The sequence below is a fragment of the Schistocerca gregaria genome, chromosome 3 (assembly GCF_023897955.1).
Source record: "Schistocerca gregaria isolate iqSchGreg1 chromosome 3, iqSchGreg1.2, whole genome shotgun sequence".
Classification (NCBI taxonomy): domain Eukaryota; kingdom Metazoa; phylum Arthropoda; class Insecta; order Orthoptera; family Acrididae; genus Schistocerca; species Schistocerca gregaria.
The window spans coordinates 540,584,154-540,656,242 of NC_064922.1; the positions used below are offsets into that span (position 1 = coordinate 540,584,154).

The 72,089-nt window shown below is 42.3% G+C and overlaps 1 protein-coding gene across 1 annotated transcript; it reads right to left on the reverse strand.

The window, feature by feature from the left end:
- Positions 1-2,111: 2,111 nt before the first annotated feature.
- On the reverse strand, positions 2,112-46,650 carry LOC126354206 (cytochrome P450 4g15). The gene is made up of 12 exons (XM_050003664.1): positions 46,384-46,650; positions 25,878-25,984; positions 22,291-22,381; positions 21,864-22,046; positions 21,651-21,720; positions 19,661-19,787; positions 14,056-14,206; positions 9,886-9,995; positions 9,728-9,796; positions 8,807-8,975; positions 4,210-4,395; positions 2,112-2,653 (listed from the first exon to the last, which is right to left on the reverse strand). The coding sequence occupies exons 1-12, from the start codon at positions 46,616-46,618 to the stop codon at positions 2,466-2,468; spliced, it is 1,686 nt and encodes a 561-aa protein (XP_049859621.1). The 5' UTR covers positions 46,619-46,650; the 3' UTR covers positions 2,112-2,465.
- Positions 46,651-72,089: the final 25,439 nt, after the last annotated feature.

The following is a 72,089-nucleotide window of genomic DNA, read 5'->3' on the forward strand; positions in this document are numbered from 1 at the left end:
ATGCACCGCCCTACCTTCTCCACGCGAGTTAAGAAATGGGCAGTACACACAAGTATCTATTGGTACACACCCTAAGACAAAACAAGGACACACCACCTAGGAATTATCCGAATGGAAAGGAAATGGCCCAATGTGACTTACATATACAGATAAGCATATGATAAAAATTATTTAAAAAAGTGGATGGTATATTCAAAAGAAAGAGCTTCACAAATTGAGCATGTCAATAAAGTGTTGGTCCACCTCTAGGCGTTATGCATGCTGTTATTCGCCTTGGCATGGCTGTTCTCCTGAGGGATATCGTGCCACATTGGGTCCACTTGGCGTGTTAGATCAACAAAATGCCGAGCAGGTTGGAGGGTCCTGCCTGCCCATAACGCTCTAAACTTTCTCAACTCGGGAGAGATCCGGCGACATTTCTGCCCAGTGTAGGGTGTGGTAAGGACGAAGACAAGCAACAGAAACTCTCGCCGTGTTCAGGTGAGTATCGTCTCACAGAAATGTAAGCTCAGGATGGCTTGACACACAGGGTAACAAAGTGGGAAGTAGAATATCGTCGACGTTACGCAGAGCTGTAAAGATAGCGCGGATGACAAACAAAGAAGTCATGCTATGAAAAGAAATGCAATCCCAGATCATCGTTCCTGCCTGTCACGCCGTATGGCTGGTGACTATCACGTGTGTGTTCCACCATTGTCTGGGGCATCTCAAGACACTTCTTCACTAGTCGCCAGCGCTTACTTCGAATTGGACTCACCACTGAAGATAGTTCTACTGCAGTCAATGAGATTCCAGGCCGAAGATACGTCTGGAGACGCCCTGGACACTGGTGAGAGACCACCCTGATTGACGCCCTCTATGCCGCCCAGTAACCTGGAGTGATAGTCTGGGGTGCCATTTCTATTCATAGCACGACCCCTTTGGCCGTCATCCGTGGTACATTTGCAGCATAGCTACACGTCGACGGTATTCTACGCTCCGTTTTGTTGCCCTTCATGGCACGCCATCCATGGTTTACATTTCAGTGAGGTAATGCCCGCCCGCATGTGGCGAGAGTTTCTACTGCTTGCCAAACCCTACATTGACCAGCAAGGTCCCAGGATCCTTCCAAAACTGAGAACGTTTGGAGCTTTATGGACACGGTCCTCCAGCCGGCTCGGGATTTTGATGACCTAGAGCGCCAGTTGGACAGAATCTAGCACGATATCACTCATGAGAATATCCAGCAACTCTTTCAATCGATGCCAAGGAGAATAACTACATACGGGCCATGGTAGACCAATGGTTTATTGACTTTCTCAATTTATGATGCTCTTTCTCTTGATAAGTCATCCAGTTTTTCTGAAATTAAAATTATTTGTTTGTCTGTAAATATACACCACTTCTACTGATTTCTGTCCCATTCACCACATTCGGATAATTCCTTAGTGTTTCTTGTTTTTATTACTTAGAGTCTACATGAAGTGCAGCTGCTCACAGAGGTCCAGTATGGGCTCTGATTATCATATGGCAGCGAAACTTGGTAGATATTCTAAAGCGTTAATGAAGAGTCGATTTACACTCAAAAAAAATTATTTCCAATTATGGCCATCAGGTGCAAATCTGGCGCTGTGAACGCGAGAAAGACGTATTGAAATGTTTCCATATATAATATATGAGGAACGGGACGTGGGCACAAAAGGTCAAACAAGTGAGAAAGGCATAATGTTGATTTTATTATGGACCAACACTTACTCAATTTGTTCAGTATGAGCCCCAGAGAGGTCTACAAGATGCTGTACAGCGCCAGTTTTGCACCTGATACCCAGAATTGGAACTAATTTTTTTCCAACTTAAATACGCGTCAGCATATCTGCAAAGTTTCGCTGCAATGCGATAATTACGGTTCACACTAAACTTCCGTGAGGAACTTAATACCAATTGTAGCCATCCGGTACCCAGACCAAGCTAAATATCTGTAATAGCACTGCAGGAAATGCTCTTGATAACTATAAGTGTAGTGTAGTATTGCTTTCATCATAAACTTGCGCTTGCGGTGTCCCTGCAGTTCCAACCAAAGAAGACGAAGAGAATAGTGAAGGGATGCTGATTTCAGAAAGAAGAAGTCTGTATTTATTGGAAAACGTTTATTAAACAACAAATTTCAATATACAGAATGGTCCTTGGATATTCCATACCCTAAACTCAAAAGGCATCCAGAATGTTCACCACGCGCTTGCCAGCGCAGAGAAGCTCCGAAGTAGTACCTACAGCGACACGCTAAAGTCTTTGGTGCGTTAACATTGTCGATTACTTTGTTACTAGACTAAAATAGTACTGTAGCAGAAAGTGTCTGAGGACCTACATAATGAGAAACATTGAAGCTAGTTACGTTAAATAAATACGCTCTTTGTATAGGGTGCATCTCATGCACGGAGAGAGGTGACGTCTGTCGACCCGGCAGGCAGCGAGAGTGCAGTGTGGCGTCAGTGCGCCTTGACGGCGGCGGAGCGTCTGACGCGGGGCTGCATGCGGACCTTGAATCCCTCGGCGCGCTTCAGGATGATGTCGGCCGTCAGCTTGAAGTCCTTCTCTGTCAGGTCTGAGTACACGCGGTAGTTGCGCAGGATCGTCGACAGGATGATCTTCAGCTTCAGCATGGCGTACTTGCGACCTGTAACAACACACAAGAACACTCCGTTAATTCAAGGGGAAAGCGCTGTTGGTACGACAGATTCATGCATTAGGGTAACACAAGGAATTTAGTCGTAATCAGACAGTAATGAATTTTAGGAGATAGTGAATGAGTGCTCTTTGAAGGCAGTAAAACTAAACACTTCGGTTACAAAATTGATACATTCCAAGAACAAATTCCTCAAATACGTACAATCGTCACAGACATGTAAATAAAAGGCACGTGCTCATTGTCAAGAACTGTAGCAAAATCGTTCTATACGTCAGGTGTGACACCATCTGCAGAATCTGATGTAACTTACGCGAAATTCAACACTGCAGTACACATCGGCTATTGCGTGTGCTGCACCGTGCGTTAGACACCTGTCACTCGTTGGAAAGAGTGACAAGTGAGTCCAAGAGAAGAATTCTTAGTTAGGGCACTCATAATGTTGCGTGGCAGTTTATCCCCAAGCTGTCATGCAACCTACTTTACAATGTAATATGCACGTCCCAATATTCAGTAACTGGTTCTTTGAAGCTGCACCATAGCTGCAGACAATATTCAACGATGCCAATGGTTGCCCAGCTCATTACTTCTTTTCTTGTCCTTCATAATAGTGTTATTTCGTGCAGCTTTTCTTAGCTGGCTCGTGCCACATGGAAGTTTACAGTAAAGACCTAGAGGAACACAGACATGTCTAGAGCTGAAAGCAACCCTAATGTCAGGTGGAAGACAGAGAATTCGCTAAGTCCCATCTCCACACAGCAGGAGCCTTAATGACGGACTGTGAGCCGGAAAACTACTTTGTGTGAGACAACAGAAGAAATTCTTCTTCGAAAGATGAAATCGAAGCCAGATGTAGCCCTCCGAATGGGAGAGTGTGGAACCTGCTGTTTTCCAGCTGCAACGCCATGAAAGAGTGTTGATTTGAAATCCTAGTCAACAGAAACAATGATTGGTTCACAGTAATTATTTCTCTAAAGGAGAGACTTTCTCACACATGTGTATGTGCAAGCATTTCGATTGGCTAGGGTTAGACTCTCTCATGAAGTGTACAGATTTTCTGTGTTCCTCCCCACGCCAGACCATTATTGGTTAGTCACTGCAAAATCGGCAAGAATAGGACTTTGTTAAACTTATTTATAAAATTATTGGTCAGAACTTGGAACGTTTGCCTCAGTTGCTAGGCGTGATTTCTATGCTGACAGAAACGACCTAGTTTTGAGGAGTTAAGTCATTCAATAGTTCGTTCAAATGGCTCTAAGCGCTATGGGACTTAACATCTGAGGTCATCAGTCCCCTAGACTTACAACTACTTAAACCTAACTAACCTAAGGACATCACACACATCCATGCCCGAGGCAGGATTTGAACCTGCGACCGTAGCAGCGTGATTCCGGACTGAAGCGCCTAGAACCGCACGACCACAGCGGCCGGCCTCCAACACTTGCTGCTGGAGGATCAATGAGTGATTTGCTGCGTAGACACCGAAGAGAGTGTCCTTGTTGCCGAGGCATTGTAATGTGGAAACAAGAAGATCAGTAGTTACTTACCAACGCAACTCCTGGGGCCAGCGCTGAACGGGATGAAGGCGTAGTAATGCCTGTCAGCGGTCTTCTCTGGGATGAAGTTGTCAGGATTGAAAACTTCCGGATTGGGATAAATGTCTTCCCGGTGGTGGATCTTGTAGGTGCCCACGACTACGGTGCAGCCGGCGGGCAGCGTTACGTCCATGGAGGCTACAACGAAATAGAGCATAAAATTATTACGGGAAGAGGTACAACGTAAAACGTCTTGAGCAGAAATATACATACTGAATTACTGCTGAACGTTTCAAAGGCTTCGTACTTATTCTGTCGGGATAAGACTGCAAGTTTGCTGGAAGTTAAGTTGCTTAACAATTCATATTTCCATCTGATTGTTTATTTATTCACTGCTGCATTGCCGTGAGGTGTTTCAAAAAGAAAAATTGTTTGGCGCCAGTTGGATCTGCGATATTCTTGTGTCGACTGACAATTATCTTTGCTTCGCAGTAGTTCTAGCGTGCCAAAGAATACTGTTGCAGTAAACTCTAAGCAACAGTAGCAAATACTATTTGTTGCGCGGAAACGAATCGGAAACTAGAAGTAGTCGTCGTCTATCCAAAGTTTCAGCTTTCCTATTTACAGCTGCCAATGAACAACGACGATAAGTGTCGCCGAGGCATGAATTTTAATGTTGGTGGTCCGATTTCGTTTAGAGGTAAGACTGCCTCTGTTTTCACTTAACTGCTCAGTTACGTAAGTCTATAGAAGCTGTTTAGTTAGTAGATATTTTAAATCGATATATGCAACAGGTTGTTTAAATGAATGGTTAATTAGCTATTTACAGATAGGTTTCGCTTGGGATAGCGACTAGTGTGCACAGAACAAGCGAATTGCAAAGACTGACTTTCCGAATGTTTATGAAGGAAATATTTTTTACTAAGATTATGAAATTTTGTGCAGTGATTTTCGTTTTGTTCGTGTGGCTGTAACATATTGGTAAAGAAAAAAGGTAATGCGAGTCACACCGCCACAAAATTTTAAAAGTATTTTGTGATTGCAGACTGTTTATTATAACAACGGTCATTGTGTGCGACGTAACATAAAACTCGTCTCCTAAGCCTATATTTATCTGCTGGGCTTTGTAAAACCTCCATCGTCTTGTTTTAAAGCACCCTTATAGTAGAATGACTATAAAAGTATGACTAGCTAGTAGCTGATTCAGTACCCGGCATATAGTTGACGGTGCTTGTGTGGGAGGTAACTGGTATGATTTTTCACTGGAAATAACAGTTCCACAGCAATAAACTTAATTTTTTTTAATTTTCTTTGTTTTCTACTAGTTGTGGTATGACTCGAAGTAGCAGAAGGATATTCTGTACGGTGTATGTAGGGAGAGTTTTAACACATTAATGTACAATTCCTGAAAAGCTACAGTTCAATAAGAAATCTAAAACACGCTACATATATATTTATTTTAGATATGCACAATATTTCTAGATACAGACGTCACGTTAATTAACCGGAAAAAGTATTTTAGCAATCGGAAACTGAACTGTTGAAGCTACAGATATGTCAAGCAGGATTTGTTCCCGTGACAATTTCACTTTCTCCGCGTGGCTTCATCTCACAGTTTACTTAGATATTCAGTTTAAGTGCAGTTGATTTTTCAAGTCCCTGTAGTCACATCATCTGGTCCAAGCGTTCCTAAAAATTCATGTGATTTATCTCGTACGTTCTTACAGTTCTGAAGTTATGAGACAATTTTGGTCCATAACAATAAGACCATTTCTTTTCTTCTTCTTCTTTTCTATAGCGCGATCCAGTGTGCACTTCCTTGGTTGGTTCCCGCCGGAATATTCTGTCGAACGTCATATCGGATTGAGACTGTCCAACCGATGCTCCTTGGGACGCCCACGGACCGTAATGAAGGACTGTTTTGCCATTGAGTTTTCCTTACGACTGGCTGTGTGTTCATACTACTTTGGCATGTTTCCCGCAATTAGGTAGTAATTTCTATGCCTTGGGGTAACCAGTGAACGGCGCAAAATTTTCATTTTCATTCCAAGCAGCGGTTGGACCAATAATGATGGTTATTGTATGGAAGCGCGCCGAAAACTACAGACGGTCGACATCTATTAGAAGTTTAAACTTAAGTATGTGAACTATTGCTGAAAAAGTTGTGTTGTCTCTGTATAGGTTGTCGACATGAGAAAAATTGCACTTTCATCAATGTTAATACCTTGTTCTTTGGATTAAATGGACACTGCTTCCTCCCGCCCCCCCCCCCCCCTCCTCCTCCCGTGAAGAATACTAACGTATCAAAAAATACCATACAAACTGAACGTGGACGGCTTGAAAGCGACAACAGAGGAGGTCGACATTTGTGATCTCAGATCGATGCATAACGACATGATTAAGTGCTGAAGATAAATTTGAAGGCCGAAGTCACCATACACTCGCCACGATCTACGCGCAAGGTCTTAGGTTTCCCTCGTTCGAAAACTAGTCGTTAAACCGGAACACAGCGGTTTGCGACAGCCTTCCGAACCTGTTTGGAAACTGGAGTTTGTAACACAGAAAAGTAACGAAAATGCGTGTGCTGGTCTGTGAAATATAAACTCAGTACTTATCCAGATACTGGCAGTTGAATTATAAAAGGCGCATCATTCATTTCGATGATCTTGTTGCGGCCGATACCTTCATTCAGTCGGACGCTATTATGAACCAGCACAAAAGGCAGAACAACCATCAGCCGATGCTTCCTTTTTGCATAACTCTAAACAAGTAAGAAAAACTAACTCAGGGAATACGTCCCCAAATCAATTTAGCAGGAGTTATTCTCAATTAACGAGGTGAAATTGCAATATTATAGATTTGTAGATCTTAACCCTCAAGTTTTCTTTCAACTCTAGAAATCCAAACTCAATTTTTTTGCTACTAGTGATCAACATGATTAGAAATTGCTATGACAAGAAGTCTGTTTTTAATGACTTTGCTACGTTTAATGCATTGGAGTACATTACAGTTGTAAGTATGAGTTTCGGCTTATAAATCTAGTTTCATGTCTTTGGCTGTAGCTGAAGTTGGAGGTAAGCTCATCAATAACACTTCGATACGCTATTTAAGTCATGATCTTGAGAGTCCATAATGCGTACCATGGTGTATTAACACATGTGGAATTATATAATTATTGTGGATTAAGTAGACGAAGATGACAGTACACAGTAGTCGAACACTCACATGTCTGGAAACTTCACTCATTTTGATAGACATACCACTCGTCAATCTAGACGACGTATTCCAAATCGTGTTGAGTTCCAACGTTCCGATCTAGTGTGACTTCAGATGGACTTTTATAGTTAACTCTGCTCTTCTGTAGATTGTTTTTGATAAATTCTCTGTGTTACATGGTTCACTCAAATGCTGTGCATTTTGCTGTCAGGTTGTCCCCACTGCTTTTTTACCACATCGCAGAAAGCATCAAAGTAGCTTTAAATCTGACATAAGAACAAAATTCTAGACAAAATTTTCCGCGTGTACATTCATGAGGGTAAAGGTACTCTGTTGTCTTTTTTCATTTATTCGTAATTGAAGAGCAAAGATGTATTGTCTGTTAAAGTAACCCCAGAAAATCATTCATATGTAAGGAAAAATGCAGGGCGATCAATAAGGAGCTAAAATGGAAGAGTACGGTTTATGTGAAGTACTGAAGGTCAAGACAAAGACAATCTGCCAAAGGATACACTACGAAATTCGTTTACGTGATGGCTTGATATCGTAGGTAGACGGTAGAAATTCTCACATCACAACAGACTAGTTAATCAAGTAAGTAAAAATAACATTTAGACAGCAAAATATAAATTATCAAATAAACTGGTCTTGTTTCTGTTGCTAACTACATCTGGAAAGACGTCACAGTTGTGAAAAGAAAGCTTAATCATTAAAACTAATAAACTGTTTTACTTCCTTTTCATCAGTTGACATTTAATTCAAGCTACTCTCTAAGTATCTGAAGGGATCCCCGTTAATAGTACTTGACACATTTAATCTGTCGACCATGTTAAACGCAGGAAAATAACAATATTAGATAGATACTAATATTTTTTGCTTTCTGAAAACAGAAGTGAACAGTCACACAACGAAACTGCTACTGCAGAATTCGAATAATAAAACACTGAATGCAACTACAACTTCCTTATTCGGAATTTTGGTTTAATTTCCCTAGCCATTTCTAGATTAGAGATTTGGGAGTCTGTGACTGTAGCTTGATCTTGTATCGATTCAGGTCACTTATTGGCCCGCATAGAAGACTTCTGAATCTTCATGTAGGAACGCTAATTTCAGTTATGATTTGTTTGAATGAGGTAATTAATTTGCATACTCATTTCTCTTGTACAAATGCAACTAAAGTGACGAAATTTGTTATTCGATGCAGGTGTCGTAAGTCAATAAACTACTTTATGGCCGTAAATTAATATAAAAGTGAACTTTGCGTGTGTATGAGGGTTGTGTGTGTGTGTGTGTGTGTGTGTGTGTGTGTGTGTGTGTGTGTGTGCATGTGTGTGTGTGACAGATAGTTTAGAAGTTATTCCGCGTCGAAGTAGACTTTTGTGCAAATATTTACCGAGTTTGAGTTCTTCGTGGAGCTGTCTAGCTATGACAGGCACTGGTGGGAACATGCGAAGCGTCTCCAGGATGCAGCGCTCGAGGTACTTCATTTCCAGAGTGTCCTGGAATGTGGCCGGCCTGTCTGAGTCCCCGAAGATCTCATCCAGCTCCTGGATCACTTTGTCCTGAAACACGTACATTTTCTCGTTTTCTGTTGATTTTTGCGGTGAAGTCAGTAACACTGCACACAAATTGTAAAATATACAAGCTTTATGAAGCTATAGATTTTCATTCTGAATTACTATGTTATTCTGATAGGCCTCATACATTTGTCGTTATTGTTCGTAGTAGTTTGCACAAGACAGGAAGAGATGAGAATTTCAGAAGAGGTGGGAACGAGAAATAGAAAGAGAAAGAGAGAGAGAGAGAGAGAGAGAGAGGGAATGTGTATGAAGAGAAGCATGAGGAGGATGAGTGCGAAAGTATTAGTTTGCCAGAGGAAGCTGTTGCGAGATTACTGGTCAGAAACGTTTAGATAAAGAGTGGAAACAAGACGAAAGTCATTATTTTGAGTTATATCAAGCAGGTCAAGTTGTATTGAAAGATCACATTTCAGTGGTCTGGGAATAAGTAGCTTATAATCTTCTGATAGTGGAATCAACGGACAGTTCATTTTTGTCTGCATAGTGGCTGCAGTTACATTTCGCTTTAAAATAGAAGAATTAATACTTGGCACTTTCATAGTATCCGTAGCTGTCAATGACTAGTAAAGGATGGTGTAAAAACAGAAAACATTCTAGTTGAGTTTTCCTTAACATATGTACTACAGTTGTTTGACAAGAGAAGCAATCTTGTATGAAAAAAAAGAGCACAACACTAGAGCAATGCTAGAACTTCCCGAATCAGGACAAACAAGACCTCTGTTGAGTTACTTTACCTGAATGTCTTGATGAATGCCCATCATCGATAGGAAGAAACTACTGCCAGCAGCTGTGGTGTCGTGTCCCTGCAACATCGAGAAGGTAATGTAACATAACGAATGTCGTGATTTTCATGTTTCGAACACTCAAATGCATGATCTGCCTACACGCTCACCTCAAACATGATGGTGTCCACTTCCTCTTTAATTTCTTCATCAGTCAGCACTACTCCATTCTGGGCGCTTTCGATCATCAGGTCCAAGAAGGCCAACCTCTTCTTTTGACCTGGAAATAAACAGTAAATGATATGGAACATTGGGTGGAAGGTAAGCGTTTGCGCGTAGACATTAAATTATATGTGAACCCAGCATGTTAGAAATTAATGCGTCTTGATATTTTTAGAATATTCATGACATAATAGACCGAGATTTAAGAAGGGAGGAGTTTGTTGCTAAATAATTTATTGCCAGTCTATTTATTTTATTTTGAAATGTGCTAACCTTAAAACTTTGGGAAATTCTGATTGCCACAAGGAAAGTCATGAGTAACTTATATCAAATATTGTAACACAAAGAAAATATTTCTTTGTATGGGACTTAAACACGACTTCATAATAAAATAAAATAGAGTCTATAAGAAATAGAAGTAGGGTGAAAATCGGACATGACGTTGGATAGACAAGTATTCACTTGCTGTGATTTAAGAAAAGTAGGAGAATCCTTAATCAAACTTAAATCTTTCCCGTATTTTCATTGTCGATTTGCGATTTCTTTGTAGGCTTAAATTTTTTGTTGCTTATAGCTTTTAATTAGAAACATTTGTTTATAAATATTCAAGTCATTTTACTACGCCCAGCAAATTTAACGTGCGGTATCAAAGGCATCTTTCTGGAGCACACCCGACATGCCGCGTGCCATTACAGCTACGTGGAGGTAGCATTTTAAACCTTCCTCCAGCGAGGTGGGTGAGCTCGCTTTTCCATAGCTCTCTGTCGCCGATGGGAGAGACGTCACGCATACAGGCCGCTAGACGACGCTAAACTGACATGACGTCACTGTGTGCGACCCTGCTTGACCAGTGCAGCTATTTAAGCAGCCACACTCAAAGTTCCCCCCGCCCTCCCCCCCCCCCCCCCCCCAAATTCACTGTATCAACATTTGTGCAGTGAGGGCACATTACTTTGACGTAGCACGATTCAATTAAACATTATTAATATTCGGGGACTAGCAGAGCGTATCAGTACTCACGACTGTTGGTTTTTATCAAGTACATTACTCTCATTGTCATTGCATATACCTCAGCACCACAGAAGAACCTGCAGTACTTCGGAGTTAGATACATAGCAATTATTAAATGTGACAATTCTAAATAAACTTACAAATGTTTTATAGATGTCATATAGTGCGACTGGCCACGTCCACTACCGACACGTGAGACACAGCACATATGTGCAGCAGTAACATGTTAGTCTCACTTCTGTAATTATGGGTCATCTTTGCTCAGCCAGAATGAAAATCAAAATGCCACTGACCTCTCCTCTGATGCAAGAAATTGGGTCCCATATATCGCGAAATCGTTGAACGTGTATTATTAACATACTGCATGAACGAGACAGTTTGCATTTGATTAATTTTAATGCAAACAAATGGAGTGATATCTAACATGTTTGGAACAAGTCTAAATATCTTCTTTATATCAAATATGAACGCCTGCACACGTCCATAACGGTATCCTCCCTCTTTCAGTTTACCAAGTAGCTCACTACGGTCATAATATCGCCTTTTCACTAATACGAGGGCGTGCTGAAAAGTAATGGCTCCGTATTTTTTATGAGATGATTCTTAAAGCCTTTTAAATAAATTAAACGTTACAAATATTCTACATCTTTATTCATCATATCCATATATTTGTTTCTCAACATAGTCGCACTGGCGACGAACAAATTTCTCCCAACGAAACATCAGTTTGTTGATACTATCACTGCAGAATGTTTGACTTTGTTGACAGAGACACAACCTCACCTCTGCTTGCATCGCTTCGTCACTATCAAACTGAACTCCTTGAGGGCTTTCTTTAAGTTTATGGAAACAGATGAAAATCGACTGGACCCAAGTTGGGACGGTATAGAGGATGGTCGGTGATAGCGAATCCGAGACGTCGGATTGTCGCAGGGCTCGTGGGTAGTCTGGTATTGCCGTACTGAAGGAGAGGATGCTATGTGTGTTACAGCACGCTGTTTCTCATGCATCTACGCAGTTACGTTACACATACTGCAATTCGGAGCCCTCTGGCGACAGAGGTGTGCAAATATCCAGACATCAACAGTAAAGAAGTATATTGTTAATTATGTGTGTCTTATTTAAATAACATTTGTTTCACTTAATATCGTTTGTTTTCACATGAAAGATTCGGAGATATTACCTTTTCAGCATGCCTTCGTAAATGGGGCTATTCCTGTCTACCACGTGCGGTTCCTTTGGAATGATAATCATTTGCGTATCAAAAAATGTACCAAATTGACGACTGCTGAGCGTCGTCTTCATGATGGTGCACTTTTATGTACAGCACGCACACAGGTGAAAAAAGCCGTCGGATACCTCTTAAAATCGTGTCGGACCTCCTTTGCCCGGCCTAGTGCAGAAATCTACGTGGTGTGGACTCAGCAATTCGTTGGAAGTCCCCTGCAGGAAGACTGAGCCACGCTGCCCCTATAGCTGCCCATAGCTGCCAAAGGGTTGACAATGCTGGATTTTGTACAAAAACTGACCTGTCGATATGTCCGATAAATGTTCGATGGGATTCATGCATGGCCAAATCATTCACTCGAATTGTACGGAATGTTCTTCAAACCAATGGAGAACTATTGTGGCCCGGTGACATGGACACTCTCATCCATAAAAATTACATCGTTGTTTGCTGCAAAAGGTCTCCAAGCAGCCGAACGCAACAACTTGCAGTCAATGATCGGTTCAGTTGGACCAGAGGACCTAGTCCATTCCATATAAACACAACCCTTTCATTATGGAGCCACCACGAACTTCCACAGTGCCTTGTTGACAACTTAGGTCCATGGTTTCTTGCGGTCTGTGCCAAAATCGAACCTCACCAGTAGCTCTTAATAACTGAAATCAGGATTCATTTGACCAGGCCATGATTTTCCAGTCATGGTCGAACCGATATGGTCACGTGCCCAGGAAAGGCGCTGCAGGCGATGTCTAATGTTAGCAAAGGCACTGGCGACGATCGTCTGCTGTCATAGCCCATTAACGCCCAATTTTGCCCCACTGTCCTTACGGATATTTTCGTCGTACGTCCCACAGTGATTTCTGGCGTTATTTGACGCTGTCTCAGCCGTGACAATTCTACGCGAACGCCGCTGTTCTCGGTCGTTAAATGAAGGCCGTCGGCAAGTACAATGGCCATGATCAGAGGTAATTTGGTATTCTCAGTCCACTCTGACACTGTGGATCTGGGACTACTGAATTCCGTAACGATTTCTGAACTGGAATTTACCTACGTCTAGCTCCAACTATCATTCCACGTTCAGAGCCTGCTAATTTCCGTCGTGCGGCCATTATCACGCCGGAAACCTTTTCATATGGATCACCAGGGTACAAATGACTGCTTTGCAAATGCACTGCACCATCTGTATTCGTGCACAACGCTGTCCTCTGACTCCCGTCACCTCAGTGTTTATGGCCAACGCACATTCCTGTGCATCTCCACTACAGTCTCCTATTGAAACACTAGGAATTTAGACATCGTGGATCTCCCGAGTACCCGAACAAAATAAGCGATAGCAAGCGCGCTGTTCTTATAATTCTTCTAATAAGTAATTTTTCTGTACTAGATGTGCAAGAACTGCTTTTCTGTCATCGCTGCGCTTCATATCGCTTCACAAGGCTCGCTCTTATGTTTGATCCATATAATCGAGTGGCTGCGCCTCTGTAGCTGAGTGATGAGTGGAGCTGATTGCCATGGAAGGGGCCCAGGTTCGATTGCCAACCGGAGATGTTATCTGCTCGGGGACTGGGCGCTGTGCATCGTTTCGTCATCGACATGGAAGTTGCCTATTCATGGAAAAAGACTTGCCCCGGCGGCCGAACAACCTCTGATGGTGTCTCCCGGCCAATAATATCGTTTTGATTCCCCTCTTTTGGGATTTAGCGTAGTCGAATCCCAACGGAACAGAGTCGTGCTGAGATGGGCCGCGGAACGCAGCTCGGGCGGCCACGTGCCGGGCAGCACGAGCCGCGCGCATCTGTACGCGGCTGCTGTAGGCTGACATCACGCCGCCTGGCGACCACGCGTGCCCGCTGCTCGCTGCTCGCCAGCCACTGCTTACCGACGTCGTTCTCGTCCTGCTCGTCGAGGTCGTCTCGCAGCCCCTTGTTGGCGGAGAGCGCCGCCGCCGCCGCCGTGTCCGTCTGCTCGGATGCGATGTACCGCTTGGCGCCGCCGCCCTTCTGGAACTCCTCCTTCTTCTTCTTCAGCACCTGAAGCCCAACACGCCAAAATATAAACACCACTCTGCCGCATATGCAGCCTCTTAACAAATCTGAACGAAGCAGCTACCAGCTACTAGAGATTTTTGTCTTTGTTTTCTCTTACAACTCATTATGCCGCTAATCAGCGCCGGATTACGAATCGAATACATATCTAAACCAGTGTATGCTTTCAAGTCAATTATTTCCCAGCGATCACGTTCTTCATTCTCGAATTGAGTATCAGATAATGTACACAAATGAATCGCATCGTGTTTCAGATTGCGGTGTCTTACAGGGCCAAACGAAATCACATGCACTCTACGGAAAAAAAATCGACGCACCACGGAGCAATTGTCCGAATATCATGGAAATGTACAGACAAATAACTGATTACAATTTCAGAACTATTAGATGACTTATTCAAGAGAAAGAGCTTCACAAACTGAGGAAGTGAATGACTCGTTGGTCCTTCTCTGGCCCTTATGCAACAAGTTATTGGCCTTGGCACTGATTGATGGAGTTGCTGGATGTCCAGAGTGGTATCATCAGAAATTCAATTCAACTAGCGCGTTACATCGTAAAAACCCCGAGCTGGTTGGAGGATCCTGCCCATAATCCTCCAAATGTTCTCAATTGGGAAGAGATACGGCGACCTTGTTGGACAAAGTAGGGCTTGGCTAGCACCAAGACAAGCAGTAGAAACTCTCGCTCTCTGCAGACGGGTATACATAACTCCAGGACGTCCTGCTATGAAAAGAAATGGCACCACCGACCATCACTCCTGGCAGCCATATGGAGGGCGATATTCAGGTTGGTATCCCAGCGCTGTCTGGGGGATCTCCAGTCACGTCTTCGGCTGGACTCTCATTGAGAGTGACTCTTCAGGAGACACACTTCGAACAGAGCCCCGTTGACGAGCGAAGACGTGTCCAGAGGCGCCTCAGACATACGACCCGACAACCAGGAGTCACGGTCTGTTTCATAACCCTTCATGGCAAGTTAACCTGGGCTTACATTTCAGCAAGGTAATGCCCACCCGCAGACGGTGAGAGTTTTTACTGCTCCTCTTCGTGCTTGCCAAACTCTACCTTGACCAGGACATCACCTGACCTATACTCAACTGAGAACGTTTGGAGCATTATGGGCAGCTCCTTCCAACCAACTCCAGATTTTGACAGTCTAACGCGCCAGTTAAATAGCATTTGGCCCGACATCACTCGGAGGACACCAAACAACTCTATCAAGCTCTTCCAAGCAGAATAACTGCTTGCATAAGGTCCATAGGTGGAGCTACGCGTTATTGACTTGCTAAATTAGTGAAGTTATTTCTCTTAAATGAATCTCTCATTTTTTCTGCAATTGTAATAATCAGTTTGTCTTACTTGTACATCACATTTACTGATTAAGTTCCATTCGGATAAGCTCTTTGCGGTACGTTCTTTTTTGTGTCACAAAGTGTTTTTCATTTCGTCTTCGTCGACTGGCGTCTTGAGTTTATAATCCCATACAGAGGTGGTTCGTGTAGGCCTCTTCTGAAATTGTGATAACACTCGACACTACCTCACCGAACAGTCCATGATATATGCACACAGTCCAAGAGACATAAGGACCATTATAAGAGCCAGATGACACTTGACAGCCGCGTGGTATTAGCCGAGCGGTCTAGGACGCTGCAGTCATGGACTGCGCAGCTGATCCCGGCGGAGGTTCGAGTCCTTCCTCGGGCATGGGTGTGTGTGTGTGTTTGTCCTTAGGATAATTTAGGTTAAGTAGAGTGTAAGCTTAGGGACTGATGACCTTAGCAGTTAAGTCCCATAAGATTTCACACACATCTGAACATTTTTGACATTGACAATAGCCGACGAGTACACGGACGATGGCCTGGGAGTTAACTTGGCTGACGTGCCTGGAAGCCCGAGAAGATTTTTGTCTTATCTCCGCAAGACGAAGCATTCGTAAACTACAATTATAAGAGAAGTAATTTGTGTTGACGGTATTAAATAGCTGTACTTATTTTTATTTTGACAGTCATTTCTGTCACCATCTGACCACATTAGGTCATAAATTATGTATTTAACTGTGCATTCAGCAATTGCAATGTGTGTTTAAAATCCTGAAATATGCCGTTTTTATATAAGTTGTGATATTACTGATCATGTACTTCTATCTTCGAACTTACACTGTGATAGCTTGCTCTGGAAAACGAAAGCAGTTTCATCACAAGTTATACCAAACTTAAAGATTTTAATTAAATACTGTAGTTGAGGAATACACAATTAAATACACTTTTATGCCTGAGGATGGTCCGGTTGTAACCCAAATTGATTTGCAAAATTTCTTTGTATTGCAAAATGCAATTCCTAACGGTTATAACAAGTTTATTATTTTTACTTACATCAGAATGTAATTGTAAACATTTATAGATTTATTTCGGAACAGCGTTTCTTACTCGGTGCACTTTCGGCCGCTTTGGTAGACTTATCCTGAAATTTTTTTGCATGTTTTAATCATATAAAATCAACATCTTCTGTCACTTATCTACTTACACGTTAACAACTAAATGACGACGTGTTCTGTTGGTTTTGAAAGGCGTTAGTCAATCAGCCTCTCATATAATTCTGTGGTTTTGCTTTATGAAATGCGGGAGAGTATCTTTTCTCTGCCTACATTTGTTCAAATTTTCCGCACTAAAGAAGAAGATCACGTTAAGAAGCTAACTTGTGTGTTGTTATTCTCCGTTTAACCATAGCTGATAGAACAAGTTGTACCCGTAACCACCTGTCCCTAACAAGGATAATAGCTCGTTTGAATGAATGTGGGTGTATGCAAGTAAACGAATTCAAATGGAAGTCCTTGGTTTAGCTTTTCAATAAGAGCCTGAGAAGACAACTGAATGTGATCTTGGAAGTCAGTTCTGGTGACGACAGACTGTCGCAATCTATGTTGCCATAGGTGACTGCGCCTTTCGAATCTAAGCATAGTGACGCCAACTTCAAAATTTCGGACGTTGACCAGAATGGAAAATTTTTGGCCGAAAGAAACAGGCGTTGTCTCTCCTGTCTTCTGATTGGAGGAGATGCCTGTTCTTACTAGTAAAATCAACTTGGTGGTTTGTCAGTGCGCCTCCTAAAAGTTTGTTCACACTATGTACTCTAGGCGAGGCAGTTTAAATTTTGACAGAACTTACTGGGACGCAGAGGAGCCGTGTAACAGAATCAATATCTGCCCCTTGTTGCCTCTGCACACGCGTGAACAGTGGTTTTTGGATGGGAGTTAGTTCGAATTTGAGTTAGCATTACCTAAACGACCATACTCAGTCGTGGGGAGCACAAGTGACTTCTGTGTCATTTTAGGTAAGTTCATATGGGATCATTAACTTTCATTATTCTTGTCACTGTGAGTCACGAGCCGGATTTGACGATTCGTTCCTTAATTGAAAGCGGTGAACTTTGCTTTCGATTATTCGATGAGTTTAAATAGTTGTGTGTGAGAAACTGGCACGACCATGTTGCATTTCCATAGCCCACAAATCCTTGATGACTAATAACGACCGGTATCTTCTCATGAAGAACCATAGGATTAGTATTTCTATTTGTGTTACATGTAAATACAGTTTTTTAAGCACGCTTCATATGTTAAATGTTCATTGTGCAGCTACTTAGTTGGTTAAAATTCGCCACAACGTGCACACTTACACGCTTGCCTTGTCCTATAATACCTAACTTCAGGCACCCTGTGAGATAAAACTACTTCAGATATTTAGTAAAGTGCAAACCTTTCTCGAATGTTTTCAGTCCACTAGTCACAATTCCATTGCACAGCTTTCTCCTAGGGTCTAAGGCTAATAATTACTCTTCATTAAATTTCAGACGATTTGACACTTAGTGTCAGATAGAAAATGTTAAACGTGGTACTTGTGCAACAGATAGCTATCCGTGGTATAAGATGAAAGCCAGCCCCACCGCGAAATTAAACAGGTGGGACTATTATTTCTTGCAACTTTCCCATTCGCCAAGCAAGCGTCCCTTCCTTCACTTTACAACAATTCATTGCTTATAAGGTTCCGTATAATTTGTGATACAAAAACTTAAGCACCAGTGCAAATTTTTGTCTGTGACAACCACTGCCCTGGTAAATTCTGAAATAAAATTTCGCTTAACAGTAAAAAGCTTTTCATAGATGAAAAGCAGAAAATACTGCTTCGGCAATACGATATTGTCAGCTTAAGGCCCCAGACTGATATGTAAGTTAAATTACGGAATGTCAGTTTACAGGAGAAGTTATAGCACTCGTAAAATTCCATTCTTCCAGGAGGAAGCCCATACTCTATGAGAGACGGTTTAGATTGGTAGCGAAGTGTTTTGTACATCTGAAAATTATTCACAAAAATAAGAAACAACGCTATTTACCTCGAAGGGTTCCATTAATGCTATTGATAAGATGCAAATAAGTGGAAATAGCTAAAGGTGTTGCTTGTTACGGAGACATCACGTGCTTCTAACATCATCATCGCAGAGGCCAATCAGCAGCAACGCATTTTGTATGCTCATCTGACTTAATGGTCAACGACCTACTGTTTACGGGTAACAGAATGTATCTACCGAAGAAGCACGAGGACAGTTTCAGGAAATTACCCAACTAGATTTACAACTGAATGCAATACTTCATCGAAGCTTTGCAAATCATAGAACAATCGTGATGAAATGACACCACCAAATTTGCACACCAAATTGTGCTTCCAATATTTGGTTATTGATACATTTCCCATCAGAATAAAATCCATACTCGATAGTTTATGGAAAGATGATCTGCGTGTAGCTCGAGTAGGCAGAGTTCAGTTTGCTGCGGAAATGAGACGCATCATTTTCCACTTTTTGACCACGGATATCACATACGTATTAGGAGCTTCACTAAATGATTATCAATGGCAAAGAGCGACGTATCGTATTCACTGTCCAAAGCATAGACAGAAGCATACAGTCTAGTGCTTATTACAAGAACTACGTGAACTGTATGCAGCAAGAAAACGAGACAGCTGCTAGCTCACAAGGGATACTCATGGACACTCGTTTTGGATCTGAGAGGGCAAGAAACCCGTGACTTGCTTAAATTAGTCGCGGTACCACTTGTTACATGAATTATTCATATTAAGATAGGGTGCAGACTTCATGGCGTCTGTATGAAGAAATCACAGTGGAGACTGCGGAAGACGGTGTAAAAGTACGCTTCATTGCCTCACTTCTGTTAACGGATCATCCTAGACAGGTCTGACATTGGTGCTCATTATGATAAATGTTTAGGAGAATATGTTTATATTTGAGTGCAGTTTACGTGCCATCAGATGGTAAGTTAATGCGGTGCTGCGTCTCAGGACAGTTGCCTGTATCGACGTCTGATTACCCATATGACTGTTTAATATGATTCTATGTTTTATGCTTGCCACGGATTATGTAAAATACTCACCTTCTTTGTAAGTCCGTGAATGACGTCCAGGAGCTTGACCTGTTCCGTGCCGTATCTCGTCAGGTTGAACAGCCAGTCGGGACGGAGCCACAGCTTGGTATGGCGCAGGTGGAGGATGTCGCACATTCTGAAATGGAGAAACGCATAGTGTGTGCAGTGTGTATGCGACAGTCGATTGCGCAACGATCAGTGCAAGACGTGGCACTTTTGTTTGTATGTATCAGAAAGACGAGATGTGGCACGTTTGAGTTATGATGTTACATTCTGAGGGCCTAGAGATACTGTTACTGAGTCTTTCAAATTCTTGCGTACTCCGTAAATATGCCTTATTTTCTAATTGTTAGAGTGTTCCAAAAGGAGTCTCTTCATTATTACGTAGACACTGAGGCACTGTGTAACAAATGGGCTGTTGCTGAAAAGCAATGACAAATATAACGGCTACTTTAAATTTTGAAATGTAGTGAGAATCAATTTGGAAGCGTTGACTGTTGTAGTTTGCTACTACAACATTAAGCGCTGTGACAGAATGTAACAAACGAGCCACTGTAATATTAGCTTTTGAAGCATTACACGTTATTTGATCAGGGTTATATCGCTCAATACGTCTTTGCCCTGTAATTTTAGTGAGATAATCTCTTTAGCAGTCTTACAGCTGGAAATGACCCAATAGTTAATTGTAAATTTACTACGAATTAAAGAGTCCTCGTGATAATGCTCTTCGGATGCCATATGACGTCGTGGAGAATGGAGAAATGGGAGGGGGAGGATAATTTGAGAATTCGTTCAGGAGTGTTTGGTAGGGTATCAGCAGCTATGGCACTTATACACCAGTCTACTGCGAGCTGCAGCTGGACCTAATAATGATGTAACTGATGATCAAGCACAGCTGATCCAGATAAGAGGGGGGGGGGGGGGTGATGATGTCAGTTCGGTGTTGTGGAATATAGCTGCGGCAGCTGCAGCTGTGAGGCTATTTGTTGCGTTCTCGCGCACCATGTCAATATGCGGTATTGAGTTTGAATTAAAGGACTTTATAACCTTATCACTCCCTTGCTAAATTTCATCTTCGGACTTTCTGTTGGGATAAATGAGTACAGAGAAACAAAGCACGCAACGAGAAAGGATTCAACCGTTTGGCTACCTGACACAAGCCCATTTTCTGACTGATTGTTGTGGTAACTTTCCTGTGAATAATTAGCTGTCAATTATTTTGCTATTCTCAGATACAGAGCCCATATAACAGAACACGATCCATCACCGTTCAGACCGTCATGATCACGTAAGATGTTGACATTTAAGCAGTCGTTTTAAAGAAACAGTAGCAGAACATATTGTGAACAACACTGTAACAAAATTGTACATCTTGCCGAGTGTCGTTGGTTGGCTCACGTAGTTTTTCTTTAGGTTCTCTGCTCATATGGACGACTTTACTGCTGCTAGGACGCGATGAGTAGTTGGTGATCTATCGGTAATATTAAGAAAAAGAAGCAGTTTCCCTAAATGAGTCAGCAATCATTGTTGATTTTTGCGGATTATGACGTCTAGATCGCTTAATATACTTCGTTATGTGTAACTACGTTTCGGTTACTGTCATAATTAGATCTTCATTAAGTTTAAATGAAAATAAGGCTGACGAGTGTTAATTGCAAATTACCATGCGGAACTTAGAACTTAGTGTCATACGCTACAAAAACTTTACTTAAGTGAGTAGTTGTTTGTAATGTATTATTGCAGAGACATTATATATCTAATACAACTAATTCGACATCGGAAACCATCCATTTGTGGCCACCTGTTCCTTGTATCTGACCACTCTACAAACATCATTGAATACGCTCTGGAAGTCCGTCAGCAGAGTTAATATATTTTCTTTTATCGAACGAGGGATCTGTAGAGTAATTCTAGTGCAACATGTATTCATTTTCAGTCGTTATTAATTCTAGTCTCGGGAACGAAACTGGATCGTGACAACTGCCGGAAAAATACTTACTTCATCACAGCCATAGCGTACTCGTATCCGCTCTTATCTTGTGTCGATTTGGTCACTCCCATAGCGGTTTCTGTAAGAAATGGACAAGCAACGAGCATTCACTATCTGCCTTCACTTCCGACCATTCACTTCCATTATTAAATACCTAAAGCTAACCATCTACAAGACATGCATAGTAGGACGGCGAAGCTTCGATGCCATGAGAGGACTCACCGAGCAAGATTTCGACGGTACACTCGCTCATGTAGTCGTGGACATCAAAAGTCTTGGTGCCTTCCTTGCGCAGCTTGTTGACAACATCGCGGCTGTTAGCGTTGAATAAGTCGATGAATGACTTTAACACATTCAAGTGGAAAGTGGGTGCGATCAGCTTGCGGTGTGACCTCCACTTCTGACCTGAAAAGTGGAATTATGATGTAATTAACAAGCGACGTGGTTGAAGATATTGTGCCAGTTTATTATAAAGAAATGCACTGAACCCGACTTTGTCTTCAAATCAACTTGAATATCATGGTAATCAAAACTTTTTTGTCACGAGAAGTCCTGAAACGATTTTAGAGTCGTAACGTCCCCTATTACTGTGAGATACACTGATCTGACGTCACGTGGTAAAAACGGATAGGAAATACATATGATTTACCTGAGCTGATTAAAAGGCCTTCTCCCAGCCAAGGCTTAAAGAAACGGTACTCTGTAGACTTGTCAATATACACGTTGCTGCTCAGGATCAGCTGCAACACACGAATAAAGGAGATTTGTTAATGACATTCTTCATTCAAAACTACTGGATAAATTCTAATATCAGAAGATTGGAAAGCTAAAATTGGAGACTACTTCAATAAAATAAGTGTCATTATTTGAGTTTGAAACCCATTTTCTTAATGAAAAGAGATAAACAAGCCAAGGAAATTTCCCATAATTAATTATGAGGCGCCTATTAGTTGCATCTGTCGGAGTCAGGCAATACAAGTAGAAACTTTTTTCAGCGTTTCACAACATGTAAAACTAAAAAAGCTACATAAAATCCTTCTATTATGCTTGACAATTCTGTTGCAAAACTATTAAGTGAAATATACTGTTTTGGCCCAAGATACTGGTAACTTATATTCAACAATGCTGGAAGGTAGGATTACGTTTACTTATCATCGTTGTTTCTATTAAGTGCCAATAATCCAGGACTGCGGCTAATACGATCTTGGATAAATTTAAATATAACAAATTCGTTAAGCATTTATCATTATTGTTGTCAGTTTAAAATAAATCGTTCCTGAATCTTTTGCATTCCGGAGATTACTGTAACGCATTTACCTGCGACAACGACGCAAGATAAAATGTGATGAACATTTCAGATGATTCAGCATTGTGAAATGCTAGAAAATGTGAATGAATGTATGACAAAGTTTCTCACACACGTAGCCGCAGTACAGACGTTGCTTACTGTTCACAAGCCTTCGTCTCCCTCTACAGTATTTACCGCCCACAATTCCCTCCATTACCATATTGGCAATTCCTTTCTGCCTATCGATCTACCGATCACTGCTTTGAGCCAAGTTGTGCCATAAACATCTTATTACCCTAATTCGATTCTGTACCTCCTTAGTTATTCGATCTACCCTCCGGCCATCCATTGATAGGTTTTCCGTGATTTCTCTAAATCGCTTAAGGCAAATGCGGGAACGGTTCCTTTGAAAGGATACCCGTTTATCTTCCCAATCCTTCTCTGATATGAGCTTGTGCTCCGTCACTAATGACGTCGCTGTCGTCAGGACGTCAAACTCTAACCTTCCGCTCTTCCTTTTCAATCTACCCATCTAATCTCCAGCTCTCATACACCGAGGTGACAAAAGACATGGGATAAAGATGTACACATATATAAATGATGGTAGTATCGCGTACACGAGGTATAAAAGGGCAGTGCATTGGCGGAGCTGTGATATCTACTCAGCACATTTCCTATGTGCTTATTGCCGTACGCGAAACGATAGTTGGAGCTAGACGCATGTGACATTCCATTTAGGAAATCGTTAGCGAATTCAATAGTCAGAGATCCTCAACATCTAGGGTATGCTGAGAATACAAAATATCAGGCCCTCTCACAACGGACGACACAGTGGCCGATAGCCTTCACTTAACGAGCGAGAGAAGTAATATTTGTCAGAGCTAGCAGATGAGCAACAATGCGTGAAGAAACCGCAGAAATCAATGCCCGACGTACGACGAATGTATCCGTTAGGATAGTGAGGCTAAATACGGCATTAACGGGCTATGGCAGCAAATGACGGAAGCCAGTGCCTTTGCTAGCAGCACGACATCGCCTGCAGCGCCTCTCCTGGGCTCGTGACCGTATCGGTTGGTCCCTAGACGTCTGGAAGACCATGGCCTGTTCCAACGATTCCCGATTTCGGTTGGTAAGAGCTGATGGTTGGGCTCGAGTGTGGCGCAGACCTCACGAAGCCATAGACTCAAGTTCTCAACAAGGCACTGTGCAAGCTGGTGGTGTCTCCGTAATGGTGTCTCCGTAATGGTGTGTTTATAGGGAATGGACTGGGCGCTCTAGTCCACCGATCGTTGACCGGGAATGTATATGTTCGGCCTCCTTGAGACCATCTGCAGTCATACTTGGACTTCACGTTCTCAAACAACGATGTCATTCACCGGGCCAAACTGTACCCGATTGGTTTGAAGAACATTCTAGACAATTCGAGCGGATTGTTTCGTCACCCACACTGACCGATATGAATCTCATCGAACATTTATGGAACGTAATAAAGAGGTGAGTTCCTGCACAAAATCCTGCACCGACAGCACTTTCGCAATTATGGGTGGCTATAGAGGCAGCGTGACTGAGTATTCCTGCAGGGGCTTCCAATGAATTGTTGAGTCCACACCACGTAGAGTTACTGCACTACGCCGGTCAAAGGAGCTCCGACACGATTTTAAGAGGTATCCCTTGGCTTTTGTCACTGCAGTGTTTGTGGCAGGACAATTCAAAAGCTCGCAATCTCGTCTGGTCTCAAGTGCTCATCATTCATATTTCATTTCAGTACACGCCTACATTCCAGACAAATACCTTCCGAAAAGACTTCCCACCACTTAAATTTACGTTCGATGTTAACTGATTTCTCTTTTTTCAGAAACGCTGTCTTTGCTGTTGTCATTCTACATTTAACATTCCCTCTGCTTCAACTGTCACCAGTAATTTTTTTTGCCCAAATAGTGATACTAATCTTCTGCTTTTCTGATCTAATTCCCCTAGCATTGTCTGATTTTATTCGACCTCATTCCAACAGTTTTAGGTTTGTTGAGGTGGATTTTATAACCTCTTCTCAGGGTAATGTGTACAGAGCGTTTACTTTCAGTTTTTTGTTACTGTAGTTTTTTGATTATGTATGTACAATGAAGAATAAAAGAGTTGCAGGAATTATGATATGGACTATCAGTGAAGCAGATTCTCACAATACGCAGGCGCGACTGCTTCAACAGGTCACCAGGAGAAGACTTTACTGAATCTTGGAAACCCTGATCATGGAGCTTTCACTCTGGAACACGTATCGAAAATAAAAGTCTAACAAACCAAAACAGAGTAGACCGACTTTCACTTATAGATATCTAGTCTTCACTGTATCTGTGCGCCAACTAAAATTATTATGAGTTCTTAATAAAGAGAAAGAAAATTACTATCCGCCCCACCATCTAGGGCCTTTGGGCCTCTGACAGATTACAATGCCATCAGCAAAAGTTTTTGTTTCTCCTCTTTGAAATTTAGTCTCTTTTACAGTTTCTCCTTGGTTTCTATAGCTACTTGTTCAATTTACGGAATGAATAACAAGGGGGATAGGCTACATCCCTATCTCACTCCCTTCTCAACTGTTGCTTCCCTTTCATGTCCTTCGATTCTTACAACCGAGGGTTTGTTTCTGAATAAACTGTAGATAAATTTTCACTCCTCTTATTCAAAGAGTGTACTCCAGTCAAAGGAAACACAAGATTTGACGACTATTCTGTGAAGATGAAAGATTTTGTTATTGTGGATTAATGTCTGTTGTTGCGACAGCCAGAAGGAATAAACTGAAAAGGCCGTATAAATCGGCAGGTAGCTGCTGGGCAGCAAACCTTGGGTTGAAAGCGCGAAGGAAGAGAAGGAAAGTGCGTAAGCAGCTCCATAATGCATGAGGCGGTGCCTGAGGCCTAGTGGTTGGTGGCGAGCTGCCAGCCGCGGAGACTCACCTCCACGTCGCGTGGGTCCGTCAGGAAGATGAGCAGCTTGGGCCCGATCCACGTCTTCACCACGCTGCCGAACTCGAAGCTCATCGTGTACACGCGCTCGAAGATCTCTGCAACAGCAACACACAAGCGGTCGCGTTAGCCAGCCACGCCGTGATCAGGAAGCGGCCACGTTATCTATTTTCCTAACAAATATCACAAGAAGTGAATATTCTGATGGAAGTATGGTAAAAGTGGCAAGAGGACTTTACATGAGCTAAGAAAAAGTGTTCTTCTTCTATGGGTTTATTTAACAGATATGTTTAGAGTACGATTGGTCAAAGTTATAGGCAGAGAAACTCTCGGTATGTTGCGACCAACAGGCGTCCGTCTAATTCGAGACGGTCAATAATGAACCATGCATTTTATAGCGGATTCTTGTTGAGATGCCCTTTTAACTGTACTTGTTGGTTTATCTTACTAAAATTAAGGCGGTTTATCAAATAACGTTCTTGTAATGAAGACAGAAAAATATTACCTGGTCCAGCCATCCTCAAATTAAATTTTGCTGCTTTCTTCCTATAGTTTCTCGCAAATGGCGAAATGATTTCTCACTATCAGTCATTAACATCACTTTTCCAATTTACAACTCGTTATGATGCGTTTTAGTCGCTCGAGACTATGCGCTGAGGCCGACTGCATGTTTCTTTCTGTTTCCCAGGGGCACTCCTGTGATTTAAATGATTTTACAGACCTTTCCAAAACATCCGTACTGTTCCGCAAATATAGTGTACTGAATTAATCTTTCACTCTGTAGTGGAATGTGCGCTGTTATGAAACTTTCTGACGAATTAAAAGTGTCTGCCCGACCTGGATTCGAACCTGCAAGCCTGTCTTTGGTGACTAATGCTCTTTACCGACTTTGTTCTCCATCCATGACACATGACCCGGCTTCGCAGCCTTACTTCTACCAGGTATGGTTCCGCTTTCTGGCCAAGGTGCGGCACCCACGTGCTGGAAAGTTTCAGAATTTGAAGTACTGCATGTTGCTGCTTTCATGACATCCTGAAATTCGAGACTGCTTATTCTTGAAGTTATGCAGTACTGATCTACAGTCACCAGTTACGACAAGAATGACCAAAGACGTTCCACCAGTCACACATTACTGACCCGCACTCTACTGTCTCCTGAGCCACTTTATCGTGGATATTCGCAACACATTGCATCATTCAAGATATTCAGTCTTGTTGTGGCTCGTTTCGGTGGAAATGTGTGGATTCCTACCCTTTACGGTCGTGTCAGCATTTGTCAGTTTATCGTGCAAGTTAATATAATAACGATAAATACACCATGCTCGGAGCGCAGAAGTTAACGTCCAAAATTATTATTGTTGAATGAATTGACACCTGCAGTGGAATATGCGCTGATTTGGCGGATGGTAAACTGTGACGATGAGTCATGCATCGTACCTGTGTAGCTCTATCGGTAGATCATACGGAAGCGGTAGGTGTAGCTTCTGGATTCTAGTCCGCGTCTAATTGACAGTTTTATTCAACCAGAAAGCTTAATTACACTTTTTATTATTCGTGTACGTAGTTATTGTTCATACAATGTAGTGACGTATCCCTTGAACAATTGCAATGCTATAGTGACACTATAGAATGAAAAATAAAAAAGCAATAGAAAAGTTAATACATTCAGGAAAAAAAATCACCGGCCACGACAACGCCAGAGAGTTACATATACTAATAATATCTTAACTGTCTTTGCCTGAAAATGGCGCTGACTGACGCCTCATGAACCTGTGTAGAAACGTGTAGGATAATGGAAAATTGTAATTAATTTTTTTCTTTGGCAAGAAGCTTGATACACGAAAGTCTATTCTCATGACTGCAGGTTAAATTGCAGGTTAAATTGTACCTTCTTCCTACTGCATGTTAATCGTCCGTTATTTACTACACAGCCGTGTTCAGCCTTTCATAAACGTTTAGAGGCCGCATCGAGAGTGTTTTCTTAGGTTCTCGATGACATCAGGAATGTGTTGTAACAAGTGGTCTGCAGACTTTTTCAGACTTTCGGTGCTGTGTCCGTTAGGTTCCGTTAGATGTGGGAGCGAGAGTATCACCAAAGCGCTCTAGTTACCAAAGCGACGCCTTAAGAAACGGATCATTACGGTTGTTGGCATACCTAATTGCTTGCTGGAAAACTGGCAACGAGGCCCGCTGTGCTTGCGTTAATGATAGTACGGATTTCATTACGTCTCCGTCAGTCGTCGAGTGTGAAATCGTGGCCGCTGCACGCCACACCGTGATCGCATCAGACGGGCCAGACCGAGAAAAAAGAACAAAGTGCTGGAGACCCATGATTTAGCGCCTTCCCCTGTAACCGGCTTTGACTTGATGTAGTCTCACAACACAAGGATCTCCCAGCAGAATAGGGATCCCCTATTTTTGTTATTAGTGGTACGTAATACTTGCACGTTAATACGTATTTCAAAGTAGTGATAAAACTGCTTCAGGTAAATGACTTTTTGTTTCATTGTTATGGGCAGAATTTTCGTCCAATAGCTTTGCCATGACTTTTGCAAAATATTCATGATACTTCTACTATAAATCGATGCCAAAAATTAGAAATAAAAACAAACAAAAATGAAGAAAGACCCACAGTTTTATTTTCTAATGCAGCTACTACCGCTATTCCGATCACCAAGACGGTGAAATATTATCAGCTAGAGCAGTGATCGCCAAACCGTCAATCTCGAGCTATTAGTAGCTCTCGGGGATATTTTCGGTGGATGGCGGAAACTTTCAGGTTGGCTAACCTGGATTGCTTCATTGAAGTCAGACCGCACTGAAAGCAACTGATTGTTTCTCCCGCGCAGTTGCCATAGCCAAGACGATTACACTGTCAGCCTTTTAGTTGACTGTAACGCGTGAGGTTATGCACTTCACATCTTTCGTGTGTACATCATCCGTTTCCTAACGTAATAGTGTGATTTACGCATTGATATTTCGGTGAATTTGTTCTGAAGATTGCGTGTTCAGGCAAAAAGCAAAAAACTTAACACTTACGTTCGGTGTGGGAAACCTATTATGTTCTTCTTTAACCAGGATGGGAAAAAGGAAATGTCGAAGGTCACTTGAAAACAGTTCAGTCATGGATTGGAAACGATATCACACTGGATTCTGCTACAAAGAAGGAAGTGGTACGGGAGGTAAAATCCAAACTTAATGCTCACAATCATCATTTTAAAGCCATTTGACAAGAATGAAGCAGCAACTGGGGCATCATTCTTAGCTGCAAAATAATTAAACAGGATAAAAAACCATTTGAAGACACTGAAGTTATCAAAAATGCGTTTTTAGTAGCTGCCGACTCATGACTTAATAGTTTCAAAAATAATATTTAATTAAAATCAATACATTTATTAGTAATTTAAGTATATAAGCCATAAAATGTAAGATTTTTTAAAGTTCTTATTTCTGTCCTAGTTCGTTTTGGTAAACCACAGTAAGACAAGATAACTAATATTAGTGACTACATAGCTGTGCGAAAAGCGATTGTAACTTGAGAGATATATCACGTATTGTGTGCAAAATGCAGTGAAATAGTTAGTTTTCACATTGTAACGCACCTTAACGCATCCTGCTCCCCTTCCCCCTCCCCCCCCCCCCCCCCCCCCAATACAACCCTTATACAATACAAAATTATGGAGCCAGGTTTGAGCCTTCCAGGTGTGTGGCGCGAATAAATTATTTTACAACTGTCATGGGATGTCGTACATTCCCCTAATAAAAAATCAACCTATCAGAATTAAGTAATCTACAAACGACCGCACTCAGAAGGGAGATCATTTTTCGGTATTGTTAACCTTCTTGACGACTTTATTTAGCGATAGTCTGACATAATGGTTTTATTTATATCTCTCAGTTCTTCAAAATACCCAAATACACCGTGCATCAGAATCCACGCCGTTATTTGAAATTATGATGTCGAACTCTTTCTCTTATGCCAGCACAACAACGACTGGGGTCTAGAGAACAGCATAAGGCTCTTGAAATTTTCACAGAAAAAAAGAGCAGTAGCTTGTTAATTAACGCTACAATCTCTGCGATGTCCTTTTGTCGCCGCAGTAAATGAAATGTCGTGTGACGAGGGCCTCCCGTCGGGTAGACCGTTCGCCTGGTGCAAGTCTTTCAATTTGACGCCACTTCGGCGACTTGCGCGTCGATGGGGATGAAATGATGATGATTAGGACAACACAACACCCAGTCCCTGAGCGGAGAAAATGGGACACAACAAGTAACTTACTCTACAGTGACTGTGAATACGCTTTTCAATGGTGTTGTGACATTCGTAAGGGGATAGTTCTGCCGTGACTAAGGTAATCGCGGTGGCACAGCAAGAAAAGTTGCTCCGTTATGACCTGTTTTTTGAGATCAAAACTAGAATGACGTGCCACCCTCGCCACAGCCAAGGACCCAGACAGCAGAATTTAAGAGTGGTTCGTCTTGAATATTTCCTTAACCCTGAGAGCGGTCTAGTGAGCGAAATATTACCACGATAAAGTGGTCTCCTGTTAATGGCAAACAGGTCTGGCCAGTGGTCTCGTGTAGTTCGATGCTCGGGAGTTCACTGGCGGTCTTGATGCTAGTCACCTGAAACTACGCATAAAACAGCAAGAGTGGCGTAAGATCTACTGTACTCTGTGATTTAACGTGGCATTGGGAGATATGTTTCTGTCTACAACAAGGCCTTCAAAGGAATCTGACACATAGTGCCGCATGTAATGAGTTCAAAATTTGTATTGTTGGTCTTGGGCAACTTTTAAATTAACGTGTGAAATAACAGCTAATATTATATAATTCATTAAGAAGAAGTTGATACTTTAGTGAATCATTCTGTCACTGACTTATCAAACAATTTAGGAACTCAGACGAGAAGTGGGTTTTACCCGTTGAATCTGGAGCAGATCGGGAAATCTTTCTAAGGGCAGATGTATTAGGAACTGATCTCTTAATACGGCGCTTGGACATTTAGAGGTATAAAGGGTACTGAATTGGCGCAAGTCAGTAGTCCGTCCAGTTTAGTTCGAAAAGAAGCAGATAACAAATACAGAATTTACTGTTAATTGTAAAGACAGGCAAGACTTGTGAGTGGGGTATGCTGCATTGTTGGGCTGGTTTCTTCAAAAGCACACGGCCAATTTCCTTTCTCATGCTTCTTCCATTCGAACTTGTGCTCCGTCTCTAATGATCTAGTCGTCTACTGTACTTTAAATCCTAATCTTCCTTCCTCTGGTATATTCCATAACAATGTTAACGAGTGGGCGGTGGATGGTAATTAACTCAGCATAACTCACAAAGGTAATTAGAACTAAAATCGCTGTTGAAACTCAATTGTATTTTGACATTCAGTTAATTTGTTTGGAACTGCAAGTATACGACAAACTTGATAGCTCCATTAGCCCTGATGGCGGGCACACAGTGGAATCCTTTTTCCAAGGGGATCGGCAGCGTACGCTTAGGAAGGAAGGTTGGAGTTTTAGCGTCCCGTCGACAGCGCGTCATTAGAGACGGGGCTCAAGCTCGGATTGCGAAAGGATATCGGCCATGTTCTTTCCAGAGCAACCATGCCGGCATTTGCCTGAATAGATTTAGGTTAATCAGGGAATCTTGATGGCCCGACGGGGATTTGAACCGTCGTCTTCCCAGCAGCAGGTCCACTATACTAACCACTGCGCCACCTCACTCGTTTCCTGTATATCAACCTTTAGCTTCGTTTGAGGCGATTATTGCCCGAATGCAAGGTTATTTGGGGAGCTACGCATCCAATATCCACAAAGAAAAGTGTATGACGTATTTGTATTCCAGCACCCATTAGAAGCTTAGCAGCCGTTTGATCTAATGCTGCTGTACTCTAGATACCGTATGACAAGTAAAAACTTTAATACATTGTTAGTTTTGACACGTTGGGAAGAAAGATAACATCCCTATTTTCTGCGCGTTATAATGCCAGCTCGCAATCTTTTATTTATTTAATTACCTATTTTTGGACTGTTCGGCACAACAGCCAACAGGAGCGTTTCATCTCCGACGATAACGTAGGCTTCTAGTCGTGGAAATCTCAGCCACGTAGATACTTTAAATTTGTCGAGTACAACGAACAGTGCGTGGAAACGACAGTGGTCGTTTGATGTCCATCTTGAGGAACGTGAGAGGGGCACAGAGTGCTCTTGTAGCCAGAGAAATCGGGGCAGGTCGCTTGGCCAACGGCTCGCAATGCTGGCTCTCGCTGGCGTTGGTGGCGGCCACACACATACGAACAGCTCCTCAGCGGCCGCATATTGCACAACGGCGTTTTCCGGAAGCGCTAGCTAGTGTCCAGGTACAATGCGTGCAAAAACAGCCGCAAAGGCGCAGCCTATTCCTCCATGCTCAAGCCGAACGTTCCAGATCCTATTGTCGCGGTGACATGCCGAACCTTGCACACTCATAATTGCTCTACAGAGCTTTCAGAGAGTAACGGATCGAAAAACAACTTCCAAAAACGCAGAGACTGGTTCTTTTAAAGTGCAAAGGAACCAGTTGCACCATTCATATCAGCAAGTTGGTTGGAAATTTCATGTAAACCCTGTATGTTTCCTCGGAACTTCTACGTCATTTGGAAGTCTCAAATATGTACGACATTACCCTAGGTTTTACAAATCTTGCTCCCAATAGACAATCCCAAATGATTTGGTCTTCAATAGTGTTCTATAATATCTGAAATTGTGTTTTGATGTTTCGCTTCTTTCCACTTGACCTTTGTAAGGCATGGTAGATTAGTGGTGAAACGCGTGCCTGGAAGCAGAAATGTTTCGGAATTGAATTTCAGTCAGACCACGCAACATCTCAGTGAGCCTTTAACCTAGCATTGCGAGGAATCGGCAGGTACGACACGTGATTCGGATCCCACGCTGAACTATAGGTATCCTTTTTCCGGAAGAACTACTGGGGTATGCTCGGAACACGTAAGTTTTTGAAGTGCGTCCAGTTCAAGAAATTGCACCAGGTCGTTGAGCGACATGAAATTAAAGCACTTGAATTTCATTCTTATATTTGTTGACTGTCACTTTTTAACTGGTATTTTAAGGCAAAATTTTTGTAAGTTCTTAACCACTGTTGACTTTAATTATACGCTTAGGTGACTAAAGTCATGCGACACTTCCCAATATCGTGTCGGATCTCCTTTTGTCCGGCGTAGTGCAGCAACTCGAAGTGGTATGGAGTCAACAAGGCGTTGGAAGTCCCTTGCAGAAATACTGAGCCATGCTGCCACTATAGACGCCCATAACTGCAGAAGTGTTGGCAGTGCAGGCTTTTGTGCACGAACTGACCTCTTGATTATGTCCCGTAAATTTTCGTTGGGCTTCACTTCGGGTCATCTGGGTGGCCAAACAAATCGCTCTAACTGTGCAGAATGTTCTTCAAACGGATCGTGAACACTAGTGAGTCCGTGATATAGGGCATTTTCATCCATAAAAATTCCATCGTTGTTTGGGAACATGAAGTCCATGAATGGCTGCAAATGGTTCCAAAGTAGTCGTACATAACCACTTCCAGTCAGTATTAGGTTCTGTTGGACGACATGACCCATTCGATACCATATAAACACCGCCCATACCAACATGGAGCCACTAACAGCTTCCACAGTGCCTTGTTGATAACTTGAATGCATGGCTTCGTGAAGTCTGCGCCACATTCGAGCCTTATCATCAGCTCTTACCAACTGAAATCAGGAATCATCCGATCAGACCACGGTTTTCCAGTCGTCTAGGATCTAATCGATATGGTCATGAGGCCAGGAGAAGGACTGCAGGTGATGTCTTGCTGTTAGCGAAGACACGAGGGTCGGTCGTCTGCTGCCGTAGCCCATTAACCCCAAACTTCGCCTCACTGTCCTAACGGATACGTTCGTAGTACGTCCCACATTTATTTCTGCAGTTTTTTCAGGCAGTATTGCTTGTCTGTTAGCACTAACAACTCTGCGTAAACGCCGCTGCTCTCGGTCGTTAAGTGAAGGCCATCGGCCACTGCATTGTCCATGGTGAGAGGTAATGCCTCATATTTGGTATTCTGCGGGTCTCAGAATATTGAATTCCCTAACGATTTCGGAAATGGAGTGTTCAATGCGTCTAGTTACAGGTACCATTCCGCATACGAAGTCTGTTAATTCCCGTCGCGCGGCCATAATAACGTCAGAAACCTGAATACAAACGACAACTTCGTCAATGCACTGCCCTTTTATACCTTGTGTAAGTAATAGAACCTACATCTGTATATGTACGTGTAGCTATCACATGATTTTTGTCATCTCAGTGTATAGGCCCTCAAGGCTTCCACGCTGTAAATCGTCGGAGACGTATCATCTTTCTCATCGCCTTACTGAGACTCGAAGACGGGTTAGGATCCTACATAAATGGCTGAAGAAGTGTATATTGCCTTTTCAGGACATCAGGAGTTAACTGTCTGTCGTGGTGGGGAAGTCATAATCACTCAACATACATTTTTTCGTAATAAATTTATGAACGAGAAACTTTGTTTGAGACCCAAACTGATCCCACATACGTCGAATATCTGTTTCCATTTTATCATCCTTGGATTTAGCTGGGCCTCTTTTTTCGCGGTTTGGGTACGTGCATGGAGTTTGCTTGACTGCTCCACAACTGGTTCCTATAAGCAATTACAGAAGCGGCAACAAATAATGATGTCTTCCTTGAAAGTGCAGTGATGCTATTTTGCTTAGCAAACTGGAGCTTTGATCTCTTCCTAAAACTGAATAGGAATAATAATTCCGTGTGGTTCAATGGCCTGGTGTAAGCCTTTTCAATTCGACGCCACTTCGCCGACTTGCTTATCCCTAACATATCACAGTTACACAAGCTCGGAAAGGGCACATAGAGTTTAATGTGGGGTCCCAACCACGTGTCCTTTCTAGGCTGTTCTCACATTGTTGAGAACGGAAGGCTAGCTTAAAACGCAAACTGGAAAATCCATGTTCCAAATGCGATTCGATCCCGCGACCTCTCGGTATCGAGGCAAGCGCTTTACCGCTATTTTTACCACACACCCCTCCCCCCTTCCTTTTTTAGTCATTGTTCTCAACATTCGATCCGGGCGGAGCCACGTGACAGACCTTCAAGTTCATCGTTCAATACTTGACTTGTTCTATTTATTTTTCTTTTTTTGGTTTGTGTAATAGCTCTCGTAATCCACGGCGGATAAAAACTGGTATGTTTTTTTGTTCATTTGAATGTAGTTGTTATTGAAACTGAACAGAAGAACTTTCTATGTGTCCTCACAGTAAGTGGACTAATTGCAGCTTCTTTTTTTCATTTTCTGTGCCACGTTCATACATGTCAGTATTCGACCCACGGTGCGCAAAAGGGCATCTTGAGGCGAACGTTAATGAGAAGTTAAAAATCCACATTCTCCAACACGTACTCGGGTTTCGGAAAGAAAAATAGATGTTGCATTGTGGAGGAAACTTTCCCCATAGTGAATCTCGTCCGCCAGGAGAAGTGTTACTCATATTGTACTATTGTTTGGAGACCAGTGTGATTGAAAGGAGGAACAAAGATCTGTGTTTATCGTCTCGTTGAGAACGAGGTCATTAGGGATAGGTCTGCGGTTGAGAAAGACCTTCAACTAGTGTACGAATTTTTGATCTTGCAAATATTCCGATAAGAGTAATTGATTTTACTCTAGAAACAAATGTGGTGCTAAGCGCAAGGCATCCTCTCAGATGCATCCTTTCTGCCTAGTGCTGATTCTGTTTTTATCTCTCTGACAAGAGGTTCTAATTTATTACAGATTTAATCAGTACCATGTTTCGTTGAGGTTCAAAGCGCATTCTCCCAGATTATCTGTATATGCACTGAGTCGGTTAGTTGCATTTAACAAAAATGTCTTCGGTAATTTCTCACTGAAATTGCTATAGCGGTAATTATACAAACCAACGTTCACATACCAAATGTGTGCCTAATGTTTCCCCAGAGCATAGTTGACTAGGTGCTCGAAGAGACTCGTGAATATGTGCAGTGGGGAGCTATGGATCAGTAATGCGAGAAATCAGCTGTTGTGTAACCTGCTGGGAATAATAGATAAACTGTAATTCATAGTACTCACACTAAAATTTTTTGGTTTCAGGAAATATTTATTTTAAGCATAACCACTCGTTTCTTATTTTGTAAGTCTATAAAATTATGGCTATTGACGCAAATCAATACGTTAAACTTAGTCAGTTGATAAATTCAGTATCATATCAGTGACAACTGATTTTGGAAGATTCGTATTTGTGGCAAGCGCAGGAGACTGAGACATTTATCTTTACGATGAGTTTGCGCAAGAAGAACTCTGTAGATGATAATAACGGTACTCAAGGGCGACAATTAACGTGAGAGCGTTTTCGATGTCGAAGGAACTTTCCGTTTCTGCAGGATTGCTAGATGACTCAGTGAACGTTCTGAGGCTGCCGTAAAACAGCAGCTCCGTCACGGCCGCTCGCCGTGACATCTCAGGTCGGCAGAAGGACGGATCTGGACGAGTCTACTCTGACATAAAGTACCTACTACTGTAGCAGTCATTGGGAATACGGAACTAAACGAAAGTTACGATCGTTGAGACGTAACAGAAATAAAGTACAAAAAATGGAGAAATACATCTTAAATCGAAATAACTTGCCGCTTACATGTGTATATAAGCACCATCAACTACGCTGTCAGTTAATAGCTCAAATGAAATGCAGCTGCAGTCAGTGCTGTTTCGCCTCCGTGGCTCTCGAATCTCTCTAATTTTACATTCGCGATCTTTTCGGGAAGTATAAGTAGGGGGAAGCAATATATTCGATACCTCATCCAGAAACGCACTCTTTCGAAACCTGGACAGCAAGCTACACCGCAATGCAGAGCGCCTCTCTGGCAGAGTCTGCCACTTGAGTTTGCTAAACATCTCCGTAACACTATCACGTTTACCAAATAACCCTGTGACGAAACGCGCCGCTCTTCTTTGGGTCTTCTCTATCACCTCTGCCAACCCGATCTGGTACGGATCTCTCACTGATGAACAATATTCAATTATAGGTCGAACGAGTGTTTTGTAAGCCACCTCCTTTGTTGATGGACAAAATTTCTAAGGACTCTCCCAATGAATATCAACCTGGTACCCGCCTTACCAACAATTAATTTTATATGATCATTCCACTTCAAATCGTCCTGTACGCATACTCCCAGATATTTTACACAAGTAACTGCTATCAGTGTTTGTTCCGCTATCATATAATCATACAATAAAGGATCCTTCTTTCTATGTATTCGCAATACATAACATTTGTCTATGTTAAGGGTCAGTTGCCACTCCCTGCACCAAGTGCCTATCCGCTGCAGATCTTCCTGCATCCCCCTGCAATTTTCTAATGCTGCAACTTCTCTGTATACTACAGCATCATCCGCGAAAAACTGCATGGAACTTCCGAGAGTATACCAATTGGTACATCAACAATTCTATATTTTGCTTAAGCAAGCTTTCTATTTTCTGTAAATATTTTTATATTAGACTTTCTTCATCATACGAAATCTCCACATTTCTTGGCGTCTAGGTGACCGTTCTTGTGTCTCTCGGCTCGGAGATGTTTGCGGTTCTTCTAAGCGGCATTTGTGTACAGTACATAAAAATAAGTAAAAAAATATTTATGATCCCTTAGGTAATACTGTAAAAGATATGCTCCCATTACACTAAATTCTTTTGTCCGAGCTTGTCGTGAAGATATGATCCGTATTTGCAATACAGTTTCACACGAGGCAAAAATCAGTTACATAAACGAATTGAACAGCATTCGGATCATGACACCCTGGGAAACGCAAGGTGAGCTTCCGCTATGGCCTATTGTGCTTGTACTCTCGGTTCAAGTTCCCACGATAGCCCTCGAATAATTAGCCCAGGAACTATTTAGCAGCGTCGTTGTGATACTACAATAGACTTGACAATAACTAACGTACAATAGGAATATGCATAGATGTTTGAAAACACGCGTGCTACGTCAAGTCTAACGTGTAACATACGAAGGCGCGCCGCAGCGTGGGCGAGCGGCGTTCCTGCACGCGGGGCGAGAGCTCACGGCGGCTGGGTGCGTCGTCTGCTGCCAGCGGCGTACCCAGCGCCGCCCTTACGCAACTCTTACGGCGGCTGCCAGCAGGATAATGGCTTACCCCGCTGCTCTCCTTCCTCCCTTCCGGTGACTTCCCAGGCACCGCCGTGGATAAACACGACGATGTGCTATATCTCTAGTTAATGTCCGTTTGGCTGCGTTATCCCCTGTCAGCGATCGAAGCGGAACACAGCTTTTCCCTCCACTAGATCCCCGTATCGAGCTGGCACACTACGCGATCTGCTTTTTATTTTCACAGAACGTCTGGCCGCGCGGGGTAGCCGCGCCATCTCGGGCGCCTTGCTCGGGTTCGCACGCCTCCCCCCGTCGGAGGTTCGAGTCCTCCCTCGGGCATGTGTGTGTGTGCGTTGTCCTTAGCGTAAGTTAGATTAAGCAGCGTGTAAGCTTAGGGACCGATGACCTCGGCAGTTTGGTGCCATAGAATTTATCAACTCACCACAGAACGTTTGGCTCTCGCAAGTGGACTGTACGTATTGCCCCCTTCGATTTTCATCTACGTCTACGTGACTGCTCTGCAACTCACAATTGAGCGCTTGGCAGAGGGTTCATCGAAGCACCTTCAGACTGTTTCTCTACCGTTCCACTCTCGAACAGCTGGACGTTGTGATCGAGCGGTTCTAGGCGCTTCAGTCTGGAACCGCGCGACCGCTACGGTCGCAGGTTCGAATCCTGCCTTTGGCATGGGTGTATGTGATGTCCTTAGGTTAGGTAGGTTTAAGTAGTTCTAAGTTCTAGGGGACCGATGACCTCAGATGTTAAGTCACATAGTGCTCAGAGCCATTTGAACAATTTGAACCACTCTCGAACAACGCGTGGGAAAAATGAACACTTAAATCTTTCTGTAAGCGTTCTGATTTATTTTATTATGATGGTCGTTTCTTCCTACCTTGGCTGTCGTCAATAAAGTATTTTCGCATTCAGAGGAGAAAGTTGATGATTGATGTTTCGCGATAATACAAAACGCTCTGCCCTTCTTCGAAATTTTTCGATGCCCTCCGTCAATCCTAACTGGATCCCATATCGCACAGCAGTACTCTAGCCGAACACGGGCTAGTGTAGGTGCCCTGTTAGAGGATTTGTTGCATCTTTTAAGTGTTCTGCCAGTATAATACAGTCTTTGGTTTGCCTTCCTCAAAACATTATTTTTGTGATCTTTGCAATTTAAGTTTTTCGTAATTGTGGTTCCTAGATATTTAGTTGAATTGACATCCGCTAGATTAGTGTGATTTATCGTGTGATGGAAATTTGACGGACTCCTCTTAATACTCGTGTGGAAGACCACATACATTTTATTATTAAGAGTCAGCTACCATTCTACGCATCATACAATCACTTTGCGTTTGGTTTTCATCTTCTGATGATTTTACTGGACAGGAAATGTCAGCATTGACTGCAAACAATCTAAGAAAACCGCACAGATTGTCGCCTAACTCTTTTATATAGAAAATAAAACACTTTTTTTAAAATTTAGAAGTCTGAACTGTGTTACTGAATACTTATTTTTTCATGGAAGAAAAGTGCATTTCACATGTCTGTATTAAATTTTAGTTACCTTTCATATCATCATAATTAAAAATAAAAATATGTTATTTTTATTACAAAATCGTCATTCAGTCTTTTCTAAACAGCATTATTTTTTTAAAATGAATATCCAGTTTAAATAAACGTAAAAAAATGCTACTAGCAAGATTGTATCTAGAGATTTAGGATTACTACGCTACTACGCCATGCATACACCTGATAGGGACTACTACTATGCCGGAAACCCAAAAAAAATTTTTGTACTCAACAGAGCTTGGAATTTCAATCTACGAAGATTATTTTTTCTTCGGAAATTGCACTGCACTGCGTTATGACGTTGACGCCCGTGCACTGGTCTTCAGTTCATGTAATTATGAAAAAATGGAACTGGATCAGTCCGTAAGCTGTCTTTGCTAGACTACCTTAGAATTTTGCGGTGCTTTCTCGTAGGCTACTGCAGCTCGCTGTCTATGCCTTTTGCGTGCGGACGCTGAGTGTAAGCGACTGTGCAGTGTGCCTCCGCAACGTAACAGAGCGACCTATAAATGTGTGTCAAAACATTTCCGTGTGAAGGCGTTCTACAGCGTGTTTGCGACTGCTGCGGGTATAAACGCACCGACATGTAGACTAGGGTTGGTTGGTTTATGAGATTAAAAGGGACCAGACTGTAGACTAGGGGTTAGTGTGGAATTCGGGTCTCTTCGACATGCACGCAGAAATTGCGGAAACGTGAATTATGGCGAAGTTGCTGCCAAATGTGTCTAAACAAGCCCAACGTGTTGTTATTCTTTTCTTAACTGCCGAAGGACAAACACCAGTAGACATCCATCGGACAATGAAAAATGTGAGTAATTAAGACGAAACGTCAGGGAAAACTATGACAAAATGTGTTGATGCCTCATAATAACACACGTCCCCATATCGCAGATGTGGTAAAGTAGATATTACGCAAACTCAAATGGGAGACATACGAGCACCCGCTCTACACTCTTGATCTGTCCCCATGCAAAGAATGGCTCTGAGCACTATGGGACTTAAATGCTGAGGTCATCAGTCCCCTAGAACTTAGAACTACTTAAACCTAACTAACCTAAGGACATAACACACATCCATGCCCGAAGCAGGATTCGAACCTGCGGCCGTAGCGGTCGCGAGTTTCCAGACTGTAGCGCCTAGAACCGCTCGGCCACTCCGGCCGGCCGTAATCTTCCCTTAGTTTTTTAAAGACGTCAAAAGCTCACGTTCCTCAAGTAAATCTGCAACTGTTAAATGGTATACCTTTACTCAATTCAAAATACATTCGTGCCAAGCAACTGTCAGAGCACTGAAAAATACGAGCACCCTTTCTTGGAAACGGTTGCCGTATGTCATAAGTTATACAATCTGCGTAAGTCACAAAAACATACCAGACACGTTAACTGCAAAATATAACAGTGTAAAACCTCGCCATTTGTGCTGTAAAGACCCCAGAGGGGTGAAAGCGAGGTTGCTGTTTTATAGTCGTATCAGCAGTAGGCCTAGCGTGACAACTACTTTTTTCCCTTTCATCTGTGAGCGCTCCACTGGAATGACCTCCTTCGTTCTCATCATATAATGAAATAAAGCTCCTTGCCGACCTTCGTTCAGTCCAAAATTGTTTACCAAAATTTCCTGGATTTATAATAGTGATAAAGTTATAGTGGAAAATTACAAAGGTGCGCACTGATTGTTTACTCTCTTCCAGCTCTGAATGACACTTTGAGAAATTCGTTTCTCAAACGGCAGTTGGTAGCAACATGGGTTGATACTGACTTCGATAGACTCTAAACACTTTTACAGAAGTATGCTCTCACGAGAATTCACTACGTATTTGTGAAGCAGTGTTTCGTATTTCTCAGTAAACTGGAGCAAAACAGTGCCCCGTTGCTTCAGGTCAGACCAGACTTATTGAAGATCAGAACACTGGCCCATATCGGTATAATGTCAACTGGTTTTCACATAATGTGCCATACTGGTTTCTTGGCATAGTTTTTATGGAAGCAAATTGATGTTTCAGTTAATATTAATGGTTTGTCACATTAATATAGGAGTCCCATATTGAGCTCACGTTATGGTTGGTAATTTGCCATTAACACCCACTGACGATTTCAAGAAAGTGATGCATACAAAGTGCAACTGTTAGTGAAGAGTTGTTGCGCTAAGAGAAACTGCCAAGAAAGCGTTTAATTTTAGAACCAGTTCAGCCGATTATCGAAATATTTCTCCAACAATAGCTTGAGAATTTTAGAAATCAGAACTTTTTAAAGAAAAGGAATCTAAGAAATATGTGCAAAAAAAGGTAGCATTAGTGTACTTGCCACTGCAAACTACGAAAACATCTGTAAAAAATTCTGATAATTTTCACTCAATTGCGCCGTCTCCTGCGAAGTACACTTCGTTAAGTACTGACAAGCGGCCTTTCTGCAGTAGCGCACAGAACTGTTGCCTGGAGGTAATACTGTTCAGGAAGCAGACCACGCAGAATCGGTTCATACGTTGCTGGCGCTCCGACCACGGTCACTCTATTATCATTCACGTTCAGCCACCAGACTGCATACTAAGCCGTTTGCGGAAAAACCTCCAATAATTTCTCCAACGTTTCGTGATCGAAACGTTCATCTTGAACATAATTACACATTAAGGGCGATCCACGAAGCAATGCATGTAACTTAAGTCAGGCGATATTGCTGTTGTTTATTTCACACTTGGCCTGTCCGGTTTTCTAATATTCTGTGATTGGAACAAGTAGAATCGCGTCCAGTACGATGTTCTCTTTCAGTGGTCTCTTTTGTCAACAAATACGAGACTCTGCTGCTATCTGGAACCTCTTAGCTTACTTTATAAAGTATCTAGAAATGAACAGCAAGGTTGGCTTGTTGTATAATAGATTTGTGTAGCAAAGATCCTGGTGAAAAAAAGCCTTAATTCGCCGAAGCTGTCGATCGGACAAGTACGGCAACGAATGCGAAACAGAACAAACTATGAATTAGATGTACTCTGCGTAGGGGATGAGTGATCTATAAATCTACTGAAATTGCCTCTGTAACAATCGTCTGAAACAAAATAAAATACAAATTGTAACGATGTCAAAAAAGCAATTTTTTGGTTATTTGTGCCATTTCTGAATAAGAATGTATTATAAAAATTGATAATTAAGTTTTTCTCGCAAACGACCAAAAAGCAAGGCTAGCTGTTCAGCGCTTCTGTGTTATTTTCATTTATTTTATTCTGAGAGGAATGAAACGTTAACAGTAAATCATAACTGCCCTCGTATCGTATATATAGTTGAAGAAGAATAACACCGGAGCAAATTATTTGCACTAAATATTGTTGTAGGATAAAATGGGGAAGGAAATCGGCCGTGCCCTTTTCAAAGGAACCATCCCGGTATTTGCCTTGAGCCACTCAAGGATATCACAGGAAACTCAACTCGAGATGGCCGTACGCGGATTTTAACCGTCGCCCAATAGAATGCAATTCCAGTGTGCCAGCCCACTGCGCCATCCCGTTCGGTGATGTTGCTCGTACCGTCACTAAAGAAAGAAAAGGCACAAAGGTAGCTGATTAACGGAGCTGCTTTCATAATTATGCTATTTGAAGTTTCCTTTTCCCTAAAGATATGCACACGATGTCATTTTTGAACTTAATATGATTTGAAGGTCGCTAAGTTTATGAATTTAGATTCGAAACTCGGCAGTGAAGTTCGTAGAGCAGTGTCATTGCGTTGTTAGACTTCTCGCATCACCTTGAGAAACAGAATTTGTTGGGGTGGTATATGTAATACCGTACTCCCAAGTTCATTCTGCTTTCACGCTGCATTTGTCAACTATGAGCGCGAATCAATCTCCTTGTTCCACAAAACATTAAAGTGAGCTATAGAACAGTCGATGATAAGACGGAACCATTGCATGTGAAGAATGTCATAGGATGTTTCCGGTGGGCCGGTGATGTCACTGTCAGCCGCTGTCAGGGAGATAGCGGAACCGGCCATTACCAACGGACTGTCTCCAGAGGAAATCTAAATGAGCATCTCTGGGCGCCGATACGCAATCCAGAGGGTTCCATTGTGCGTCTCGACAATGCAACTACGATAGATGTAGTTGCTGTTATATATTGAAGGAAAGCTAGTAATAATCGTTTTTGCATGGTTGAAAAGTCTCAGGAAACCCACAAAGAGTAAATTCCAGACAAGCGTATGGTGCAACTGCCATCATCTAAGTGGACTGGTCAGCTTTTGTTTACTGTTTTAATTTCTGTAATTTTTTAACCAGAGATTTACTGTTTCAATCGTTTACGGAATATGTGCTTGTAAAGGATCTTCACCAGTGTTGTCGGTGGTCTTAATTTTATGTTGTTTGGCCTCACAAACTCTGCGCTCTACGTTTGTTTGTTTGTTAATATAGTCTTATGTCACTGGTCTTCGTGAGAAGATTTGTGACATAAGACTATATTAACTTAACTTCGCATGTAGATAACAGTGATGTATCATTGCTCATTAGGAACGAGAAGTTTTCGTTTTATGCCGATGGGTAATTAAAGCAATAGCGGGATGAATAACATAAAACTTTAAAAGTGAACTTCTATAAATCTGAGATGTAAGACCATTTCAAAAGCTGATTGCGCGAAAACAAGTTTGTCTCTCCAATACCAGCTCATTAGTAATGTGTGGAAATAAGAAATTCTTGGTCTCGCTGTATATGCATCTTAATTAGTGTGCGCTCATTAATGCTAAGTGTTTAAGGGCAGTCAGCTCCTACATAAAGATTATGGAAGATTGTATCCTTGATAATTTTCCACTTTTGTATTTTGATGTTGTGGATGTATCAGTCACACATACTTTCCGATCTCCTTCTAACTTCCCGAATAATTCTTCTTTAAAAGCATCATATATTCAAACGATCCCGCGTGGGCGGTGGCGCCTTGTAGGCCGAACAGTCCCGAGGCGAAGCACCGCACTGCTTCTAGCGTTTTTTCCATTCGAGAATTTCGTACACTCGAAGAATTTCATTCAGTAGGCATTTTTTACGTTGGACGAAATGTCCATGAGCTGTCTCTTTCTACACGCACATTTCCTCTCCCCCTGTCACCGGATGATGTCAGTTGGTAGACACCTAGGGGAAGTATTGCTTATGCTCTTTCCCCTGCTCCCAGAAATTCTGTGTACTGCTCTGAAAGCGACTTAATATTTTTTACACTGTAGGTTATGCCTGAACTTACGTTGAGATGAGTAACATAATAATGGTACCACTGGATGTATAATATAATCATTGAATTGTCTTTAAAGACAGGTTCTTCCCGAACCCAGCCCTCACTCTGCGACGTCTTGCTCGTAAAAATATCAACTGGACTTCCCCAGGCATTTTTGTAGAGGACTCGTTCAGGTCATATTGACTCATGATCAATTGTGCAACTCGTCTTTACTCTTCTTCCCTCAGTTTGACATGATACAGATCCCAGACAAGTGAGCATTTTCGTAACTACTTCTCGAGCAGAGAAGTTACACTTCCTCCCTCCCCCACCCCCAGAATCTTCACAATCACCTCAGGCCTAGCCAAGTCCACTAAGAGACTTACGTGGTCGTTCCAATTTACGTTATTTACCTGATGTTCCCAGTTCTTGGCGATATGGTACAGCAAACACAGATATATATTTTGGAGAGACAAGCAGTCTTGGCAGCAAAGCAGGCTTTACTTTTTGTATTCTGCCAATAACGAGTTTCGCCTTAATTAAGCATCTTCAAATTGGCTAGTATAAGAGATATTAAACACAGATGCTGCCGTCCATGGAGTTGTTTCAGCAGGGAAACACCGTTGTCAATATTTTAAGGACATCGCGTGGCGTCCTGATATAAAATAGTATTGAGTTAAGCGGAAGTCACTTTTAAAATACATAAAAAAAGCTCAGCGGGCAGTTACTCTTATCTAGCATATGGTGCAGCCCAAAGAAAACAAAAAACCGTATCACGGCTACAGAAGTGCATCACTTGTACATGAACAGTGGCATGTTTCCTTTGGATGGCGCCGTTCACTCTGCGATGGCACTGCCCTAAGTCCCTTAAAACTGGACAAGAGCAATTATGCGCTGAGATTTTTTATGTATTTTAAACGTAACTTCCCGTGTACTTACCACGATTTTCTGTCAGGGACACCACGCAATGTTCTGGAAATATTGATAACTGTTTTTGCGCCGGCCGTCGTGGCCGAGCGGTTCTAGGCGCTATAGTCTGGAACCGTGCGACCGCTACGGTCGCAGGTTCGAATCCTGCCTCGGGCATGGATGTGTGTGATGTCCTTAGGTTAGTTAGGTTTAAATAGTTCTAAGTTATAGGGGACTGGTGACTTCAGAAGTTTAGTCCCATAGTGCTCAGAGCCATTTTTGAACAGTATTTGCATGCTAAGACATTTGCATGGACGGCAACATATGGGTTAACACCTGTTATGGAAGCCAACCTGAAGAGGCCTTAATCAAGTCGAAACGCGTTATTGGCAAAAATAAAAAATCCTGGCAGTAATAATAAAGCCAGTTTTGGAGCCAAGACTGTTTATGTCTTCATAATGTTTATCTGCTTTCACTGACTTTAACGGTTTATCACTCATGATTTACCAAACCAAATGATTTTACTTTCGAGCGTCGATCTGCATTCACCTACGATTGAAGTGCGCCGCCAGTAGTTGCACAAACCGATAAAATTATGGCGCATTCCCTCGAAATTCTAGGGGGATATCGTATCTCAGCTCACTTAGTAACGAGAAAAGCCTCAGTGGCCACTCGGACTGATACGCACCCTCATTCTTTCCGATGAACGAAAGCGCGTTGCCGAGGACTGGCAGTCCCGGAGGTCCCGGTATCTTGTCGGCGAGCTCGTACATGCGCCGGCGCTGCAGCCGGTAGTAGATGAAGTAGAGAACGACGGCGGGCAGCAGCAGCCAGTAGAAGACGGTGGAGGCGGACAGGGCCGACTCTGCGACCGCCTCCGGGCCGGGGGCGGCGGCGGCGCTCAGTGTGTCTGCGGCCGACATGCTGCTTCTGGCTGCTGGCGACTGCTGCGACCTCCGGCGCGCTCCGGCATATATAGACGGCGGCCGGCGGGGCGCTGGCGGGGAGGGTGAAGGCCTCCACCGGACACCGGCCGCGCGTCCGCCGACGTTCCCAGCACCATTGTCTTCGTCCGTACTCTGCAAATCACGCCCGAATCCGAGTCACAGGGCAGTTGTTCCTGTCAGGAAGGTCGCAGTTCGTAGTAATAGACGGCAAATCATCGAGTAAAACTGAAGTGATATCAGGTGTTCCCCAGGGAAGCGTCCTGGGACCTCTACTGTTCCTGATCTATATAAATGACCTGGGTGACAATCTGAGCAGTTCTCTTAGACTGTTCGCAGATGATGCTGTAATTTACCGTCTAGTAAGGTCATCCGAAGAACAGTATCAGCTGCAAAACGATTTAGAAAAGATTGCTGTATGGTGTGTCAGGTGGCAGTTGACGCTAAATAACGAAAAGTTGATCCACATGAGTTCCAAAAGAAATACGTTGGAATTCGATTACTCGATAAATAGTACAATTCTCAAGGCTGTCAATTCAACTAAGTACCTGGGTGTTAAAATTACGAACAACTTCAGTTGGAAGGACCACATAGATAATATTGTCGGGAAGGCGAGCCAAAGGTTGCGTTTCATTGGCACGACACTTAGCAGATGCAACAAGTCCACTAAAGAGACAGCTTACACTACACTCGTTCGTCCTCTGTTAGAATATTGCTGCGCGGTGTGGGATCCTTACCAGGTGGGATTGACGGAGGACATCGAAAGGGTGCAAAAAAGGGCAGCTCGTTTTGAATTATCGCGTTATAGGGGAGAGAGTGTGGCAGATATGGTAAGCGAGTTGGGATGGAAGTCATTACAGCATAGACGTTTTTCGTCGCGGCGAGACCTTCTTACGAAATTTCAGTCACCAACTTTCTCTTCCGAATGCGAAAATATTTTGTTGAGCCCAACCTACATAGGTAGGAATGATCATCAAAATAAAATAAGAGAAATCAGAGCTCGAACAGAAAGGTTTAGGTGTTCGTTTTTCCCGCTCGCTGTTCGGGAGTGGAATAGTAGAGAGATAGTATGATTGTGGTTCGATGAACCCTCTGCCAAGCACTTAAATGTGAATTGCAGAGTAGTCATGTAGATGTAGATGTAGATGTAGATGTAGATACCTCTCCACCTGTTTCATTCGTGGACAGAGCTTGGGAACGAAGATTGCCTATGTCTGTCTGTACGTGCTATTGCACTGAAGCGCCAAAGAAACTTCTATAGGCATTCGTGTTCAGATACATAGATACGTAAACAAGCGCAATACGGCGCTAAGGTCGGTAAAGCCTGTATGACTACAAGTGCCTGGCGTAGTTGTTAGCTTGGTTACTGCTGCTACAGGTTATCAAGATTTAAGTGAGTTTGAACGTGGTGTTCTAGTCGGCGCAAGAGCGATGGGACACAGCATCTCCGAGGTAGTGATGAAGCGGGATTTTGCCCATACGACCATTTCACGAGTGTGCCGTGAATATCAGGAATCTGACAAAACATTAAATCTCCGACATCGCAGCGGTCCTGCAATAACTGAACCAACGACGACTGAAGAGAATCGTTCAACGTGACAGAATTGCAACCCTTCCGCAAATTGCTGCAGATTTCATCAACAAGTGTCAGCGTGCGAAACATTCAACGAAACATCATCGATATGGGCTTTCAGAGCCGAACGCTCACTCGTGTGCCCTTGATGACTGCGCGACACAAAACTTTACGCCTCGCCTGGGCCAGTCAACACCAACATTGGACTGTTGATGACTGGAAACATGTTCCCTGGTCGGACGAGTCTCGTTTCAAATTTTATCGAGCGGATGGACGTGTACGGGTATGGAGACAACCTCATGAGTCCATGGACCCTTCATGCTGGCAGCGGACTGTTCAAGTTGGTGGAGACTCTGTAATGGTGTGGTGTGTGCCCAGTTGGAGTGATACGAGATACGTCTACATATGATTCTGACATGTGTACTTAAGCATTCCGTCTGGTCACCTGTATCTATTCATGTCCATTGTGTATTGCGTTGGACTTGGGCATTTGCAGCAGGTCAATGCGACATCCCACTTGTCCAGAATTGCTACTACAGAGTGACTTCAGGAACACTCTTCGAGGTTTAAACACTTCCGCTGGCCACCAAACTCTGCAGACATGAACATTTTTGAGCATACCTGGGACGCTTTGTGACGTGCTGTTCACAAGAGATCTCCACCCCCTTGTACTCTTACGGACTTACGGACAGCTCTGCAGGACGTTAGTGGAGTCCATGCTACGTCGTACTGCGACAGTTCTGTGTGCTCGCGGGGGCCTTCACAATATTAAATAGATGTATCAGTTTCTTTGACTCTTCAGCGTAATATAATCTTATCGTTTACCGTTCCAGTGTAGCGATATACGAGGCGCTATGAAAAATTACAGAGAAATCATCGAAAAAATTAGGAAACATATTTTACGCTTTAATTCCGAACAGCACAAAGTAGGGATGGGCAAAAATATCGATGTACGAAAATATCGACATTTCTTGGTAACAGTATTGACACATATCGTCGACATGCAAAATACTGAAGTATCTACTGATAGATATCAAGCAATGAGTATCGAAAGTAATATTTATACTATCTGTCTCTTCTTGACTCATTTGACTCATAGGCACTGTAGTTCTCACCGGCAGATTATCTTGCCCATTACAGCTAATACTACTCTTTGCGATCTAACAGTAAATGTCTTACAATGGGCTAAATTTAATTTCACATTAACTACAAATGAGCATCAAATTTGAGCATGAATGTATCTGTACTACATCTTCATGAAAGTTTGTTAGTTCAGTGTGACATTTCTGCTATAGCATGTGATAGGTACGAGGTTAAAATCGAACGTGTTTTGCAACACCACTGTACAAGAATGGTGGAAATTACCACTCCCAGCTACCAACTATGAGACACAATATGCGCTCTCCTTACCCCTGAATCCCCGTATCAAGAAAATACAGACGCACTTTAAACGCAACGTTGACTCGGCACAGAACTCACGCACGTTACTGCACTGGCATTTAATGGATAATGAACCCTTGGTGTCTGAAATGTTTATGGAAAGTACAATATTTCGTGTGCAGAGCACATATCAGAAGTGGTTCACCCTCGTGATTCTTCTCGCGCAGAACTAGGTAAAAATATCGGTACTGCAAAAATCTATATTTTTGTCTCGACAGTATCGATGTCTTTTTATAAATATCGAAGCGACATATATCGATATTCTTAAACATTTGCCCATCATGCTACAAAGTAGTCCACTCGCGCTTCTACGCAACGCTTCCAGTGATTTTCCCATTGTAGGAAGCTATGCTGGAAGTGAGCTGACGGAATGGTGTTCAAAATTAGTTACGATTCCGCTTGGTTTCCTTCTATAGAGTATAATGCCACCCTTTCAGTTTCAGATTAATTTTCAGAAAGAGGAAGAAATCGCAAGAGATCTAGAACAGGAGAGTGGACAGGGTGTGTGGAAAGTGATCATGCTGTTCTTTGCCAGGAATTTCTTCACAATGAGTGAGGAGTATGCAGCCACATTTTTATGGGGGAGCAACCAGTCTTGGTTCTCCCATCTCTCAGGCCGTTTGCGTCTATTATCATCCCCCCTCTCCTCAAAACATCGCTGTACAGCTCCCTGTGACTATCTGAGCACATGAAAGAGTTCTTTATGGGAAATTCACTGCATTTAATTAGCCATGCCTCCGCAATATCCTTCCTTCCAACCACTGCTAGGTCCACGAGGTATGCAAGAGACCTTGTGTAAGTTTTCAAGAAAGGAAATGACGCACTGGTGGAAGTAAGGCTGTGAAGTGTGATCGTGAGTCGTGCTTGGATATCGTGCACATGATCTTATGTGAAAATAAAATCAAAATATGAAATTGAACTAGGAATAAATTAGAAGTTATCAAAAGAACCGCAGAAAGTCATGTATCAATAACTGCAGCTTTACAACCCGTCTGGAAATGTTCGCAACGCATAACAGTTATTGATGGCTTATGGGACAGTTAGTGTTTTTCGTGCTAACAAACACGACGTTGAACTTAGAAGAGTACATGTTTTCTATTCCAGAAGAGCATTTTAATTTGCAGAAGAACACTAAATATAAGAATTGGTTTTAAATATTTTATCTGTTGCCCTATGTGGGCTACCAGTTTTGCTTATTCTTATGTTGGAATTCAAATGAAAACTGTTCCAATATGGCACAATTCCTCCTCACACGAACTTTTTTTTCGTTAACCGACTGATATATAGCGTTCTTAGAGGCATCACATTGCATCCAGTGGGTAATAACTTAAATTGTGGAAATGTTTTCGAATGAATACTTGTTATGAATTTTTCCGGCGTTATTTTGACTGTTTTGAGCTGTGTTATAGGAAGAACTCTCTCCACTGGAAGTGGCAATTTGGTATTTTTTTTACCTTAATTTACTAACTCAGTTTGGTTTTACAATTTAAGGCTTATATGGAAACAAACATGTGACAGTGCCTGGTGTCGAATTTTACTTTTGCTACGAGTAGTAATTTGGGAAATTATCGCCTTTGTGCCAGCGCCGTCGAAGGTGAGACTATTTTGACTGTTTTGAGTTGTGTCAGAAAGAAGACCTCTCGCCATTGGCTGTGGCAGTCTGTTCATATCGCACTGCAATTTACTACTTCAGTTTGATTACACAGTTTAAAGCATATATGGAGAAAACATGTGACAGTGCTTCACAAGTTTCAAATCAGCGCACACTTCGCTGTACAGTGAAAATTATTTCTGAAATTCCATGAATTTCGAGACAGCGTTATTAGCATTCCGCTGGTGTTGCTGTGTAGGCGGTGCACTTTTTGAGCCGCGGACAGGTCTGCGTCTTCCACTGCGAGGATTTATGTTTTCTTTCAGGACTATAATCGTCCACCCATAATTCATCGGCAGTTAAGTCCCTAGGCAGGCAGTTTAGTTAATCTCGAAGAGTCGTTTGTAGTTCAGGCCTGATAGTCTCGTTGGTCGGCGTTCGAAAAGCCGAGGACCGAACTTCGCTGCAATTCGTCTCTTGTTCATTTCATAAGCTATAGCGCATTAACGTATCCCGCAAGAAATTAAAAAAAAAGAAAGGTTCAAATGACTCTGAGCACTTTGGGACTTAACATCTGAGGTCATCAGTCCTATGGAACTTTGAACTACTTAAACCTAACTAACCTAAGGACATCACACACATCCATGCCCGAGGCAGGATTCTAACCTGCGACCGTAGCGGTCGCACGGTTCCAGACTGAAGCGCCTAGAACCGCTCGGCCACTGCGGCCGGCGCAAGAAATTCCAACGGTTTTACAAACGTCATGCATTGTCTGGCTTTTGTCCATGTGGGTCTCTTTATGCACTTGCGCGATCGGCTCCAGAATTGCGCATGATGACTGTCGGATCGTGTGTTTGTTATCTTCCACAGACCCCTGGCGATCTTGAAATCGCCCAGATGTTCCGCCTAGGATGGAAGCTTTCTCACCAAAAGCCTCAATTGCCATGTGATCGGTTTCGGCTGCGAATCCTTCGTTCCTTGAAGTCAATCAGGCGCTGGAGAACAATGTATAATGAAATCTACAATAACATTTCCTACCGATGGAAATCAAATAGGGTGAAGAACTGGCCGATTAAGGTAGTGAGGTGGAATCCTGAGTTGTACATGTGTAGCTCAGTCGGTAGAGCACTTGCCCACCAAATAGCCAAGACTCAAATCCTGGTATGGAACGCAGTTTTAATTTGCCAGGAAGTTTCAAATCGGCGCACACTCAACTACAAAGTGAAAATTCGTTCTAGAATTCCATGAATGTCAAGAAAAAATCATTAGCACCGAGTTGATGTTGCTGCGAAATTGGCAGACCGGCAGGTGAAAGACACATCTAGAGCCTCCTAGTACGAGGACTTTAACTGCTGAATGTTTCGGTACAATATTCAAATTCTCGGAAATTTTGGGTAACACCTCCTACAGAAGGTTAAAGAACATATTTTTTAAAAGTGCCGCTCTGAAAAAAATTCTTGTAATTTTCTAAGGAAGTGTTTGCAAAGAGGTAAGCTTCATTCTTCACGAGTCTCCCATATCAACTCTTCATTATTTATGTTAAGCTGCTGTTCCCCAGAATCCGACCAATGAATCAAAGCTTGTTTGATTCTCAACTGATGGCTTGCCATGATTTCACTCTATATCCTTACGTATTTTTGCAATCAGAATTTCTACTGCATGTTTACTACAGGTGTAACTCATTAATCTCGCGTTCACGGAAAATAACGTTTTTGGGTTCCGCGCACTGCATGACGTAACAATCTTCTGCACAAGAGATGACTAAACCCCCGCAGAAGTTACGGTGCTGTGTTAAGTCAATAAGCAGATCGAAGTTATCAATTCAGTCGCTCACTGACCATAATGACAATGAAACGAAAGATGACAGAGAGCAGGTCGAACTACTGACTTCAGTATTCCGAAATTATTTCACCATGGATGTTCGTGTTACTGTTCTCCAGCTCAGTCATCGTACAAACACGGAAACGGCAGTTACTGAGAAAAGTGATCGCTTAATGAAAAATCAGCTAAAATTACTCAACAGCGGAAAGGTATCTGTAGCGGATGAGATACCTGTGAGATTCTGTATGGATTCTGAGAAAGAACCGACTCACCTTCTAGCAATAACACGTCGTAGATCGATTTACCAACGAAATACATTTAACTATTGAAAAAATAAGTAATGAGAGATCATTCCCGTTTTCAAGAAGGACCGTCGGAACTCATGCACAAAATTAGAGGCCTATACTGTTAATATCAATCTATTGTAGAATTATGGGAAATGCCCTTTACCACGTAATATGAAGATTCTGGAGAACGAAAATCTCTGTCAAACCCAACACTCATTTCGTAAACAGAGATCTTGCGACATACTGATTGCTCTGGACGTCCATGAAATGTCTCACATGTCTCCCAAATAAGACACTTACTTGTTCCTGTTAAGCAGTTTTTGTAATCAACTTAAGACGAACTGCTACTCCCCAGTATCCTACCAATGAATCAAAACCTGTTTAATCCACAACGTACATGCAATTCTATGATGTGTCGGTCATAAAACATCGATATACAGTCAGCTAAATAACTTAAACAACTTTTTTTTTAGTATACGCGCGATAAGCGGGGCCTTAAGTACTGATCGTAAGAATTCGGCACCAATCGGGAGATTTCGCGTCGACCGTTGTGTTTCAGCATGCTGTCACCCACAGACACCATAGTTGCGTGTTTGTAACTGCCTGACGAAGTATTGTTGTGTTGTGTAAGCAGATGATTAATTGATTAGTTACAATAATTGTACTTACGTTTAAATGCATTATGCAATATGCAGCGTGATCACAAGTATTTACTAAATGTTTTGTTTTATCCTTCTACTGATTGTGTTATATTCCAACAGACTTAATTTAATTCCATATTCCTTGCTGAAGATGTGTACCAAATTGAAGATGACCGTCTCTATAATGCGTATTCACGATTCCATGTTACTTCCGTTTCAAATTTATGCCATACAGCTTGAAATTCGTGCCATAGGAGCTGTGAGTTGTCAACAACGGCAGATAATAAAACATCCACCCTCTCACGCCTTTAACCCTGCGGTGGCAGCTCTACTTACCTCTCTGTCCCCGAGGTAAGCTGCCAACTTTCCTCAGCTTACGGCCAATTTCGTCAACGTCAATAAAAATTAAGCACATCTCAAAAGATTACTGCCTCTTACATACTTTTATTTGCTACCGATTATGAGCAATAAAACTACACTCCTAATAAGCTCGCAACGTTGGCTGACGTTTTTAGATTCGGCTATTAGTTGCTAGATGCATAAAGTTATATAATTCGGCCGAGAACTGCGGGCCGCACGAATACTTGATTCCGGCCACATGTGGCCAGCGGGCTGTAGTTATACGACCATTAGTCTTCATGAATGTTACCAATCACCATGGCCCTATTAGGTACTGTATATCTATACCAAAGCTTTTACCAGTTCCCGAATAACTTCTGGAACTCTATCTTTGTACAGCTTTTAGTTCTCTGACCGATGCGTTTTTAATCTCATCTGCACTTGTAAACTGACGGCCGTTTGAGATTTTTCTTCCTTTTTGGAAACACAAAAAATTCGCATGGGGCCATACCTGGTGAATATGGGCGCTGAGGAGCCATTACTGTATTATTTTTGGAACAGGTGCATTATCATGATAAAAAGCCATGAACTGTTTCATCACAAATCCTTGTGTTTGTTTCGGATTCCTTGACGCAAACGCATTTCAATTTGCAATTGGTACCCTACAGTGACCGTTCAAACCGATGGGGAAACTCTTGGTGCACTGTACTGTTAAAATCGAAGAACACAGTGAACATAACTTTCAGATGTGACCGTGTTTGTCATGCTCTCTGAGGTTCAATGGCTCTGAGCACTATGGTCATCAGTCCCCTAGAACTTAGAACTACTTAAACCTAACTAACCTAAGGACAGCACACAACACCCAGTCATCACGAGGCAGAGAAAAACCTTGATTCCGCCGGGAATCGAACCCGGGAACCAGGGCGTGGGAAGCAAGAACGTTACCGCACGACCACGAGCTGCGGACGCTCTCTGAGGTCTTAGCGATGTAGAATGCGGTGACTGAGCTTTCGTATAGAAGCCTTATCCGTAAACCCATGCTTTATCTCCTGTGATGACGCATTTCACTCTTCTGCATCATTGTTCATGTAGCGACTTCCGAACAGCTTGCATTCGCCGCTGTTTTCTTTCGAAATTTTACAATTTTGGAACACATTCTGTCACGTTTCGATCTCAAAATATCCACAAATGTTTCATAGCATGGGCCAATTGATATGCCGACATCACCAGTGTTCCTCGACTGTTCAAAATTATGTATTTCACTTTTTCCACGATTTCACAGGCTGATGAAGTGCTCGGACATCCAGGATACTGGTCACCTTCAACTTCTTTCTGGACTTCTTCCAAATGCTTACACTACTCGTGAACCCTTGTTTCACTCATAACAGTACTCACCAAAGCATAGTTAACATCTCTAAACTTTATTGCACTTTAACCCATTCTTATTATAAATTTCATAGAAATTTTTATGCAGTGTAAATAATCGCCGATATTGTCAAAATATCTGTATGTTCACCGATACTCCGCCAGCCACCTGACTCTGTGTGGCGGGGTGTACTTCATGTACTATTAACTGATCTCCCCATCCCTCCTCCACCCACTAAGGGTGCGTGGGAAGAATGATTGTCGACAAGCCTCTGTATTAGCTTTAGTTTCTCGAGTTTCTCTTCGTGATCATTTCGTGAGATGTATGAGTGTTGAAGTAACATGTTTTCCGACTTTTCCCGGAAAGTGCTCTCTCAAAATGAGTGTTGCACAGAGCCCCTTTTACCGTCTGCCGCTGGAGTTTGTTGAGAATTTCTATAGCGCTCTTACGCCCACTAAACCATCCCGTGACGAAACGTGCGGTTCTTCGTTGGATCTTCTCTATCTCTTGCATCAGCCCTACCACGTAAGGATCCCGTCCTGATGAAGAATATTCAGTAATCGGTCGAATAAACGACTTGGAGGCCACTTCTATCGTGGATGAGTTACATTTCCTTAAGATTCTTCCTATGAATAGCAGTCTGGTATCTCCTTTCCTGCTGTTGTTTCATGCGGTCATTCGACTTAAGTTCGCTCTGGATATTTAATGTATTTTCCAGCAATACGTCATCAATATTGTGGTTTTACGTTATTGGGTTTCTGTTCCTGTGTACGCAGAATATGTTACATTTATTTACTTTCAAGGTCTGCATCATTCATCAGTCCTCTGCAGGTCATTCTGCAAAACAGTATGGCCTTGTGGTCTTGCTACTTTCTTAAATCTGCGAACGGTCTAAAAAAAAAAAAATCTTCCGACGCCTTCTACAAGATCATTTATGTATCTATGTCAGCAACGGTCCTATCAAACTTCTTGCGGTACTCCGTAAATTAGCCGCGCTGAGTGGCCGTGCGGTTTGAGGCGGCATATCACGGACTGCGCGGCCCCTCCCGCCGGAGGTTCGAGTCCTCCCTCGGGCATAGATGTGTCTGTTGTTCTTAGCGTAAGTTAGTTTCAGTAATGTGTAAGTCAAGTGACCGATGAGCTAAGCAGTTTCTTCCCTTTGGAATTCACACGCATTTGAACAACTCCGTAAATTGCCGTCACATCTGTCGATTTTGTTCCATTAAGAACGAGGTATTGTATTCTGTCTGCAAGGAACATATACCATAACACTACAACATATTGACGTCATCAATATAAGCCTAAAATTACGTGCCTCTGTCCTACGACCCTTCTCGAAAAGGGGAATAACTGCGGTTTTTTTTCCATTCGTTGATTAACCTTCGTTATTTCAGCGACGTATGATAAACTGCGGCGAGAAAAGGAGCAAGTTCTATTGCATAATCTTTGCAGAATCTTAAAGGTATCTCATATGGTCCTGTTGCCTTTCCACTACCAAGCGACTGTAGTTTCTTTCCTGTTCCGCGATCAGTTATCTCAATATCTGCCATTGCGACGTTCGTACGACGATTGAAAGGAGGGGCCGTATTATAATCATCCGGAGTGAAATAATTTCGGAAAACCGAAATCATTATTTCGGCCTTCACTCTGCTAGCTTCCGTTTCGGTGCCTATATGATCACTGAGTGGCTCCATAGATGATTTTGAACCGCTTACTGATTTTATGAAAGACAAAAACCTCTTAGTATTTTTAGTCAGAACAGATGACAAAATTGTGCTTCCAAAGTCACTGAACTCTGGTCTCATTGGTCTCCTTCGCTCATTTTCACTTCGTTCAGCTTTTGTTTGTCAGCTAGGTTTTAAGGTCTTTTGAATCTATGATGACCCGCTTGGTTTAAGTAGCAGTTTTCTAACACGGGCACGAATCCACGGAGGGTCTTTCCGTCCCTTAACATCTTGCTGGGAATGCCCTTATCTGAGGCGTAGAACGGACTTGTCTGAGGCATGCTGAACCATGCTTTCGATTTTTTTTCCATTTGTTCTACACCTATTCGTCTTTAGCACTGAATTTTTGACGTTGACTACTCACATACTGTGCAACTTGCATCGTGCCACTCTTACTAAGCAAATATATTTTCCTACCTTTCTTAACATTCCTTGTAATATACGTAGTCATTGTTGCTACAACTGCCTTATTATCACTAGTACCCTCCCATATGTAACCGATTCCTTAAGTTCAGGTCTGTTTGTTGCTAGGAGGTGTCAGACGTTATCTACACAAGTTGGCTCTCTAACTATCCGCTCGAAGAAATTTCCGGACAAAAGGTTCACAATAATATCACATGAATTCCTGTCTCCGTCTCCAGTTTTTATAGGGTGATACTTCCAATCTACACCTGGTAAGCTGTAGTCACCCCCTATTACAACGGTATGATCAAGATAGTTACTAAAGATATCACTTACAGCTCCTGACACAGAAAGTGTATGAAAGTACTGGCTTATCATTCTTAAAAGACCTTTGTTGCTTATCTTCACCCACATTAATTCACGTTGAGAATCAGTGATAACCTCGCTAGATATTATCGAATTCCTTACTGCAATAAATACGTCGCCACCCTGGGGACTAACCCATCCTTGCGGTACATCTTCTAATCTGAATTTAGGACTTTCGTTGCTGCTCACTTCTGGATTCAACGAAATTTCTTTTCCTAATACTATCTGGGTATTATAACATTCGACAGATGATACTAATTCTGGGGCCCATGCATGGATGCTCCTGCAGTTTACTAATATCTTATTAACCTTTTCTATGTCCAACCTGTGAAGACGAGCACTCTTCACGAACTTTTTTGACAAATGACCACAGACAAAATATCCGATAAGGTTAATTTTGTACAGATACTTTTCAGACATGTTTATCTTACACAACAACGAAAAAATCGCGTGAACCGGAGTAATGCAGGCCAAACTGTGGTTTCCCAATATCCTTGCTTATGAATCGAAGCTTGTTTCACTCAGAGTTGCTCGTTTGTCATCATTACACTTCATATCGTCAATTCTGATACTGTCAATTTTTTATATGACATATTGATTCCAGTTGAAACCTTTTAACCAAGCGTTCTAGGAAAACTACAAATTTAGGTTCCCTGAATTACATACCGTAACACTTCTCTATATTAAGAGATATTTGCCAGTCTTTGGATCACCTTGATATTTAATCCACATGCGACTACCCACAGCAGATCCTCATAGACAACAGCATCATAATCGAAATATGGTATGACAATTAATACTTTTAGCTGCCTCCTTAATGTAGAATGTGAACAGTAGTCGACCTATTACAGTTTCCTGAAGAATTACTTCTGTTTCAGTGATATTCCGTGCTGCGTTCTACTGCGTTCTACCAAGAAGTCTTTAGTTCATCTGAGTAGAAATACCACATCACTGTGTTTTCTCTCGAAGAAATAGGGGCGGTAAAGGGTCGAAAAAATGCAGAAACGCGGAATCCACCTATTTACGACTTTTTAAAGGATGTGCCACATGCTATTTTTGCGTTCGGTTCCTCACTTCCGCTAACATTGTTGGTGGCCATTGAGAAGATCTTTTGTTCTCGTTCATGTCTGATTATCTTTTATGTTCAAGAATTTTAATATTCTGGTGCTTGACGGTTGTTGTTTGCCATTACACATGTATCACTTCTGTAACTCTCTTTCCGTGTAAGTTACGCTTCATTGAATTGCTGGTGAATGTGACTTGCTGTTTACAACGATAATAAAGAAAGGACCTACAAGGACATTGCTTTGAGTGTTCACGATATTCTGACGTCATAGGTCAGAGGGTTTCTGTGCTGTGATGGTCGAACATAAAGCAAACTATATGTATATTATTATATCATTCTTCCTGTACCTACTACTCTTTTACATTTGTAAGCATAGATTTTGATATAGCAACGTGTAAGGGAAGTGCGTGTGGTAAATTCGAATGAAACGTACCAGTATTTTTCTTTTACTCTCGACTCAACTGCACTGACCTACTAGAAATCGGCGGACTAATTGCATATAATGTGTTTGATCATTTTAGTTTTCTAGCGCTTAGTGCACCGAGGAATCGATTACATGATAGAAGTTAACTTCTTATACTCTTATTTCGGTTTCTTACTTTCCATCCACTTTCTCTGTGCAACACATACAACCTAAAGTACCATTGTCACTTGCAGAGTGCGAATATTTTATTTCAATGTCTGTTGCACATAAATAGTCTTCAGCTGGTACAGAATGTGGCTAGAAGCTACACAGCTGAATAGATCAATACGTGAAGTTATCCCTACTTAGCTGGGTTTTCGAAATGCCATCGGATGTCTAACTACCAACTTCTGCCATCAAATAATTGCTTTTTGCAGTCGCAGCTACAGTAAACGTTGTTGAATGTATTTCGTTGGTTATTCCGTTTCGAGTGCACTATGTGAAAAGAAGTAATCTAATATATGACAATATCCACCCAAAACTCTTCCTTGGACAGGAGATTCCACTTCCCGTTCATGAAATGTTTAAATGTTCGTCACTTCTTCACATGTGTTCTACATTGTAAGATGCTTGATATTAAGTAAATAAGTACAAGTTTCATTTAGTTTGTTATCTGCACTAACTGTGAGAAATAAGACATATTTCTTCCACTCCTGTAATACCTTCAGTTCTCATGCATGTTAATGCGTCTTTTCTCCATTCCTCCCCACTTTACTGAAAATGAAAATTATGTTAGGTACAACTGATCTGAACCCCGTCCTGACTGCAGCCTCCAAATTGCGGAACCCTCTCAAGGAGGTCCGTTATGACTATCTCGATAGTTCGTAACTTTCTGTCTGAATTCTGGTACAGTTGCTGAACGCAGAAGTATTTGAACATTGTTCTTGACGGAATCCAAAAGAAATCACATCCTTTGTGATTGGGATGGCGGGGAAGACTTCACAAGACAATATGTGCTCTGCAACAGTTGCACGACCGATCCATGCATGATACAAAATCTGAATCTAGGTTCTATGTTCTCCTGGGAGTTAAGAATCCAGAGTCGTATTGTTAGTTGGTGAACTCTATGCCATGAGTTGCAGCTTTGTCCAAATGCACAGGGTACTTATCTTCGGTGAGAGTTCTATAGGCAAAAAACGTATGGCAAATTACGCAACGTTTATAAATGTCACAAGGCATAATCAATTTAGATTTATTTCGTATGCTTACGAAAAACATGAAACATCTGACAGCAAGTGACGAATACGGCGTTAGCCATCTTTACCCAGTTGTTTTGTACTCTTTATAGTGCAATTCCACCCATCTGTGAGAGTTAATGGGGAAGGAAATGTACCTTAAAACCAGCGACTTACGACAACGTTCACGAAACGTGATTCTTACAGACGAATACCTGTAAGGCGACGTTTACGGCAGATCGCGCTTGAAGATGTGAATCGAGGCCTCTTTGTCATCCTGGAAACGGCGTCTGTGTCACAAGAAATGTGTACGACCTGTACCACAGGATGTAGTTAGTCACATGAAATGTTTAAGTAATTCTGCACTGCAATGCAACCTTAGAATTAATTAATTATTGTGAAAATACGCCCCAGGTGCTCATAAAGGCACATTCATTGTTCAAAGGGACTTAACGTCTGAGGTCATCAGTCCCCTAGAACTTAGAACTACTTAAACTTAACTACCCTAAGGACATCACATGCCCGAGGCAGGATTCGAATCTGCGACCGTAGCAGCAGGGCGGTTCCAGAACTACGCGCCTAGAACCGCTCGGCCACACGGGCCGGCTGGCACATCATGTTTGACTGTTATGTCCCAGCACTTATGATTCACTGGGGGTTTGAACACTTTAGTGGCTTTAGTCCCCTGTATGTATCAGAATTACATTAAATCTAAAATACTGGATTTCTTTGTCAGTATTTCGAAGGAAGCAACAGTAGTACTATGATATTGTTAGTATGTTTGTTTCAGTGGTTGTAACAGGGTGTAAATAGGTAGGAGATAATTCAGTTTCAGAACAAGTCTCTCGAATCCCTTACTTACTCTATGACATAAGTTTTGATTTTGACTAAAAACACTGAAAATAAAATGTAAAAATTCCAAGCTGTGTGATAACATTGGCAAAACATTCGGCCATGAAGTACAAAAAGAGACCAAGATGACATTCCTTAAAGTGAATGCGGCTGAAGTCCTATCACATGGAATCAAAAGCTGAGTTATCGCAAAATAAGTAAATAAATAAAAATAAATAAGTATATGAATAAAATTCAAACATAGACGACTACGTTCCTGAGGAGGAAATTTGTGTTAAGTTCATGTGGGACCAAACTGCTGATGCCATTAGTCTCTAGGCTTACGCACTATTTAATCTAACTTATACTAACTTATGCTAACCACAGCGCACACTCTCATGCCCGAGAGAGGATTCGAACCTCCGACAGGGACAGCCGCGCGAACCGTGACAAGGCGCCAAGACCGCGCGGCTACCCGGCGGGGTCTTGAGTAGGACGTTGCGCTGCAAAAGGCGAGACATGAACAGTAATTACAACATCTGAACAGAGGAAAACATTTTTAACAAGAATTATGAAATTCAGAAGTATCTTCACAACTGGAGATAACTCAGAATGCCAGGTCGTAAAATTCCCAAGAACATCTTGAACCACGAGCCGAATGAAAAAAAAAAGGTCGCAAGCCATCGCTTTCTTTAATCATAAATATATGTCTGAGTGATGCTAAATGCTAGCTTCTTTACAAAAAGTATTATCTTCTCCATGACCTTTGAATCGTGAGCTGCACACTTAATTTTTATATATGAAGTTAGTGAATTTACTCATGGCCGTTTCGTTGCCTACGCCTTGCAGTTAGTTTCAGAACTTAAATTAATAATCAAATTAATTAATTTAATAAGATTAAACCTTAAATTGCTGGTGTATCCACGTACCATCACATAAAATGAAAACAGTGAATAGCTGAGGGAATACGAATGACAATAGTGACGTATTTAAGTTCACAAAAATAACAATAAGTTTTATTACTCCTTTTGTAACAACGAGCTGAAAAAAGACAAACACAAATCAGAAAAGGGATGGTACTTGATTGACAAGGCATTCGTTGGGATGGAAGTTATACAAATTGTCCCGTTTTACAACGCAACCTGACTTCGCTTACATGAATCCATTGCGATCCCCAACTCTGTTCAAATGGAATAAACTACGGCCAAGTATACCTGAAACTACGGTTCACCAGAGAACAGGGAGCTGTGAATCTCATTTAACAACCCTAAGCTGGTGCAGCAGTATTTTACCCTCTCACCGTGATTCTGGCGGCGGCGGCGGCACAAAACGCTGGGGCAGTAAGCCTACACTTTACATATCCTAAGAGGAGCCAATCAACAACTGAAAATCTCTTTTATCTGAAAAAAAGGTATAGAACCACCTGTTTGATTGGATATTACACCTGCTTAGCTAAGGCCTCATACACAAAGAACAACTTCACAGGCAGAAAAATGTTCAAATGTATGTGAAATCTTATGAGACTGAACTTCTAATATCATCAGTCCCTAAGCTTTTTTTTTCTTTTTTTTTGATCAGTCTACTGACTGGTTTGATGCGGCCCGCCACGAATTCCTTTCCTGTGCTAACCTCTTCATCTCAGAGTAGCACTTGCAACCTACGTCCTCAATAATTTGCTTGACGTATTCCAATCTCTGTCTTCCTCTACAGTTTTTGCCCTCTACAGCTCCCTCTAGTACCATGGAAGTCATTCCCTCATGTCTTAGCAGATGTCCTATCATCCTGTACTTCTCCTTATCAGTGTTTTCCACATATTCCTTTCCTCTTCGATTCTGCGTAGAACCTCCTCATTCCTTACCTTATCGGTCCACCTAATTTTCAACATTCGTCTATAGCATCACATTTCAAATGCTTCGATTCTCTTCTGTTCCGGTTTTCCCACAGTCCATGTTTCACTACCATACAATGCTGTACTCCAGACGTACATCCTCAGAAATTTCTTCCTCAAATTAAGGCCGGTATTTGATATTAGTAGACTTCTCTTGGTCAGAAATGCCTTTTTTGCCATGGCGAGTTTGCTTTTAATGTCCTCCTTGCTCCGTCCGTCATTGGTTATTTTACTGCCTAGGTAGCAGAATTCCTTAACTTCATGGACTTCGTGACCATCAATCCTGATGTTAAATTTCTCGCTGTTCTCATTTCTACTACTTCTCATTACCTTCGTCTTTCTCCGGTTTACTCTCAGACCATACTGTGTACTCATTAGACTGTTCATTCCGTTCAGCAGATCATTTAATTCTTCTTCACTTTCACTCAGGATAGCAGTGTCATCAGCGAATCGTATCATTGATATCCTTTCACCTTGTATTTTAATTCCACTCCTGAACCTTTCTTTTATTTCCACCAGTGCTTCCTCGATGTACAGATTGAAGAGTAGGGGCGAAAGGCTACGGCCTTGTCTTACACCCTTCTTGATACGAGCACTTCGTTCTTGATCGTCCACTCTTATTATTCCCTCTTGGTTGTTATACATATATACAATATGTTGTATATGACCCGTCTCTCCCTATAGCTTACCCCTACTTTTTTCAGAATCTCGAACAGCTTGCACCATTTTATATTGTCGAACGCTTTTTCCAGGTCGACAAATCCTATGAACGTGTCTTGATTTTTCTTGAGCCTTGCTTCCATTATTAGCAGTAACGTCAGAATTGCCTCTCTCGTGCCTTTACTTTTCCTAAAACCAAACTGATCGTCACCTAGCGCATTCTCAATTTACTTTTACATTCTTCTGTATATTATTCTTGTAAGTAGCTTCGATGCATGAGCTGTTAAGCTGATTGTGCGATAATTCTCGCACTTGTCAGCTCTTGCCGTCTTCGGAATTGTGTGGATGATGTTTTTCCGAAAGTCAGATGGTATGTCGCCAGACTTATATATTCTACACACCAACGTGAATAGTCGTTTTGTTGCCACTTCCCCTAATGATTTTAGAAATTCTGATGGAATGTTATCTATCCCTTCTGCCTTTTAAATTCCGATTCTAATACTGGATCCCCTATCTCTTTTAAATCGACTCCTGTTTCTTCTTCTATCACATCAGACAAATCTTCACCCTCATAGAGGCTTTCAATGTATTCTTTCCACCTATCTGCTCTCTCCTCTGCATTTAACAGTGGAATTCCCGTTGCACTCTTAATTTTACCACCGTTGCTTTTAATGTCACCAAAGGTTGTTTTGACTTTCCTGTATGCTGAGTCTGTCCTTCCGAAAATCATATCTTTTTCGATGTCCCTAAGCTTACACAGTACTTAACCTAAATTATCCTAAGGACAAAGACACACATCCATACCCGAGGGAGGACTCGAACCTCCGCCGGGACCAGCCGCACAGTCCATGACTGCAGCGTCTAAGACCACTCTGCTAATCTCGGCCAACTTCACAGGTAGTTAATTAACAGTAAGCAATTTATTGGCAATAACATGAACAGAAACACATCTTACTAACCACAAACATTGCAGTTAAATCATACGCACTGATAACTTATCTTATACCTAGTTAATCAGTGACAAGCCTTAATCCCAGTTAATCTGTCACTGCAAGTCTGTGCAAATTTCTGTGCCCAGATGGACCACAGTTTGTATAGCTATCCAAAACGCATAGTCACAAAGAACTTTCTGACTGTGGGATACCAGATCCTTGCTTTGGGGTCTGTGAAGACCTAGGTCACAGAGCATTGCTCGTTGAGGACTTCTGGCAATTCGTAGAGGGATCCAAAGGCGCTGATGTCCAGGAGGAGTGTCTGCTTCACATGGGTCCTCGTTCGGTACTGGAACTTCTGGGTACTTGACCGCTTTGGAAACATGCTGAGCCACGTAAGCATCCATGGGTATGATAGTACTAATACATTAGCTAAGGAAGTCTAAAGACTGAACTTGCTGCCAATATAAACGCCAGAAGCTGACTTTTCGGCGCATTTCAGGTACTGTATCTTTTACAAGTGGGAAGAAGAATAGATGGCCAAGATGGGACCCAACAACATTCAGTCCATAAAAGCATACAACAAGAAGCGATGAATGTAACCTCATCCCGTTCGAAGAGAAGCTGTATGTCACATGTCGCACATGTACTGGTCATATGTACCCCACACTCAGCTAAATACTTCTGCGAGAGGTTGTTTTAAGTACATCTGTCGAAGACTTTAACAGAAATCCACATCTTTGGGGCATGTCCACACTGAGTTGACCTATGATGTGTATTACATCTTGACGAGTCATTGCGACGCCTCCTGGCTGATGATGTAGCAAAAGCAGCCTGCCTTTTTACCTTCTTTCCAGAAAGTGGATATTTCCATATTTCAGTAGTGGTCGTCTGGGTGGAGTTGGTGAGCGGATACCTTTTGCCACTGATTTTGCCCTATGATGGAAGAGAGGTGTGGTATTATCGAGTTCTTTACGACAATAAATACTGCGCCAACATTGGAATCTAACACATCTTCTCGATATAAACTGATGAGTCAAGACCTAAGTGACACGTGGTGGCACTGTGGGCTTGTGACGCACTCAGCACCGTGCAACCGTGCGCTGTGGACTGCTAGCCCGCCGCAGCCTGCCATGAGTGGACTCCGGCCCATCTCGGGCTATCTATCCACTCGCTGCCATGCCAGCCTGCCTCCGCCTCTCGAGCATCTTCCGACGCCAGGCTGGCCCAGCCAGCCTGTAGATCGCGAACTGCGACCAGGCCCAGCGCACAACGTTCCCTCCGTGTGCTGCCGCTGTGTCAGCACTGCAGTGCTCATTTCATCTCACCTACATCTAGATGCGTCACATAGTGTGGCGTAATTTGCCGAAGTCTGAAGGTCAAAATTAAGATGCAAGAGCTGTTTTGCTACAGCGATAAACAGTTAAACTTGTGAGAACTGATCAAATATAATTTAAAAAAAAGGAAGCAGAAGGCTAATTTTTCTTACAATTGAGTGCATGTAGAATATCATTCATATTTCGAGCACTTATTGCACTCCTTTTGTCTAAAACATGAAAACTAGTGCGACTGAAATTACGTTGCACGAATATAACCGTTGTTATCTTTCTGTTTGTCGACCAGATTATTTACCTGTAATGGACGAAAACTCTGTCGACGTGGATACGTAGGGAATCATGCAACCGGTCAGTTGCACGTCAAAAGTTTATTCAAACCTTTACCTAGGTTTCGACACGTATAAACGTGTCTTCCTCAGAAAGAAATAATAACACGTGCCCCGTTGTCGCGTATTGCATGAAAACAATAAAATGTTCCATATAAATGGTATAGCACAACCATGAGGCTTAGACAACAGAAAAAGCAATCCACGTAAAATCCAAGGCACACATGTGTATGATACACGTCTGCCTTGTTGTTGTTTGTTGTTGTTGTGGTCTTCAGTGCAGAGACTGGTTTGATGCAGCTTTCCATGCTACTCTATCCTGTGCAGGCTTCTTCATCTCTCAGCACCTACTGCAACCTACATTCTTCTGAATCTGCTTCGTGTATTCATCTCTTGGTCCCCCTCTACGATTTTTACCCTCCACGCTGCCCTCCAATACTAAATTGGTGATCCCTTGATGCCTCAGAACATGTCCTACCAACCGATCCCTTCTTCTACTCAAGTTGTGCCACAAATTTCTCTTCTCCCCAATTCTATTTAGTATCTCCTCATTAGTTACGTGATCTACCCATCTAATCTTCAGCATTACTCTGTATCACCACATTTCGAAAGCTTCTATTCTCTTCTTGTCTAAACTATTTATCGTCCACGTTTCACTTCCACACATGGTTGCAGTAGGTACTGGGAGATGAAGGAGCTTGAACAGGATAGATTAGCATGGAGAGCTGCATCGAACCAGTCTCAGGATTGAAGACCACAACAACAACAACGACAACAACAACAACATGGCTACACTACATACAAATACTTTCAGAAACGACTTCCTGACACTTAAATCTATACTCGATGTTAACAAATTTCTCTTCTTCAGAAATGCTTTCCTTGCATTTGCCAGTCTACATTTTATATCCTCTCTACTTCGACCATCATCAGTTATTTTGCTCCCCAAATAGCAAAACTCATTTACTACTTTAAGTGTCTCATTTCCTAATCTAAGTCCCTCAGCATCACCCGATTTAATTCGACTACATTCCATTATCCTCGTTTCGCTTATGTTGATGTTCATTTTATATTCTCCTTACAAGACAGTGTACATTCCGTTCAACGGCTCTTCCAGGTCCTTTTCTGTCTCTGACAGAACTAAAATGTCATCGTCGAACCTCAAAGTTTTTATTTCTTCTCCATGGATTTTAATTCCTACTCCTAATTTTCTTTTGTTTCCTTTACTGCTTGCTCAATATACAGATTGAATAACGTCGGGGTTGGCTACAACCCTGTCTCACTCTCTTCCCAACCAATGCTTCTTTCATGCTCCTCCACTCTTATAACTGCCATCTGGTTTCTGTACAAATTGTAAATAGCCTTTCGCTCCTTGTATTTTACCCCTACCACCTTCAGAATTTGAAAGAGAATATTCAGTCGACATTGTCAAAAGCTTTCTCTAAGTCTACAAATGCTAGAAACGTAGGTTTGCCTTTCCTTAATCTATCTTCTAAGGTAAGTCGTAGGGTCAGTATTGCCTCACGTGTTCCAACATTTCAACGGAATCCAAACTGATCTTCCCCGAGGTCGGCTTCTACCAGTTTTTTCATTCGTCTTACTTCGTGTTACTATTTTGCAGCCTTGACTTATTAAACTGACAGTTTGGTAATTTTCATATCTGTCAGCACCTGCTCCCTTTGCCTTACTATCCATAATTCTGCATCTGCTGACTGCTGCCATTTTTAAGATTTTAAATTCTGGCGGCGTGTTGTTTTCTCTGTGGCACCAGTTTGTTAGGCTAATCGTTGGATGATTCGTCTACAATGCTGAACCAAGTAGCAGTTTAATCTCACGGATCCCATAAATTCCTCTTGTCGCTTCTGCCAACCAACATCACTGCGTCTCTCACACCCAACAAAACATATTTGCAACAATTATTAGTTTATTTCTCAACAACTGCGTTCAGTGCAAATGCCTCACTTAGCAGTTACAAATAAAATGGAATACTCGTTGGATCGCCACAACTGCCTTATCATAAGAAACAGATTATTACAAGAAAACGGAAGGAGAATTTTGCCATGTTCATTAACTTGTATTTCTTCTTTTCTCCAAGTCAGTAGTGTCACAATGAGCCGGCGCACACATTAGGGATAATCCTATCTCGATGTGACGGATGACATTGGCTCTGTAGGCAAGTGGGCTGCTCAGCGAGCTTTGCCCGTGCTGCAATACTTAAGCCTCTGACAATCCAGCAGCCCGTGGGCCATCACGGTAAAGCGAAGCCCAGTGGGTCAACCTGGGCTTGTTAAAACCCGTTGACACCAGGCTGGATTGAGCCTACAAGCACTGAGATAGCCAGCGCGCCTGAGGTAGGCTAGCACAGGACAGATGGGCTCGATGCACGCCTATGAACGCGGTAAGGGAAGGACCGGGTGGCTACAGTTAAAGTGCAGCTACTGACTGGGGTCCACGGAGAGCTGTAATTATCGTATGGCAGCGAAACTTGGCAGATCTGCTAATCCGTTAATTTTGAATTGATTTTATGTCCGAAAAAAGTAGTTCCAGTTTTGGCGACCAGGTGAAAATCTGGCGCTGTACGCTGTTTTGTTTCTACGATGATATGACTCTTGGCTCAGGGGATATCTAAAAGAACGCGTTTACCAGGGACTCGTTCAGTCTCTTCCTTCTCTAAAGGCCAGTATACAGTAACACACTGCTCACATTCCTCCGGAACAGCTGCGAGCAACTCGTCGACTTCTTTACTACTCTTGTAATACAAATTGTGTAATCAGTGGTTAATAACAAAATCAACATCATGCCTTTCTCTCTCGTTTCACCTTTGCTGCTCAGTTACCATATTAATTTACATACGGAAACATTTCTATACGTCTTTCTTGCATTAACAGAGCTAGTTTTGCACCTGGTGGCCGAAATTGGAACTAATTTGTTTCCAGCGTAAGTTGGTTCCGCGTTAATGCGTTAGCAGCTCTACCAAGTTTCACTGCCAACGATAATTGCAGCTCATACCCGGTCTCTGTGAGTAGCTGCTTTAATTATAACCACCCGCTATATAAACGGAGCAGAGACGACTGGTAAATTATTCTAGCTACGATACGGCCCGCAAATGGGGATATCCACTGACGAGCGACTTCGATCAAGGGCAAGTTCTCATGGCGCAGTACCTGGTAACGGGAAATGCCCGCCAGTGCGTACCTGATTCGAATTCACTCCGTCTGACGCAAGAAGTTGCAGAGTTGATAGCATGTCTTCAAGGAGCGTGAGTGATGAGCATGTGCATAATTTCCCCTGTGTGGCTGCTGGAGTTCGGTTCAGAGGAGCGTGCGACTCAAGGGAAACAGCAGCAAGGTCACCGCCACAACTGCATTGCTATTCTATTTACGAGTCCGTTCAAGGTTAAACCATATTAGTCTGACCATTATTTTAATAATAAATGACATTCAAAGTAAGTCTTTCAATTCTTTATCATCCCAGGATGGTTATGGCACTCCTAAATTAATGCTGGGTGAGTGACTTCAGTAAAACGTACTCGTGTTGTCAATGGAAATTGCTACAGTGTGAATGTTCATAATAAATCGGCCTAGTACCAAAAATGTTGCACCGAGCGAGGTGGCGCAGTGGTTAGCACACTGGACTCGCATTCGGGAGGACGACGGTTCAATCCCGTCTCCGGCCATCCTGATTTAGGTTTTCTGTGATTTCCCTAAATCGTTTCAGGCCAATGCCGGGATGGTTCCTTTGAAAGGGCACGGCCGATTTCCTTCCCAATCCTTCCCTAACCCGAACTTGCGCTCCGTCTCTAATGACCTCGTTGTCGACGGGACGTTAAACACTAACCACCACCACCACCACCACCAAAAATGTTCACATAACGCTGACACTCTTGTTTTATTTTGTACAGCAACATAAGCTACATTCTTTAATAAATTAAATGAAGGCCACCAATTAATATTGGTAGATAGTGTCAGCCCCGTTGTACAAAAGTGTACAGATAAACGAGGTCACGTGTATACTGTGTAATGTAGGTCTGAGTTAAAGTTTGTGCTGGCACGCGTGAGAGAAAGTGGATGTATTATCTCGTTATAGCGTTGTGCTTACCAGCGTCATAATGACAGCATTGTCGTGTTTTGCTGATTCCTTTCGTTATTTTTTCACTTTAGAACGGCGACGAAAGTCCAATTGTAAAGTTATTTACTGTTATCCATTCGATTTTTTTTCTGAACTTGTGGGCATTACAAACGATGCAGCGAATATTTTTCGAGACAAGTGCATCGTCTCAAAGTTTTCTTTTTAGATTTTAATCCACCAACCACAATTTGATAGTTTTCAGATCACGATTACATCTACCTGGAGGCGACACTAAAGATTCTCTCTGTATCTTTATTATGATTGGTTGGTTGATTCAGGGGAGGTGACCAAACAGAGAGGTCATCGGTCCCATCGAATTAGGGAAGGATGGGGAAGGAAGTCGGCCGTGACCTTTCAAAAGAACCGTTCCGGCATTTGTCTGAAGCGATTTAGGGAAATCACGGTAAATCTAATAAGGATAACCGGGCGCGAGTTTGAACCGTTGACCTCCCGAATGAGAGTCTAGTGTTACCACTGCACCACCTCACTGGGCCTCTGCACTGTGTGTCAAAGTTATTATACACGTGGTGTCGTAGCAAACTGTGCACTCTTGATGACAGTGCTGCGGCTGAAGTAGTCAGCGCACACGACTGACATTTCATTTCCATCTGTCGACTGGCGAAACCTCCCAGGTGGTCAATTTCAGTCCCGTGAAATGTAGTGACTGCTGTAGGAACTGCTACCACAGAATGTTGGGGCTACTGAGCTAGAGTCTATTGGCAGCGAAACAGTGGATTCCTCTGGTGGGTAGGCGGTACAAGTAGCCTAGAATGATTCCCTATCGATGTCCCTGAGCTACGCTTTTAGAACTGGTTAGTTTGTACCTAAGAATAGGAATTGCTTTTTTTCGTGGCAGTTGATGATTTAGTAGACTCATTGTCCACTTGTGATGATTATGGTTCCCGCTGCCATTTTCTGTTAGGCCGAGTAACTTTTTGCACTTGTCTACAGCTTCACAACTTAACTAAACGGCCTTACTGTTGACTAGAACTTGTTGATTAAAATAGGATAAGTGTATCTTCAATGGTGGACAATGACCTAGAGCAATCGTTGCGTGAACATATTGGAGTAGCATCGTCTGTCTGGGCCTTCAG

Excerpts from the sequence above, each read along its gene's own strand:
- LOC126354206 (XM_050003664.1), bottom strand. The coding sequence starts at position 46,618 with ATGTCGGCCGCAGACACACTGAGCGCCGCCGCCGCCCCCGGCCCGGAG. Across the intron at positions 22,382-25,877 it reads CGGACCCACGCGACGTGGAG|CTGATCCTGAGCAGCAACGT; the intron begins GTGAGTCTCCGC and ends CGTGTGTTGCAG. Across the intron at positions 14,207-19,660 it reads TTCACGGACTTACAAAGAAG|GTGCTGAAGAAGAAGAAGGA; the intron begins GTGAGTATTTTA and ends GTTGGGCTTCAG.